Here is a 72,089-nt window from a genome sequence, read left to right as displayed (position 1 = left end):
ATATTTCCATGTTTATACAGATAGCGGTGTAGATATCTCCATCTTAATACAGATGGCGGTGTAGATATTTATATGTTCATACAGATGGCGGTGCAGATATTTCCATGTTCATACAGATGGCGGTGTAGATATTTCCATGTTTATAGAGATAGGGGTGTAGTTATTTCCAAGTGTAAAGAGATAGCTTTGTAGATATTTCCATGTATATGCAGATAGCTGTGTAGATATTTCCATTTTCATGCAGATAGTGGTTTAGATATTTCCATGTTCAAACAGATAGCGGTGTAGATATTTCCATCTTCATGCAGATAGTGGTGTAGATATTTCCATGTTTATACAGATAGCGGTGAAGATGTTTGCATGTTTACACAGATAGCGGTGTAGATATTTCCATGTTCATACAGAAAGCGGTGTAGATATTTCCATGTTCATCCAGATGGCTGTGTAGATATATCCATGTTCATCCAGATGGCGGTGAAGATATTTCCATGTTCGTACAGATAGCGGTGTAGATATTTCCATGTTCATGCAGATAGCGGTGTAGATATTTCCATGTTCATCCAGATGTCTGTGTAGATATACCCATGTTCATACAGATGGCGTTGAAGATACTTCCATGTTCATACAGATAGCGGTGTAGCTATTTCCATGTTCATACAGATAGCGGTGTACATATTTCCATGTTCATCCAGATGGCTGTGTAGACATATCCATGTTAATACAGATGGCGGTGGAGATAATTCCATGTTCATACAGATAGCGGTGTAGATATTTCCATGTTCATACAGATAGTGGTGTAGATATTTCCATGTTCATACAGATAGAGGGGCTGATATTTCCATGTTCATACAGATAGTGGTGCTGATATTTCCATGTTTATACAGGTAGCGGTGTAGATATTTCCATGTTCATACAGATAGCGGTGTAGATATTTCCATGTTTATACAGATAGCTTTGAAGATGTATGCATGTTTACACAGATAGCGGTTTAGATATTTCCATGTTCAAACAGATAGCGGTGTAGATATTTCCATGTTCATACAGATAGCGGTGCTGATATTTCCATGTTTATACAGGTAGCGGTGTGGATATTTCCATGTTTATACAGATAGCGGTGTAGATATTTCCATTTTTATACAGATAGCGGTGTAGATATTTCCAAGTTTATACAGATAGCGGTGTAGATAACTCCATCTTAATACAGATGTCGGTGTATATATTTCCGTGTTCATCCAGATGGCTCTGTAGACATATCCATGTTCATACAGATGGCGGTGAAGATACTTCCATGTTCATACAGATAGCGGTGTAGATATTTCCATGCTCATACAGATAGTGGTGTGGATATTTCAATGTTCATACAGATAGAGGGGCTGATATTTCCATGTTCATACAGATAGCGGTGCTGATATTTCCATGTCTATACAGGTAGCGGTGTAGATATTTCCATCTTTATACATATAGCGGTGTAGATATTTCCATGTCTATACAGATAGCGGTGTAGATATCTCCATCTTAATACAGATGGCAGTGTAGATATTTATATGTTCCTACAGATTGCAGTGCAGATATTTCCATGTTCAAACAGATGGCTGTGTAGATATTTCCATGTTCATACAGATAGCGGTGTAGTTATTTCCATGTGCAAAGGGATAGCTGTGTAGATATTTCCACGTATATGCAGATAGCTGTGTAGATATTTCCATTTTCATGCAGATAGCGGTTTAGATATTTCCATGTTCAAACAGATAGCGGTGTAGATATTTCCATGTTCATACAGATAGTGGTGTAGATATTTCCATGTTTATACAGATAGCGGTGAAGATGTATGCATGTTTACACAGATAGCTGTGTAGATATTTCCATGTTCCCACAGATAGCGGTGTAGATATTTCCATGTTCATCCAGATGGCTGTGTAGATATATCCATGTTCATACAGATAGCGGTGTAGACATTTCCATGTTCATACAGATAGTGGTGTAGATATTTCCATGTTCATACAGATAGCGGTGTAGCTATTTCCATGTTCATACAGATAGCGGTGTAGATATTTCCATGTTCGTACAGATAGCGGTGCTGATATTTCCATGTTTATACAGGTAGCGGTGCAGATATTTCCATGTTTATACAGATAGCGGTGTAGATATTTCCATGTTTATACAGATAGAGGTGTAGATATTTCCAGGTTTATACAGATAGCGGTGTAGATATCTCCATCTTAATACAGATGGCGGTGTAGTTATTTATATGTTCATACAGATGACGCTGTGGATATTTGCATGTTCATACAGATGGCGGTATAGCTATTTCCATGCTCATGGAGATAGCGGAGTAGATATTTTCATGTTCATCCAGATGGCTGTGTAGAGATATCCATGTTCATACAGATGGCGGTTAAGATATTTCCATGTTCATACAGATAGCGCTGCTGATATTTCCATGTTTATACAGGTAGCGGTGTAGATATTTCCAGGTTTATACAGATAGCGGTGTAGACATTTCCATGTTTATACAGATAGCGGTGTAGATATTTCCATGTTTATACAGATAGTGGTGTAGATATCTCCATCTTAATACAGATGGCGGTGTAGATATTTATATGTTCATACAGATGGCCGTGTAGATATTTCCATGTTCATACAGATGGCTCTGTAAATATATCCATTTTCATACAGATAGCGGTGTAGTTATTTCCATGTGCAAAGAGATAGCTATGTAGATATTTCCATGTATATGCAGATAGCTGTGTAGATATTTCCATTTTCATGCAGATAGCGGTTTAGATATTTCCATGTTCAAACAGATAGCGGTGTAGATATTTCCATGTTCATACAGATAGCGGTGTAGATATCTCCATCTTAAAACGGATGGCGGTGTAGATATTTATATGTTCATACAGATGGCGGTGTAGCTATTTCCATGTTCATACAGATAGCGGTGTAGCTATATCCATGTTCATGCAGATAGCGGTGTAGATATTTCCTTGTTCATCCATATGGCTGAGTAGATATTACCATGTTCATACAGATGGCGGTGAAGATATTTCCATGTTCATACAGATAGCGGTGTAGCTATTTCCATGTTCATACAGATAGCGGTGTAGATATTTCCATGTTTATACACATAGCGGTGTAGATATTTCCATGTTTATACACATAGCAGTGTAGATATCTCCATCTTAATACAGATGGCGGTTTAGTTATTTATATGTTCATACAGATGGCGGTGCAGATATTTCCATGTTCATACAGATGGCGGTGTGGATATTTGCATGTTCATACAGATGGCGGTTTAGCTATTTCCATGTTCATGGCGATTGCGGAGTAGATATTTTCATGTTCATCCAGATTGCTGTGTAGAGATATCCATGTTCATACAGATGGCGGTGAAGATATTTCCATGTTCATACAAATAGCGGTGCTGATATTTCCATGTTTATACAGGTAGCGGTGGAGATATTTCCAGGTTTATAGAGATAGCGGTGTAGACATTTCCATGTTTATACAGATAGCGGTGTAGATATTTCCATGTTTATACAGATAGTGTTGTAGATATCTCCATCTTAATACAGATGGCGGTGTAGATATTTATATGTTCATACAGATGGCCGTGTAGATATTTCCATGTTTATACAGATAGTGTTGTAGATATCTCCATCTTAATACAGATGGCGGTGTAGATATTTATATGTTCATACAGATGGCCGTGTAGATATTTCCATGTTCATACAGATGGCGCTGTAAATATATCCATTTTCATGCAGATAGCGGTGTAGTTATTTCCATGTGCAAAGAGATAGCGATGTAGATATTTCCATGTATATGCAGATAGCTGTGTAGATATTTTTATTTTCATGCAGATAGCGGTTTAGATATTTCCATGTTCAAACAGATAGCGGTGTAGATATTTCCATGTTCATACAGATAGCGGTGTAGATATTTCCATGTTTATACAGATAGCGGTGAAGATGTATGCAGGTTTACACAGATAGCGGTGTAGATATTTCCATGTTCATACAGATAGCAGTGTAGATATTTCCATGTTCATACAGATAGCGTTGTAGATATTTCCATGTTCATACAGATAGCAGTGTAGATATTTCCATGTTCATCCAGATGGCTGTGTAGATATATCCATGTTCATACAGATAGCGGTGTAGATATTTCCATGTTCATACAGATAGCGGTGTAGATATTTCCATGTTCATACAGATAGCGGTGTATCTATTTCCATGTTCATACAGATAGCGGTGTAGATATTTCCATGTTCGTACAGATAGCGGTGTAGATATTTCCATGTTCATACAGATAGCGGTGCTGATATTTCCATGTTTATACAGGCAGCGGTGTAGCTATATCCATGTTCATGCAGATAGCGGTGTAGATATTTCCATGTTCATCCATATGGCTGAGTAGAGATTTCCATGTTCATACAGATGGCGGTGAAGATATTTCCATGTGCATACAGATAGCGGTGTAGATATTTCCATGTTCATACAGATAGTGGTGTAGATATTTCCATGTTCATACAGATAGCGGTGTAGCTATTTCCATGTTCATGCAGATAGCGGTGTAGATATTTCCATGTTCATCCATATGGCTGTGTAGATATATCCATGTTCATACAGATGGCGGTGAAGATATTTCGGTGTTCATACAGATAGCGGTGTAGATATTTCCATGTTCATACAGATAGCGGTGTAGATATTTCCATGTTCATACAGATAGCGGTGTAGATATTTCCATGTTCATACAGATAGAGGGGCTGATATTTCCATGTTCATACAGATAGCGGTGCTGATATTTCCATGTTTATACCGGTAGCGGTGAAGATATTTAGATGTTTATACAGATAGCGGTGTAGATATTTCCATGTTTATACAGATAGCGGTGTAGATATCTCCATCTTAATACAGATGGCAGTCTAGATATTTATATGTTCATACAGATGGCCGTGCAGATATTTCCAGGTTCATACAGATGACGGTGCAGATATTTCCATGTTCATACAGATAGCGGTGTAGTTATTTCCATGCGCAAAGAGATAGCTGTGTAGATATTTCCATGTATATGCAGATAGCAGTGTAGATATTCCCATTTTCATGCAGATAGCCGTTTAGATATTTCCATGTTCAAACAGATAGCTGTGTAGATATTTCCATGTTCATACAGATAGCGGTGTAGATATTTCCATGTTTATACAGATAGCGGTGAAGATGTATGCATGTTTACACAGATAGCGGTGTAGATATTTCCATGTTCATACAGATAGCGGTGTAGATATTTCCATGTTCATCCAGATGGCTGTGTAGATATATTCATGTTCATAGAGATAGCGGTGTAGATATTTCCATATTCATACAGATAGTGGTGTAGATATTTCCATGTTCATACAGATAGCGGTGTAGCTATTTCCATGTTCATACAGATAGCGGTGTAGATATTTCCATGTTCGTACAGATAGCGGTGTAGATATTTCCACGTTCATAGAGATAGCGGTGCTATTTCCATGTTTATACAGGTAGCGGTGCAGATATTTCCATGTTTATACAGATAGCGGTGTAGATATTTCCGTGTTTATACAGATAGCGGTGTAGATATTTCCAAGTTTATACAGATAGCGGTGTAGATATCTCCATCTTAATACAGTTGGCGGTGTAGATATTTATATGTTCATACAGATGGCGGTGCAGATATTTCCATTTTCAGGTAGACAGCGGTTTAGATATTTCCGTGTTCAAACAGATAGCGGTGTGGATATTTCCATGCTCATACAGATAGTGGTGTAGATATATCCATGTTTATACAGATAGCGGTGAAGATGTATGCCTGTTTACACAGATAGCAGTGTAGATATTTCCATGTTCATACAGATAGCGGTGTAGATATTTCCATGTTCATCCTGATGGCTGTGTAGATATATCCATCTTCATACAGATAGCCGTGTAGACATTTCCATGTTCATACAGATAGTGCTGTAGATATTTCCATGTTCATACAGATAGCGGTGCAGCTATTTCCATGTTCATACAGATAGCGGTGTAGCTATTTCCGTGTTCATGCAGATAGCGGTGTAGATATTTCCATGTTCTTCCATATGGCTGTGTAGATATATCCATGTTCATACAGATGGCGGTGAAGATATTTCCGTGTTCATACAGATAGCGGTGTAGATATTTCCATGTTCATACAGATAGCGGTGTAGATATTTCCATGTTCATACAGATAATGGTGTAGATATTTCCATGTTCATACAGATGGCGGTGTAGATATTTCCATGTTCATACAGAGAGCGGTGTAGTTATTTCCATGTTCATACAGATAGTGCTGTAGATATTTCCATGTTCATACAGATAGCTGTGTAGCTATTTCCATGTTCATACATGTAGCGGTGAAGATATTTCCATGTTAAAACAGATAGCGGTGTAGATATTTCCATGTTCATACAGATAGCGGTGCTTATATTTCCATGTTTATACAGGTAGCGGTGTAGATATTTCCATGTTCATACAGATAGCGGTGCAGCTATTTCCATGTTCATACAGATAGCGGTGTAGCTATTTCCGTGTTCATGCAGATAGCGGTGTAGATATTTCCATGTTCATCCATATGGCTGTGTAGATATATCCATGTTCATACAGATGGCGGTGAAGATATTTCCGTGTTCATACAGATAGCGGTGTAGATATTTCCATGTTCATACAGATAGCGGTGTAGATATTTCCATGTTCATACAGATAATGGTGTAGATATTTCCATGTTCATTCAGATGGCGGTGTAGATATTTCCATGTTCATACAGAGAGCGGTGTAGTTATTTCCATGTTCATACAGATAGTGCTGTAGATATTTCCATGTTCATACAGATAGCTGTGTAGCTATTTCCATGTTCATACAGGTAGCGGTGTAGATATTTCCATGTTCAAACAGATAGCGGTGTAGATATTTCCATGTTCATACAGATAGCGGTGCTTATATTTCCATGTTTATACAGGTAGCGGTGTAGATATTTCCATGTTCATACAGATAGCGGTGTAGATATTTCCATGTTTATACGGATAGCGGTGTAGATATTTCCATGTTAATCCAGATGGCTGTGTAGATATATCCATGTTCATACAGATGGCGGTGAAGATATTTCCATGTTCATACAGATAGCGGTGTAGATATTTCCATGTTCATACAGATAGGGGTGTAGATATTTCCATGTTCATACAGATAGCGGTGTAGATATTTCCATGTTCATACAGATAGCGGTGGAGATATTTCCATGTTCATCCAGATGGCTGTGTAGACATATCCATGTTCATACAGACGGCGGTGAAGATAATTCCATGTTCATACAGTTAGCGGTGAAGATATATCCATGTTCATACAGATAGTGGTGTAGATATATCCATGTTCATACAGATAGAGGGGCTGATATTTCCATGTTCATACAGATAGCGGTGCTGATATTTCCATGTTTATACAGGTAGCGGTGTAGATATTTAGATGTTTATTCAGATAGCGGTGTAGATATTTCCATGTTTATACAGATAGCGGTGTAGATATCTCCATCTTAATACAGATGGCAGTGTAGATATTTATATGTTCATACAGATGGCCATGCAGTTATTTCCAGGTTCATACAGATGGCGGTGTAGATATTTCCATGTTCATACAGATAGCGGTGTAGTTATTTCCATGCGCAAAGAGTTAGCTGTGTAGATATTTCCATGTATATGTAGATAGCAGTGTAGATATTTCCATTTTCATGCAGATAGCCGTTTAGATATTTCCATGGTCAAACAGATAGCGGTGTAGATATTTCCATGTTCATACAGATAGCGGTGTAGATATTTCCATGTTCATACAGATAGCGGTGTAGATATTTCCCTGTTTATACAGATAGCGGTGAAGAAGTATGCATGTTTACACAGATAGCTGTGTAGCTATTTCCATGTTCATACAGATAGCGGGGTAGATATTTCCATTTTTATACAGATAGCGGTGTAGATATTTCCAAGTTTATACAGATAGCGGTGTAGATATCTCCATCTTAATACAGATGGCGGTGTAGATATTTATATGTTCATACAGATGGCGGTGCAGATATTTCCATGTTCAAACAGATGGCGGTGTAGCTATTTCCATGTTCATACAGATAGCGGTGTAGCTATTTCCATGTTCATGCAGATAGCGGTGTAGATATTTCCATGTTCATCCATATGGCTGTGTAGATATATCCATGCTCATACAGATGGCGGTGAAGATATTTCCATGTTCATACAGATAGCGGTGTAGATAATTCCATGTTCATCCAGATGGCTGTGTAGGTATATCCATGTTCATACAGATGGCGGTGAAGATATTTCCATGCTCATACAGATAGCAGTGTAGATATTTCCATGTTTACACAAATAGTGGTGTAGATATTTCCATGTTCATTCAGATAGAGGGGCTGATATTTCCATGTTCATACTGTTAGCGGTGCTGATATTTCCATGTTTATACAGGTAGCGGAGTAGATATTTCCATGTTTCTAAAGACAGCGGTGTAGATATTTCCATGTTTATACAGATAGCGGTGTACATATTTCCATGTTTATACAGATAGCGGTGTAGATATCTCCATCTTTATACAGATGGCGGTGTAGATATTTATATGTTCATACAGATGGCGGTGCAGATATTTCCATGTTCATACAGATGGCGGTGTAGATATTTCCATGTTCATACAGATAGCGGTGTAGTTATTTCCATGTGTAAAGAGATAGCTGTGTAGATATTACCATGTACATGCAGATAGCTGTGTAGATATTTCCATTTTCATGCAGATAGCGGTTTAGATATTTCCATGTTCAAACAGATAGCGGTGTAGATATTTCCATGTTCATACAGATAGTGGTGTAGTTATTTCCATGTTTATACAGATAGCGGTGAAGATGTATGCATGTTTACGCAGATAGCGGTGTAGATATTTCCATGTTCATACAGATAGCGGTGTAGATATTTCCATGTACATCCAGATGGCTGTGTAGATATATCCATGTTCATTCAGATAGCGGTGTAGATATTTCAATGTTCATACAGATAGTGCTGTAGACATTTCCATGTCCATACAGGTAGCGGTGTAGCTATTTCCATGTTCATGCAGATAGCGGTGTAGATATTTCCATGTTCGTACAGATAGCGGTGTAGATATTTCCATGTTTATACAGATAGCGGTGTAGATATTTCCATGTTCCTCCACATGGTTGTGTTGATATATCCAAGTTCATACAGATGGCGGTGAAGATATTTCCATGTTCATACAGATAGCGGTGTAGATATTTCCATGTTCATACAGATAGTGGTGTAGATAATTCCATGTTCATACAGATAGTGGTGTAGCTATTTCCATGTTCATACAGATAGCGGTGTAGATATTTCCATGTTCAACCAGATGGCTGTGTAGACATATCCATGTTCACACAGATGGTGGTGAAGATAATTCCATGTTCATACAGATAGCGGTGTAGATATTCCCATGTTCATACAGATAGTGGTGTAGATATTTCCATGTTCATACAGATAGAGGGGCTGATATTTCCATGTTCATACAGATAGCGGTGCGTATATTTCCATGTTTATACAGGTAGCAGTGTAGATATTTCCATGTTTACACAGATAGCGGTGTAGATATTTGCATGTGTAAAGAGATAGCTGTGTAGATATTTCCATTTTCATGCTGATAGCGGTGTTTATATTTCCATGTTTATACAGGTAGCGGTGTAGATATTTCCATGTTTATACAGATAGCGGTGTAGATATTTCCATGTTTATACAGATAAAGGTGTAGATATTTCCAAGTTTATACAGATAGCGGTGTAGATATCTCAATCTTAATACAGATGGCGGTGTAGATATGTATATGTTCATACAGATGCCGGTGCAGATATTTCCATGTTCATACAGATGGCGGTGTAGATATTTCCATGTTTATAGAGATAGTGGTGTAGTTATTTCCATGTGTAAAGAGATAGCTTTGTAGATATTTCCATGTATATGCAGATAGCTGTGTAGATATTTCTATTTTCATGCAGATAGCGGTGTAGATATTTCCATGTTCAAACGGATAGCGGTGTAGATATTTCCATGTTCATACAGATAGTGGTGTAGATATTTCCATGTTCATATAGATAGCGGTGTAACTATTTCCATGTTAATACAGATAGCGGTGTAGATATTTCCATGTTCTTCCAAATGGCTGTGTAGATATATCCATGTTCATACAGAAGGCGGTGAAGATATTTCCATGTTCATACAGATAGCCGTGTAGATATTTCCATGTTCATACAGATAGCGGGGTAGATATTTCCATTTTCATACAGACAGATGGGCTGATATTTCCATGTTCATACAGATAGCGGTGCTGATATTTCCATGTTTATACAGGTAGCGGTGTAGATATTTCCAAGTTTAAACAGATAGCGGTGTAGACATTTACATGTTTATACAGATAGCGGTGTTGATATTTCCATGTTTATACAGATAGCGGTGTAGATATCTCCACCTTAATACAGATGGCGGTGTAGATATTTATATGTTCATACAGATGGCCGTACAGATATTTCCAAGTTCAAACAGATAGCGGTGTAGATATTTCCATGTTCATACAGATAGCGGTGTAGATATATCCATGTTTATACAGAAAGCGGTGAAGATGTATGCATGTCTACACAGATAGCGTTGTATATATTTCCATGTTCATACAGATAGCGGTGTATATATTTCCATGTTCATCCAGATGGCTGTGTAGATATATCCATGTTCATAGAGATAGCAGTGGAGATATTTCCATGTTCATACAGATAGTGCTGTAGATATTTCCATGTTCATACAGATAGCGGTGTAGATATTTCCATGTTTATACAGATAGCGGTGTAGATATTTCCATGTTCATCCAGATTGCTGTGTAGATATGACCATGTTCATACAGATGGCGGTGAAGATATACCCATGCTCATACATATAGCAGTGTAGATATTTCCATGATCATACAGATAGTGGTGTAGATATTTCCATGTTCATACAGATAGAGGGGCTGATATTTCCATGTTCATACAGATAGCGGTGCTGATATTTCCATGTTTATACTGGTAGCGGTGTAGATATTTCCATGTTCATACAGATGGCGGTGTAGATATTTCCATGTTCATACAGATAGCGGTGTAGTTATTTCCATGTGTAAAGAGATAGCTGTGTAGATTTTTAAATGTATATGCAGATAGCAGTGTAGATATTTCCATTTTCATGCAGATAGCGGTGTAGATATTTCCATGTTCAAACAGATAGTGGTGTAGATATTTCCATGTTCATACAGATAGCGGTGTAGATATTTCCATGTTCATACAGATAGCGGTGTAGATATTTCCATGTTTATACAGATAGCGGTGAAGAAGTATGCATGTTTACACAGATAGCTGTGTAGCTATTTCCATGTTCATACAGATAGTGGTGTAGATATTTCCATCTTCGTACAGATAGCGGTGTAGCTATTTCCACGTTCATGCAGATAGCGGTGTAGATATTTCCATGTTCGTACAGATAGCGGTGTAGATATTTCCATGTTCATACAGATAGCTGTGCTGATATTTCCATGTTTATACAGGTATCAGTGTGGATATTTCCATGTTTATACAGATAGCGGTGTAGATATTTCCAAGTTTATACAGATAGCGGTGTAGATATCTCCGTCTTAATACAGATGGCGGTGTAGATATTTATATGTTCATACAGATGGCGGTGCAGATATTTCCAAGTTCATACAGATGGCGGTGTAGCTATTTCCATGTTCATACAGATAGCGGTGTAGCAATTTCCATGTTCATGCAGATAGCGGTGTAGATGTTCCCATGTTCATCCATATGGCTGTGTAGATATATCCATGTTTATACAGATAGCGGTGAAGATGTATGCATGTTTACACGGAGAGCGGTGTAGATATTTCCATGTTCATACAGATAGCGGTGTAGATATTTCCATGTTCGTACAGATAGCGGTGTAGATATTTATATGTTCATACAGATGGCGGTGTAGATATTTCCATGTTCATACAGATGGCGGTGTAGCTATTTCCATGTTCATATAGATAGCGGTGTAGCTATTTCCATGTTCATGCAGATAGCGGTGTAGATATTTCCATGTTTATCCATATGGCTGTGTAGATTTATCCATGTTCATACAGATGGCGGTGTAGATATTTCCATGTTCATACAGATAGCGGTGTAGCTATTTCCATGTTCATACAGATAGCTGTGTAGATATTTCCATGTTTATACAGATAGCGGTGAAGATGTATGCATGTTTACACAGATAGCGGTGTAGATATTTCCAGGTTCATACATATAGCGGTGTAGATATTTCCATGTTCATCCAGATGGCTGTGTAGATATATCCATGTTCATACAGATAGCTGTGTAGATATTTCCATGTTCATACAGATAGTGGTGTAGATATTTCCATGCTCATACAGATAGCGGTGAAGCTATTTCCATGCTCATACAGATAGCGGTGTAGATATTTCCATGTTCATAGAGATAGCGGTGTAGATATTTCCATGTTCAAAGAGATAGCGGTGTAGATATTTCCAAGTTCATACAGATAGCGGTGTAGATATTTCCATGTTTATAAAGATAGCGGTGAAATGTATGCATGTTTACACAGATAGCGGTGTAGATATTTCCATGTTCATCCAGATTGCTGTGTAGACATATCCATGTTCATACAGATGGCGGTGAAGATATTTCCATGTTCATACAGATAGCGGTGTAGATATTTCCATGTTCATACCGATAGCGGTGTAGATATTTCCATGTTCATATACATGTCTGTGTAGATATATCCATGTTCATACAGATGGCGGTGAAGATATTTCCATCTTCATACAGATAGCGGTGTAGGTATTTCCATGTTCATACAGATAGCGGTGTAGATATTTCCGTGTTCATACCGATAGCGGTGCTGATATTTCCATGTTTATACAGATAGCGGTGAAGATGTATGCATGTTTACACATATAGCGGTGTACATATTTTCATGTTCATCCAGATGGCTGTGTAGATATATCCATGTTCATACAGATGGCAGTGAAGATATTTCCATGTTCATACAGAGAGCGGTGTAGATATTTCCATGTTCGTACAGATAGCGGTGTAGATATTTCCATCTACATACACATAGCGGTGCTGATATTTCCATGTTTATACAGGTAGCGGTGTGGATATTTCCATGTTTATACAGATAGCGGTGTAGATATTTCCATTTTTATACAGATAGCGGTGTAGATATTTCCAAGTTTATACAGATAGCGGTGTAGATATCTCCATTTTAATACAGTTGGCGGTGTAGATATTTATATGTTCATACAGATGGCGGTGCAGATATTTCCATGTTCATACAGATAGCGGTGTAGGTATTTCCATGTTCATCCAGATGGCTGTGTAGATATATCCATGTTCATACAGATGGCGGTGAAGATAGTTCCATGCTCATACAGATAGCAGTGTAGATATTTCCATGTTCATACAGATAGTGGTGTAGATATTTCCATGTTCATACAGATAGAGGGGCTGATATTTCCATGTTCATACAGATAGCTGTGCTGATATTTCCATGTTTATACAGGTATTGGTGTAGATATTTCCATGTTTATAAAGATAGCGGTGTAGATATTTCCATGTTTATACAGATAGCGGTGTAGATATTTCCACGTTTATACAGATGGCGGTGTAGATATTTATATGTTCATACAAATGGCCGTCCAGATGTTTCCATGTTCATACAGATAGCGGTGTAGTTATTTCCATGTGTAAAGAGATAGCTGTGTAGATATTTCCATGTATATGCAGATAGCTGTGTAGATATTTCCATTTTCATGCAGATAGCGGTTTAGATATTTCCATGTTCAAACAGATAGCGGTGTAGATATTTCCATGTTCATACAGATAGCGGTGTAGTTATTTCCATGTTTATACAGATAGCGGTGAAGATGTATGCATGTTTACACAGATAGCGGTGAAGATATTTCCATGTTCATGCAGATAGCGGTGTAGATATTTCCATGTTCATACAGATAGCAGTGTAGCTATTTCCATGTACATACAGATAGCGGTGTAGATATTTCCATGGTTATACAGATAGCGGTGTAGATATTTCCATCTTTATACAGATAACGGTGTAGATATCTCCTTCTTAATACAGATGGCGGTGTAGATATTTATATGTTCGTACAGATGGCGGTGCAGATATTTCCATGTTCATACAGATGGCGCTGTAGATATTTCCATGTTTATAGTGATAGCGGTGTAGTTATTTCCATGTGTAAAGAGATAGCTGTGTAGATATTTCCATGTATATGCAGATAGCTGTGTATATATTTACATTTTCATGCTGAGAGCGGTGTAGATATTTCCATGTTCAAACTGATAGCGGTGTAGATATTTCCATGTTCATACAGATAGCGGTGTAGATATTTCCATGGTCATACAGATAGCGGTGTAGATATTTCCATGTTCATACAGATCGCGGTGTAGATATTTCAATGTTCATACCGATAGTGGTGCTGATATTTCCATGTTCATACAGATAGAGGGGCTGATATTTCCATGTTCATACAGATAGCGGTGCTGATATTTCCATGTTTATACAGGTAGCGGTGTAGATATTTCCATGTTTATAAAGATAGCGGTGTAGATATTTCCATGTTTATACAGATAGCGGTGTAGATATTTCCATGTTTATACAGATGGCGGTGTAGATATTTATATGTTCATACAAATGGCCGTCCAGATATTTCCATGTTCATAAAGATGACGGTGTAGATATTTCCATGTTCATACAGATAGCAGTGTAGTTATTTTCATGTGTAGAGAGATAGCTGTGTAGATATTTCCATGTATATGCAGATAGCTGTGCAGATATTTCCATTTTCATGCAGATAGCGGTTTAGATATTTCCATGTTCAAAAAGATAGCGGTGTAGATATTTCCATGTTCATACAGATAGCGGTGTAGTTATTTCCATGTGTATACAGATAGCAGTGAAGATGTATGCATGTTTACACAGATAGCGGTGAAGATATTTCCATGTTCATACAGATAGCGGTGTAGATATTTCCATGTTCATACAGATAGCGGTGTAGCTATTTCCATGTTCATACAGATAGCGGTGTAGATATTTCTATGTTCATCCAGATGGCTGTGTAGACATATCCATGTTCATACAGATAGCGGTGTAGATATTTCCATGTTCATACAGATAGTGGTGTAGATATTTCCACGTTCATACAGATAGAGGGGCTGATATTTCCATGTTCATACAGATAGCAGTGCTGATATTTCCATGTTTATACAGGTAGCGGTGTAGATATTTCCATGTTCATACAGATAGCGGTGTAGATATTTCCATGTTCATACAGATAGCGGTGTAGATATTTCCCTGTTTATACAGATAGCGGTGAAGAAGTATGCATGTTTACACAGATAGCTGTGTAGCTATTTCCATGTTCATACAGATAGCGGGGTAGATATTTCCATTTTTATACAGATAGCGGTGTAGATATTTCCAAGTTTATACAGATAGCGGTGTAGATATCTCCATCTTAATACAGATGGCGGTGTAGATATTTATATGTTCATACAGATGGCGGTGCAGATATTTCCATGTTCAAACAGATGGCGGTGTAGCTATTTCCATGTTCATACAGATAGCGGTGTAGCTCTTTCCATGTTCATGCAGATAGCGGTGTAGTTATTTCCATGTTCATCCATATGGCTGTGTAGATATATCCATGCTCATACAGATGGCGGTGAAGATATTTCCATGTTCATACAGATAGTGGTGTAGATAATTCCATGTTCATCCAGATGGCTGTGTAGGTATATCCATGTTCATACAGATGGCGGTGAAGATATTTCCATGCTCATACAGATAGCAGTGTAGATATTTCCATGTTTACACAAATAGTGGTTTAGATATTTCCATATTCATTCAGATATAGGGGCTGATATTTCCATGTTCATACTGATAGCGGTGCTGATATTTCCATGTTTATACAGGTAGCGGAGTAGATATTTCCTTGTTTCTAAAGACAGTGGTGTAGATATTTCCATGTTTATACAGATAGCGGTGTAGATATTTCCATGTTTATACAGATAGCGGTGTAGATATCTCCATCTTTATACGGATGGCAGTGTAGATATTTATATGTTCATACAGATGGCGGTGCAGATATTTCCATGTTCATACAGATGGCGGTGTAGATATTTCCATGTTCATACAGATAGCGGTGTAGTTATTTCCATGTGTAAAGAGATAGCTGTGTAGATATTACCATGTACATGCAGATAGCTGTGTAGATATTTCCATTTTCATGCAGATAGCGGTTTAGATATTTCCATGTTCAAACAGATAGCGGTGTAGATATTTCCATGTTCATACAGATAGTGGTGTAGTTATTTCCATGTTTATACAGATAGCGGTGAAGATGTATGCATGTTTACGCAGATAGCGGTGTAGATATTTCCATGTTCATACAGATAGCGGTGTAGATATTTCCATGTACATCCAGATGGCTGTGTAGATATATCCATGTTCATTCAGATAGCGGTGTAGATATTTCCATGTTCATACAGATAGTGCTGTAGACATTTCCATGTTCATACAGATAGCGGTGTAGCTATTTCCATGTTAATGCAGATAGCGGTGTAGATATTTCCATGTTCGTACACATAGCGGTGTAGATATTTCCATGTTCACACAGATAGCAGTGCTTATATTTCCTTGTTTATACAGCTAGCGGTGTAAATATTTCCATGTTTATACAGATAGCGGTGTAGATATTTCCATGTTTATACAGATAGCGGTGTAGATATTTCCATGTTCCTCCACATGGTTGTGTAGATATATCCAAGCTCATACAGATGGCGGTGAAGATATTTCCATGTTCATACAGATAGCGGTGTAGATATTTCCATGTTCATACAGATAGTGGTGTAGATATTTCCATGTTCATACAGTTAGTGGTGTAGCTATTTCCACGTTCATACAGATAGCGGTGTAGATATTTCCATGTTCAACCAGATGGCTGTGTAGACATATCCATGTTCACACAGATGGTGGTGAAGATAATTCCATGTTCATACAGATAGCGGTGTAGATATTCCCATGTTCATACAGATAGTGGTGTAGATATTTCCATGTTCATACAGATAGAGGGGCTGATATTTCCATGTTCATACAGATAGCGGTGCGTATATTTCCATGTTTATACAGGTAGCAGTGTAGATATTTCCATGTTTACACAGATAGCGGTGTAGATATTTCCATGTTTATATAGATAGCGGTGTAGATATCTCCATCTTAATACAGATGGCGGTGTAGATATTTATATGTTCATACAGATGGCCGTGCAGATATTTCAATGTTCATACAGATGGCGGTGTAGATATTTCCTTGTTCATACAGATAGCGGTGTAGATATTTGCATGTGTAAAGAGATAGCTGTGTAGATATTTCCATTTTCATGCAGATAGCGGTGTTTATATTTCCATGTTTATACAGGTAGCGGTGTAGATATTTCCATGTTTATACAGATAGCGGTGTAGATATTTCCATGTTTATACAGATAAAGGTCTAGATATTTCCAAGTTTATACAGATAGCGGTGTAGATATCTCAATCTTAATACAGATGGCGGTGTAGATATTTATATGTTCATACAGATGCCGGTGCAGATATTTCCATGTTCATACAGATGGCAGTGTAGATATTTCCATGTTTATAGAGATAGCGCTGTAGTTATTTCCATGTGTAAAGAGATAGCGGTGTAGATATTTCCATGTTTATACAGATAGCGGTGAAGAAGTATGCATGTTTACACAGATAGCTGTGTAGCTATTTCCATGTTCATACAGATAGTGGTGTAGATATTTCCATGTTCGTACAGATAGCGGTGTAGCTATTTCCACGTTCATGCAGATAGCGGTGTAGATATTTCCATGTTCGTACAGATAGCGGTGTAGATATTTCCATGTTCATACAGATAGCTGTTCTGATATTTCCATGTTTATACAGGTAGCGGTGTGGATATTTCCATGTTTATACAGAGAGCGGTGTAGATATTTCCAAGTTTATACAGATAGCGGTGTAGATATCTCCATCTTAATACAGATGGCGGTGTAGATATTTATATGTTCATACAGATGGCGGTGCAGATATTTCCAAGTTCATACAGATGGCGGTGTAGCTATTTCCATGTTCATACAGATGGCGGTGTAGATATTTCCATGTTTATAGAGATAGTGGTGTAGTTATTTCCATGTTGAAAGAGATAGCTTTGTAGATATTTCCATGTATATGCAGATAGCTGTGTAGATATTTCCATTTTCATGCAGATAGTGGTGTAGATATTTCCATGTTAAAACAGATAGCGGTGTAGATATTTCCATGTTCATGCAGATAGTGGTGTAGATATTTCCATGTTTATACAGATAATGGTGAAGATGTTTGCATGTTTACACAGATAGCGGTGTAGATATTTCCATGTTCAAAGAGATAGCGGTGTAGATATTTCCATGTTCATCCAGATGGCTGTGTAGCTATGTATATGTTCATAGAGAGAGAGGTGTAGATATTTCCATGTTCATACAGGTAGTGGTGTAGATATTTCCATGTTCACACAGATAGCGGTGTAGCTATTTCCATGTTCTTACCGATAGCGGTGTAGAAATTTCCATGTTCATAGAGATAGCGGTGTAGATATTTCCATGTTCATACAGATAGTGGTGCTGATATTTAAATGTTTATACAGGTAGCGGTGTAGATATTTCCATGTTTATACAGATAGCAGTGTAGATATTTCCAAGTTTATACAGATAGTGGTGTAGATATCTCCATCTTAATATAGATGGCGGTGTAGATATTTATATGTTCATACAGATGGCGGTGCAGATATTTCCATGTTCATACAGATGGCGATGTAGTTCTTTCCATGTTTATAGAGATAGCGCTGTAGTTATTTCCATGTGTAAAGAGATAGCTTAGTAGATATTTCCATGTATATGCAGACCGCTGTGTAGATATTTCCATTTTCATGCAGATAGCTGTGTAGATATTTCCATGTTCAAACAGATAGCGGTGTAGATATTTCCATGTTCATGCAGATAGCAGTGTAGATATTTCCATGTTTATACAGATAGCGGTGAAGATGTATGCATGTTTACACAGATAGCGGTGTAGATATTTCCTTGTTCATACAGATAGCGGTGTAGATATTTCCATGTTCTTCCAGATGGCTGTGTAGATATATCCATGTTCATACAGATGGCGGTGAAGATATTTCCATGTTCATAAAGATAGCGGTGTAGATATTTCCATGTGTAAAGAGATAGCTGTGTAGATATTTCCATGTATATGCAGACCGCTGTGTAGATATTTCCATTTTCATGCAGATAGCGGTGTAGATATTTCCATGTTCAAACAGATAGCGGTGTAGATATTTCCATGTTCATGCAGATAGCAGTGTAGATATTTCCATGTTTATACAGATAGCGGTGAAGATGTATGCATGTTTACACAGATAACGGTGTAGATATTTCCTTGTTCATACAGATAGCGGTGTAGATATTTCCATGTTCATCCAGATGGCTGTGTAGATATATCCATGTTCATACAGATGGCGGTGAAGATATTTCCATGTTCATAAAGATAGCGGTGTAGATATTTCCATGTGTAAAGAGATAGCTGTGTAGATATTTCCATGTATATGCAGATAGCTGTGTAGATATTTCCATGTTCATCCAGATACCAGTTTAGATATTTCCATGTTCAAACGGATAGCGGTGTAGATATTTCAATATTTATACAGATAGCAGTGTAGGTATTTCCATGTTTATACAGATAGTGGTGTAGATATCTCCATCTTAATATAGATGGCGGTGTAGATATTTCTATGTTCATACAGATGGCGGTGCAGATATTTCCATGTTCATACAGATGGCGGTGTAGATCTTTCAATGTTTATAGAGATAGCGCTGTAGTTATTTCCATGTGTAAAGAGATAGCTTTGTAGATTTTTCCATGTATATGCATATAGCTGTGTAGATATTTCCATTTTCATTCAGATAGCGGTGTAGATATTTCCATGTTCAAACAGATAGCGGTGTAGATATTTCCATGTTCATGCAGATAGCAGTGTAGATATTTCCATGTTTATACAGATAGCGGTGAAGATGTATGCATGTTTACACAGATAGCGGTGTAGATATTTCCTTGTTCATACAGATAGCGGTGTAGATATTTCCATGTTCATCCAGATGGCTGTGTAGATATATCCATGTTCATACAGATGGCGGTGAAGATATTTCCATGTTCATAAAGATAGCGGTGTAGATATTTCCATGTGTAAAGAGATAGCTGTGTAGATATTTCCATGTATATGCAAATAGCTGTGTAGATATTTCCATGTTCATCCAGATACCAGTTTAGATATTTCCATGTTCAAACGGATAGCGGTGTAGATATTTCCATGTTCATAGAGATAGCGGTGTAGATATTTCCATGTTCATACAGATAGAGGGGCTGATATTTCCATGTTCATGCAGATAGCGGTGCTGATATTTCCATGTTTATACAGGTAGCGGTGTAGATATTTCCACGTTTATACAGATAGCAGTGTAGATATTTCCATGTTTACACAGATAGCGGTGTAGATATTTCCATGTTTATACAGATAGCGGTGTAGATATCTCCATCTTAATACAGATGGCGGTGTAGATATTTATATGTCCATACAGATGGCGGTGCAGATATTTCCATGTTCATACAGATGGCGGTGTAGATATTTCCATGTTCATACAGATAGCGGTGTAGTTATTTCCATGTGTAAAGAGATAGCTGTGTAGATATTTCCATGTATATGCAGATAGCTCTGTAGATATTTCCATTTTCATGCTGATAGCGGTTTAGATATTTCCATGTTCAAACAGATGGCGGTGTAGATATATCCATGTTCATACAGATAGCGGTGTAGATATTTCCATGCTTATACAGATTGCGGTGAAGATGTATGCATGTTTACACAGATAGCGGTGTAGATATTTCCATGTTAATGCAGATAGCGGTGTAGATATTTCCACGTTCATCCAGATGGCTGTGTAGATATATCCATGTTCATACAGATGGCGGTGAAGATATTCCCATGTTCATATGGATAGCGGTGTAGATATTTCTATGTTCATACAGATAGCAGTGTAGATATTTCCATGCTCATACAGATAGAGGGGCTGATATTTCCATGTTCATATAGATAGCGGTGATATTTCCATGTTTATACAGGTAGCAGTGTAGATATTTCCATGTTTATACAGGTAGCGGTGTAGATATTTCCATGTTCATACAGATATCGGTGTAGATATTTCCATGTTCAAAGAGATAGCGGTGTAGATATTTCCATGTTCATCCAGATGGCTGTGTAGATATATCCATGTTCATAGAGATAGAGGTGTAGATATTTCCATGTTCATACAGGTAGTGTTGTAGAGATTTCCATGTTCATACAGATAGCGGTGTAGCTATTTCCATGTTCTTACCGATAGCGGTGTAGAAATTTCCATGTTCATAGAGATAGCGGTGTAGATATTTCCATGTTCATACAGATAGCGGTGCTGATATTTAAATGTTTATACAGGTAGCGGTGTAGATATTTCCATGTTTATACAGATAGCGGTGTAGATATCTCCATCTTAATATAGATGGCGGTGTAGATATTTATATGTTCATACAGATGGCGGTGCAGATATTTCCATGTTCATACAGATGGCGGTGTAGATATTTCCATGTTTATAAAGGTAGCGCTGTAGTTATTTCCATATGTAAAGAGATATCTTTGTAGATATTTCCATGTATATGCAGATCGCTGTGTAGATATTTCCATTTTCATGCAGATAGCAGTGTAGATATTTCCATGTTCAAACAGATAGCGGTGTAGATATTTCCATGTTCATACAGATAGCATTGTAGATATTTCCATGTTTATACAGATAGCGGTGAAGATGTATGCATGTTTACACAGATAGCGGTGTAGATATTTCCTCGTTCATACAGATAGCGGAGTAGATATTTCCATGTTCATCCAGATGGCTGTGTAGATATATCCATGTTCATACAGATGGCGGTGAAGATATTTCCATGTTCACAAAGATAGCGGTGTAGATATTTCAATGTGTAAAGAGATAGCTGTGTAGATATTTCCATGTATATGCAGATAGATGTGTACATATTTCCATTTTCATGCTGATAGCGGTTTAGATATTTCCATGTTCAAACAGATGGCGGTGTAGATATATCCATGTTCATACAGATAGCGGTGTAGATATTTCCATGCTTATACAGATTGCGGTGAAGAGGTATGCGTGTTTACACAGATAGCGGTGTAGATATTTCCATGTTCATGCAGATAGCGGTGTAGATATTTCCACGTTCATCCAGATGGCTGTGTAGATATTTCCATGTTCATACAGATGGCGGTGAACATATTTCCATGTTCATACGGATAGCGGTGTAGATATTACCATGTTCATACAGATAGCAGTGTAGATATTTCCATGATCATACAGATAGAGGGGCTGATATTTCCATGTTCATATAGATAGCGGTGCTGATATTTCCATGTTTATACAGGTAGCGGTGTAGATATTTCCATGTTTATACAGGTAGCGGTGTAGATATTTCCATGTTCATACAGATAGAGGAGTAGATATCTCCATCTTAATACAGATGGCCGTGTAGTTATTTATATGTTCATACAGATGGCGGTGCAGATATTTCCATGTTCATACAGATGGCGGTGAAGATATTTCCATGTTCATAAAGATAGCGGTGTAGTTATTTCCATGTGTAAAGAGATAGCTGTGTAGATATTTCCATGTATATGCAGATAGCTGTGTAGATATTTCCATGTTCATCCAGATAGCGGTTTAGATATTTCCATGTTCAAACAGATAGCGGTGTAGACATTTCCATGTTCATAGAGATAGCGGTGTAGATATTTCCATGTTCATACAGATAGAGGGGCTGTTATTTCCATGTTCATGCACAAAGCGGTGCTGATATTTCCATGTTTATAATGGTGGCGGTGTAGATATTTCCATGTTTATACAGATAGCAGTGTAGATATTTCCATGTTTATACAGATAGCGGTGTAGATATTTCCATGTTTATACAGATAGCGGTGTAGATATCTCCATCTTAATACAGATGGCGGTGTAGATATTTATATGTCCATACAGATGGCGGAGAAGATATTTCCATGTTCATACCGATGGCGGTGTAGATATTTCCATGTTCATACAGATAGCGGTGTAGTTTTTTCCATGTGTAAAGAGATAGCTGTGTAGATATATCCATGTATATGCAGATAGCTGTGTAGATATTTCCATTTTCATGCTGATAGCGGTTTAGATATTTCCATGTTCAAACAGATGGCGGTGTAGATATATCCATGTTCATATAGATAGCGGTGCTGATATTTCCATGTTTATACATATAGCGTTGTAGATATTTCCCTGTTCATACAGATAGCGGAGTAGATATCTCCATCTTAATACAGATGGCCGTGTAGTTATTTATATGTTCATACAGATGGCGGTGCAGATATTTCCATGTTCATACAGATGGCGGTGTAGATATTTCCATGTTCATACAGATAGCGGTGTAGTTATTTCCATGTGTAAAGAGATAGCTGTGTAGATATTTCCATGTATATGTAGATAGCTATGTAAATATTTCCATTTTCATGCAGATAGCGGTGTAGATATTTCCATGTTCAAACAGACAGCGGTGTAGATATTTCCATGTTCATACAGATAGCGGTGTAGATATTTCCATGTTCATCCAGATGCCTGTGTAGATATATCCATGTTCATAGAGATAGAGGTGTAGATATTTCCATGTTCATACAGGTAGTGGTGTAGATATTTCCATGTTCATACAGATAGCGGTATAGCTATTTCCATGTTCATACCGATAGCGGTGTAGAAATTTCCATGTTCTTAGAGATAGCGGTGTAGATATTTCCATGTTCATACAGATAGCGATGCTGATATTTAAATGTTTATACAGGTAGCTGTGTAGATATCTCCATCTTAATATAGATGGCGGTGTAGATATTTATATGTTCATGCAGACAGCGGTGCAGATATTTCCATGTTCATACAGATAGCAGTGCTGATATTTCCATGTTCATACCGATAGTGGTGCTGATATTTCCATGTTTATACAGGTAGCGGTGTAGATATTTCCATGTTTTACAGATCGCGGTGTAGATATTTCCAAGTTTATGCAGATAGCGGTGTAGATATCTCCATCTTAGTACAGATGGCGGTGTAGATATTTCCATGTTCATACAGATGGCGGTGTAGATATTTCCATGTTTATAGAGATAGTGGTGTAGTTATTTCCATGTGTAAAGAGATAGCTTTGTAGATATTTCCATGTATATGCAGATAGCTGTGTAGATATTTCCATTTTCATGCAGATAGTGGTGTAGATATTTCCATGTTCAAACAGATAGCGGTGTAGATATTTCCATGTTCATACAGATAGTGGTGTAGATATTTCCATGTTTATACAGATAGCGGTGAAGATGTTTGCATGTTTACACAGATAGCGGTGTAGATATTTCCATGTTCAAAGAGATAGCGGTGTAGATATTTCCATGTTCATCCAGATGGCTGTGTAGATATATCCATGTTCATACAGATGGCGGTGAAGATATTTCCATGTTCATAAAGATAGCGGTGTAGATATTTCCATGTGTAAAGAGATAGCTTTGTAGATATTTCCATGTATATGCAGACCGCTGTGTAGATATTTCCATTTTCATGCAGATAGCTGTGTAGATGTTTCCATGTTCAAACAGATAGCAGTGTGGATATTTCCATGTTCATGCAGATAGCAGTGTAGATATTTCCATGTTTATACAGATAGCGGTGAAGATGTATGCATGTTTACACAGATAGCGGTGTAGATATTTCCTTGTTCATACAGATAGCGGTGTAGATATTTCCATGTTCATCCAGATGGCTGTGTAGATATATCCATGTTCATACAGATGGCGGTGAAGATATTTCCATGTTCATAAAGATAGCGGTGTAGATATTTCCATGTGTAAAGAGATAGCTGTGTAGATATTTCCATGTATATGCAGACTGCTGTGTAGATATTTCCATTTTCATGCAGATACCGGTGTAGATATTTCCATGTTCAAACAGATAGCGGTGTAGATATTTCCATGTTCATGCAGATAGCAGTGTAGATATTTCCATGTTTATACAGATAGCGGTGAAGATGTATGCATGTTTACACAGATAGAGGTGTAGATATTTCCTTGTTCATACAGATAGCGGTGTAGATATTTCCATGTTCATCCAGATGGCTGTGTAGATATATCCATGTTCATACAGATGGCGGTGAAGATATTTCCATGTTCATAAAGATAGCGGTGTAGATATTTCCATGTGTAAAGAGATAGCTGTGTAGATATTTCCATGTATATGCAGATAGCTGTGTAGATATTTCCATGTTCATCCAGATACCAGTTTAGATATTTCCATGTTCAAACGGATAGCGGTGTAGATATTTCCATGTTCATAGAGATAGCGGTGTAGATATTTCCATGTTCATACAGATAGAGGGGCTGATATTTCCATGTTGATGCAGATAGCGGTGCTGATGTTTCCATGTTTATACAGGTAGCGGTGTAGATATTTCCATGTTTATACAGATAGCAGTGTAGATATTTCCATGTTTATACAGATAGCGGTGTAGATATTTCCATGTTTATACAGATAGCGGTGTAGATATCTCCATCTTAATAGAGATGGCGGTGTAGATATTTATATGTCCATACAGATGGCGGTGCAGATATTTCCATGTTCATACAGATGGCGGTGTAGATATTTCCATGTTCATACAGATAGCGGTGTAGTTATTTCCATGTGTAAAGAGATAGCTGTGTAGATATTTCCATGTATATGCAGATAGCTCTGTAGATATTTCCATTTTCATGCTGATAGCGGTTTAGATATTTCCATGTTCAAACAGATGGCGGTGTAGATATATCCATGTTCATACAGATAGCGGTGTAGATATTTCCATGCTTATACAGATTGCGGTGAAGATGTATGCATGTTTACACAGATAGCGGTGTAGATATTTCCATGTTCATGCAGATAGCGGTGTAGATATTTCCACGTTCATCCAGATGGCTGTGTAGATATATCCATGTTCATACAGATGGCGGTGAAGATATTTCCATGTTCATATGGATAGCGGTGTAGATATTTCTATGTTCATACAGATAGCAGTGTAGATATTTCCATGCTCATACAGATAGAGGGGCTGATATTTCCATGTTCATATAGATAGCGGAGCTGATATTTCCATGTTTATACAGGTAGCAGTGTAGATATTTAAATGTTTATACAGGTAGCGGTGTAGATATTTCCATGTTCATACAGATATCGGTGTAGATATTTCCATGTTCAAAGAGATAGCGGTGTAGATATTTCTATGTTCATCCAGATGGCTGTGTAGATATATCCATGTTCATAGAGATAGAGGTGTAGATATTTCCATGTTCATACAGGTAGTGGTGTAGAGATTTCCATGTTCATACAGATAGCGGTGTAGCTATTTCCATGTTCTTACCGATAGCGGTGTAGAAATTTCCATGTTCATAGAGATAGCGGTGTAGATATTTCCATGTTCATACAGATAGCGGTGCTGATATTTAAATGTTTATACAGGTAGCGGTGTAGATATTTCCATGTTTATACAGATAGCGGTGTAGATATTTCCAAGTTTATACAGATAGCAGTGTAGATATCTCCATCTTAATATAGATGGCAGTGTAGATATTTATATGTTCATACAGATGGCGGTGCAGATATTTCCATGTTCATACAGATAGCGGTGTAGATATTTCCATGTTCATACAGATAGCGGTGTAGATATTTCCATGTTCATATAGATGGCTGTGTAGATATATCCATGTTCATACAGATTGCGAAGATATTTCCATGTTCATACAGATAGCGGTGTAGATATTTCCATGTTCATAGAGATAGCGGTGTAGATATTTCCATGTTCATACTGATAGCGGTGCTGGTATTTCCATGTTTATACAGGTAGCGGTGTAGATATTTCAATGTTTATACAGATAGCGGTGTAGATATTTCCATGTTTATACAGATAGCGGTGTAGATATTTCCATGTTTATACAGATAGCGGTGTAGATATCTCCTTCTTAATACAGATGGCGGTGTAAATATTTATATGTTCCTACAGATGGCGGTGTAGATATTTCCATGTTCATACAGATAGCGGTGTAGTTATTTCCATGTGTAAAGAGATAGCTGTGTAGATATTTCCATGTGTATGCAGATAGCTGTGTAGATATTTCCATTTTCATGCAGATAGCGGTGTAGATATTTCCATGTTCGTACAGATGGCAGTGAAGATGCATGCATGTTTACACAGATAGCGGTGTAGATATTTCCATGTTCATCCAGATGGCTGTGTAGATATATCCATGTTCATACAGATAGCGGTGTAGATATTTCCATGTTCATACAGATAGCGGTGTAGCTTTTCCATGTTCATACAGATAGCGGTGTAGATATTTCCATGTTTATACAGATAGCGGTGAAGATGTATGCATGTTTACAGAGATAGTGGTGTAGCTATTTCCAGGTTCATACATATAGCGGTGTAGATATTTCCATGTTCATCCAGATGGCTGTTTAGATATATCCATGTTCATACAGATAGCTGTGTAGATATTTCCATGTTCATACAGATAGTGGTGTAGTTATTTCCATGCTCATACAGATAGCGGTGTAGCTATTTCCATGTTCATACAGATAGCGGTGTAGATATTTCCATGTTCATGGAGATAGCGATTTAGATATTTCCATGTTCATACAGATAGCGGTGCTGATATTTCCAAGTTTATACATATAGCGGTGAAGATATCTCCGTCTTAATACAGATTGCGGTGTAGATATTTATATGTTCATACAGATGGCGGTGCAGTTATTTCCATGTTCATACAGATGGCGGTGTAGATATTTCCATGTTCATACAGATAGCGGTGTAGCTATTTCCATGATCATAAAGATAGTGGTGTAGATATTTCCATGTTCATCCAGATGGCTGTGTAGATATATCCATGTTCATACAGATGTTGGTGAAGATATTTCCATGTTCATTCAGATAGCGGTGTAGAGATTTCCATGTTCATACAGATAGCGGTGTAGATATTTCCATGTTCATACAGATAGCGGTGTAGCTATTTCCATGTTCATACAGATAGCGGTGTAGATAATTCCATGTTCATACAGGTAGCGGTGTTGATATTTCCATGTTCATACAGATAGCGGTGTAGATATTTCCATGTTTATACAGATAGCGGTGTAGATATTTCCATGTTTATACAGATAGCGGTGTAGATATCTCCATCTTAATACAGATGGCCGTGTAGATATTTATATGTTCATACAGATGGCGATGCAGGTATTTCCATGTTCATACAGATGGCAGTGTAGATATTTCCATGTTCATACAGATAGCGGTGTAGATATTTCCATGTTTATACAGATAGCGGTGAAGATGTATGCATGTTTACACAGATAGCGGTGTAGATATTTCCATGTTCATCCAGATGGCTGTGTAGATATATCCATGTTCATACAGATAGCATTGTGGATATTTCCATGTTCATACGGACGGCTTTGTAGATATATCCATGTTCATACAGATAGCTGTGTAGATATTTCAATGTTCATCCATATGGCTGTGTAGATATATCCATGTTCATACAGATGACGGTGAAGATATTTCCATGTTCATACAGATAGCGGTGTAGCTATTTCCATGTTCATACAGATAGCGGTGTAGATATTTCCATGTTCATAGAGATAGCGGTGTAGATATTTCCATGTTCATACAGATAGCGGTGCTGATATTTCCATGTTTATACAGGTAGCGGTGTAGATATTTCCTTGTTTATACTGATAGTGGTGTAGATATTTCCATGTTTATACAGATAGCGGTGTAGATATTTCGAAGTTTATGCAGATAGCGGTGAATATATATCCATCTTAATACAGATGGTGGTGTAGGCAATTATATGTTCATACAGATGGCGGTGCAGATATTTCCATGTTCTTACAGATAGCGGTGTAGATATTTCCATGTTCATACAGATGGCTGTGTAGATATATCCATGTTCATACAGATGGCGTTGAAGATATTTCCATGTTCATACAGATAGCGGTGTAGATATTTCCATGTTCATACAGATAGCGGTGTAGATATTTCCATGTTCATACCGATAGCGGTGCTGATATGTCCATGTTTATACAGGTAGCGGTGTAGATATTTCCATGTTTATACAGATAGCGGTGTAGATATTTCCATGTTTATACAGATAGCGGTGTAGATATTTCCATGTTTATACAGATAGCGGTGTAGATATCTCCTTCTTAATACAGATGGCGGTGAAGATATTTATATGTTCATACAGATGGCGGGGCAGATATTTCCATGTTCATACAGATGGCGGTGTAGATATTTCCATGTTTATAGAGATAGCAGTGTAGTTATTTCCATGTGTAAAGAGATAGCTGTGTAGATATTTCCATGTATATGCAGACAGCTGTGTAGATATTTCCATTTTCATGCAGACAGCGGTGTAGATATTTCCATGTTCAAACAGATAGCGGTGTAGATATTTCCATGTTCATACAGATAGCGGTGTAGATATTTCCATGTTCATACAAATAGCGGTGTAGATATTTTCATGTTCATACAGATAGCGGTGTAGATATTTCCAGGTTCATGCAGATAGCGGTGTAGATATTTCCACGTTCATCCAGATTTCTGTGTAGATATATCCATGTTCATACAGATGGCGGTGAAGATATTTCCATGTTCATACGGATAGCGGTGTAGATATTTCCATGTTCATACAGATAGCAGTGTAGATATTTCCATGCTCATACAGATAGAGGGGCTGATATTTCCATGTTCACATAGATAGCGGTACTGATATTTCCATGTTTATACAGGTAGCAGTGTAGATATTTCCATGTTTATACAGGTAGCGGTGTAGATATTTCCATGTTCATACAGATAGCGGAGTAGATATCTCCATCTTAATACAGATGGCCGTGTAGTTATTTATATGTTCATACAGATGGCGGTGCAGATATTTCCATGTTCATACAGATGGCGGTGTAGATATTTCCATGTTCATACAGATAGCGGTGTAGTTATTTCCATGTGTAAAGAGATAGCTGTGTAGATATTTCCATGTATTTGTAGATTGCTCTGTAGATATTTCCATTTTCATGCAGATAGCAGTGTAGATATTTCCATGTTCAAACAGATAGCGGTGTAGATATTTCCATGTTCATACAGATAGCGGTGTAGATATTTCCATGTTTATACAGATTGCGGTGAAGATGTATGCATATTTACACAGATAGCGGTGTAGATATTTCCATGTTCATACAGATAGCGGTGTAGATATTTCCATGTTCATCCAGATGCCTGTGTAGATATATCCATGTTCATAGAGATAGATGTGTAGATATTTCCATGTTCATACAGGTAGTGGTGTAGATATTTCCATGTTCATACAGATAGCGGTGTAGCTATTTCCATGTTCATACCGATAGCGGTGTAGAAATTTCCATGTTCATAGAGATAGCGGTGTAGATATTTCCATGTTCATACAGATAGGGGTGCTGATATTTAAATGTTTATACAGGTAGCGGTGTAGATATCTCCATCTTAATATAGATGGCGGTGTAGAAATTTATATGTTCATACAGATGGCGGTGCAGATATTTCCATGTTCATACAGATGGCGGTGTAGATATTTCCATGTTTACAGAGATAGCGGTGTAGGTATTTCCATGTGTAAAGAGATAGCTTTGTAGATATTTCCATGTATATGCAGATAGCTGTGAAGATATTTCTAGTCTCATGCAGATAGCGGTTCAGATATTTCCATGTTCATACAGATAGCGGTGTAGATATTTCCATGTTTATACAGATAGCAGTGAAGGGGTATGCATGTTTACACAGATAGCGGTGTAGTTATTTCCATGTTCATACAGATCACGGTGTAGATATTTCCATGTTCATCCAGATGGCTGTGTAGACATATCCATGTTCATACAGATGGCGGTGAAGATATTTCCATGTTCATACAGAGAGCGGTGCAGATATTTCCATGTTCATACAGATAGCGGTGTAGATATTTCCATGTTCATCCAGATGGCTGTGTAGATATATCCATGTTCATACAGATGGCGGTGAAGATATTTCCATGTTCATATGGATAGCGGTGTAGATATTTCCATGTTCATACAGATAGCAGTGTAGATATTTCCATGCTCATACAGATAGAGGGGCTGATATTTCCATGTTCATACAGATAGCGGTGTAGATATTTCCATGTTTATACAGGTAGCGGTGTAGATATTTCCATGTTCATACAGATAGCGGTGTAGATATTTCCATGTTCATACAGATAGCGGTGTAGATATATCCATCTTAATACAGATGGCCGTGTAGTTATTTATATGTTCATACAGATGGCGGTGCAGATATTTCCATGTTCATACAGATGGCGGTGTAGATATTTCCATGTTCATACAGATAGCGGTGTAGTTAACTCCATGTGTAAAGAGATAGCTGTGTAGATATTTCCATGTATATGCAGATAGCTCTGTAGATATTTCCATGTTCATACAGGTAGTGGTGTAGATATTTCCATGTTCACACAGATAGCGGTGTAGCTATTTCCATGTTCTTACCGATAGTTGTGTTGAAATTTCCATGTTCATAGAGATAGCGGTGTAGATATTTCCATGTTCATACAGATAGTGGTGCTGATATTTAAATGTTTATACTGGTAGCGGTGTAGATATTTCCATGTTTATACAGATAGCAGTGTAGATATTTCCAAGTTTATACAGATAGTGGTGTAGATATCTCCATCTTAATATAGATGGCGGTGTAGATATTTATATGTTCATACAGATGGCGGTGCAGATATTTCCATGTTCATACAGATGGCGGTGTAGATCTTTCCATGTTTATAGAGATAGCGCTGTAGTTATTTCCATGTGTAAAGAGATAGCTTTGTAGATTTTTCCATGTATATGCAGACCGCTGTGTAGATATTTCCATTTTCATGCAGATAGCGGTGTAGATATTTCCATGTTCAAACAGATAGCGGTGTAGATATTTCCATGTTCATGCAGATAGCAGTGTAGATATTTCCATGTTTATACAGATAGCGGTGAAGATGTATGCATGTTTACACAGATAGCGGTGTAGATATTTCCTTGTTCATACAGATAGCGGTGTAGATATTTCCATGTTCATCCAGATGGCTGTGTAGATATATCCATGTTCATACAAATGGCGGTGAAGACATTTCCATGTTCATAAAGATAGCGGTGTAGATATTTCCATGTGTAAAGAGATAGCTGTGTAGATATTTCCATGTATATGCAGATAGCTGTGTAGATATTTCCATGTTCATCCAGATACCAGTTTAGATATTTCCATGTTCAAACGGATAGCGGTGTAGATATTTCCATGTTCATAGAGACAGCGGTGTAGATATTTCCATGTTCATACAGATAGAGGGGCTGATATTTCCATGTTCTTGCAGATAGCGGTGCTGATATTTCCAGGTTTATACAGGTAGCGGTGTAGATATTTCCATGTTTATACAGATAGCAGTGTAGATATTTCCATGTTTATACAGATAGCGGTGTAGATATTTCCATGTTTATACAGATAGCGGTGTAGATATCTCCATCTTAATACAGATGGCGGTGTAGATATTTATATGTCCATACAGATGGCGGTGCAGATATTTCCATGTTCATACAGATGGCGGTGTAGACATTTCCATGTTCATACAGACAGCGGTGTAGTTATTTCCATGTGTAAAGAGATAGCTGTGTAGATATTTCCATGTATATGCAGATAGCTCTGTAGATATTTCCATTTTCATGCTGATAGCGGTTTAGATATTTCCATGTTCAAACAGATGGCGGTGTAGATATATCCATGTTCATACAGATAGCGGTGTAGATATTTCCATGTTTATACCGATAGCGGTGAAGGTGTATGCATGTTTACACAGATAGCGGTGTAGTTATTTCCATGTTCATACAGATCACGGTGTAGATATTTCCATGTTCATCCAGATGGCTGTGTAGACATATCCATGTTCATACAGATGGCGGTGAAGATATTTCCATGTTCATACAGAGAGCGGTGCAGATATTTCCATGTTCATACAGATAGCGGTGTAGATATTTCCATGTTCATCCAGATGGCTGTGTAGATATATCCATGTTCATACAGATGGCGGTGAAGATATTTCCATGTTCATATGGATAGCGGTGTAGATATTTCCATGTTCCTACAGATAGCAGTGTAGATATTTCCATGCTCATACAGATAGAGGGGCTGATATTTCCATGTTCATACAGATAGCGGTGTAGATATTTCCATGTTTATACAGGTAGCGGTGTAGATATTTCCATGTTCATACAGATAGCGGTGTAGATATTTCCATGTTCATACAGATAGCGGTGTAGATATATCCATCTTAATACAGATGGCCGTGTAGTTATTTATATGTTCATACAGATGGCGGTGCAGATATTTCCATGTTCATACAGATGGCGGTGTAGATATTTCCATGTTCATACAGATAGCGGTGTAGTTATTTCCATGTGTAAAGAGATAGCTGTGTAGATATTTCCATGTATATGCAGATAGCTCTGTAGATATTTCCATGTTCATACAGGTAGTGGTGTAGATATTTCCATGTTCACACAGATAGCGGTATAGCTATTTCCATGTTCTTACCGATAGCGGTGTAGAAATTTCCATGTTCATAGAGATAGCGGTGTAGATATTTCCATGTTCATACAGATAGCGGTGCTGATATTTAAATGTTTATACAGGTAGCGGTGTAGATATTTCCATGTTTATAGAGATAGCGGTGTAGATATCTCCATCTTAATATAGATGGCGGTGTAGATATTTATATGTTCATACAGATGGCGGTGCAGATATTTCCATGTTCATACAGATGGCGGTGTAGATATTTCCATGTTTATAGAGGTAGCGCTGTAGTTATTTCCATGTGTAAAGAGATAGCTTTGTAGATATTTCCATGTATATGCAGATCGCTGTGTAGATATTTCCATTTTCATGCAGATCGCAGTGTAGATATTTCCATGTTCAAACAGATAGCGGTGTAGATATTTCCATGTTTATGCAGATAGCATTGTAGATATTTCCATGTTTATACAGATAGCGGTGAAGATGTATGCATGTTTACACAGATAGCGGTGTAGATATTTCCTCGTTCATACAGATAGCGGTGTAGATATTTCCATGTTCATCCAGATGGCTGTGTAGATATATCCATGTTCATACAGATGGCGGTGAAGATATTTCCATGTTCATAAAGATAGCGGTGTAGATATTTCAATGTGTAAAGAGATAGCTGTGTAGATATTTCCATGTATATGCAGATAGCTGTGTAGATATTTCCATTTTCATGCTGATAGCGGTTTAGATATTTCCATGTTCAAACAGATGGCGGTGTAGATATATCCATGTTCATACAGATAGCGGTGTAGATATTTCCATGCTTATACAGATTGCGGTGAAGAGGTATGCGTGTTTACACAGATAGCGGTGTAGATATTTCCATGTTCATGCAGATAGCGGTGTAGATATTTCCACGTTGATCCAGATGGCTGTGTAGTTATTTCCATCTTCATACAGATGGCGGTGAAGATATTTCCATGTTCATACGGATAGCGGTGTAGATATTTCCATGTTCATACAGATAGCAGTGTAGATATTTCCATGATCATACAGATGGAGGGGCTGATATTTCCATGTTTATACAGGTAGCGGTGTAGATATTTCCATGTTTATACAGGTAGCGCTGTAGATATTTCCATGTTCATACAGATAGGGGAGTAGATATCTCCATCTTAATACAGATGGCCGTGTATTTATTTATATGTTCATACAGATGGCGGTGCAGATATTTCCATGTTCATACAGATGGCGGTGTAGATATTTCCATGTTCATAAAGATAGCGGTGTAGTTATTTCCATGTGTAAAGAGATAGCTGTGTAGATATTTCCATGTATATGCAGATAGCTGTGTAGATATTTCCATGTTCATCCAGATAGTGGTTTACATATTTCCATGTTCAAACAGATAGCGGTGTAGATATTTCCATGTTCATAGAGATAGCGGTGTAGATATTTCCATGTTCATACAGATAGAGGGGCTGATATTTCCATGTTCATGCACAAAGCGGTGCTGATATTTCCATGTTTATAAAGGTAGCGGTGTAGATATTTCCATGTTTATACAGATAGCAGTGTAGATATTTCCATGTTTATACAGATAGCGGTGTAGATATTTCCATGTTTATACAGATAGCGGTGTAGATATCTCCATCTTAATACAGATGGCGGTGTAGATATTTATATGTCCATACAGATGGCGGAGCAGATATTTCCATGTTCATACCGATGGCGGTGTAGATATTTCCATGTACATACAGATAGCGGTGTAGTTTTTTCCATGTGTAAAGAGATAGCTGTGTAGATATATCCATGTATATGCAGATAGCTGTGTAGATATTTCCATTTTCATGCTGATAGCGGTTTAGATATTTCCATGTTCAAACAGATGGCGGTGTAGATATATCCATGTTCATATAGATAGCGGTGCTGATATTTCCATGTTTATACATATAGCGTTGTAGATATTTCCCTGTTCATACAGATAGCGGAGTAGGTATCTCCATCTTAATACAGATGGCCGTGTAGTTATTTATATGTTCATACAGATGGCGGTGCAGATATTTCCATGTTCATACAGATGGCGGTGTAGATATTTCCATGTTCATACAGATAGCGGTGTAGTTATTTCCATGTGTAAAGAGATAGCTGTGTAGATATTTCCATGTATATGTAGATAGCTCTGTAGATATTTCCATTTTCATGCAGATAGCGGTGTAGATATTTCCATGTTCATCCAGATGGCTGTGTGGATATATCCATGTTCATACAGATAGCTGTGTAGATATTTCCATGTTCATACAGATAGTGGTGTAGTTATTTCCATGCTCATACAGATAGCGGTGTAGCTAGTTCCATGTTCATACAGATAGCGGTGTAGATATTTCCATGTTCATGGAGATAGCGGTTTAGATATTTCCATGTTCATACAGATAGCGGTGCTGATATTTCCAAGTTTATACATATAGCGGTGAAGATATCTCCATCTTAATACAGATTGCGGTGTAGATATTTATATGTTCATACAGATGGCGGTGCAGTTATTTCCATGTTCATACAGATGGCGGTGTAGATATTTCCATGTTTATAGAGATAGCGGTGTAGTTATTTCCATGTATATAGAGATAGCTTTGTAGATATTTCCATGTATATGCAGATAGCTGTGTAGATATATCTATTTTCATGTAGATAGCGGTTTAGATATTTCCATGTTCAAACAGATAGCGGTGTAGATATTTCCATGTTCATACAGATAGCGGTGTAGATATTTCCATGTTTATACAGATAGCGGTGAAGATGTATGCATGTTTACACAGATAGCGGTGTAGATATTTCCATGTTCTTACAGATCGCGGTGTAGATATTTCCATGTTCATCCAGATGGCTGTGTAGACATATCCATGTTAATACAGATGGCGGTGAAGATATTTCCATGTTCATACAGATAGCGGTGTAGATATTTCCATGTTCATACAGATAGTGGTGTAGATATTTCCATGTTCATACAGATAGCGGTGTAGATATTTCCATGTTCATACAGATGGCGGTGAAGATATTTCCATGTTCATACAGATAGCGGTGTAGATAATTCCATGTTCATCCAGATGGCTGTGTAGGTATATCCATGTTCATACAGATGGCGGTGAAGATATTTCCATGCTCATACAGATAGCAGTGTAGATATTTCCATGTTTACACAAATAGTGGTTTAGATATTTCCATGTTCATTCAGATAGAGGGGCTGATATTTCCATGTTCATACTGATAGCGGTGCTGATATTTCCATGTTTATACAGGTAGCGGAGTAGATATTTCCATGTTTCTAAAGACAGTGGTGTAGATATTTCCATGTTTATACAGATAGCAGTGTAGATATTTCCATGTTTATACAGATAGCGGTGTAGATATCTCCATCTTTATACAGATGGCGGTGTAGATATTTTTATGTTCATACAGATGGCGGTGCAGATATTTCCATGTTCATACAGATGGCGGTGTAGATATTTCCATGTTCATACAGATAGCAGTGTAGTTATTTCCATGTGTAAAGAGATAGCTGTGTAGATATTACCATGTACATGCAGATAGCTGTGTAGATATTTCCATTTTCATGCAGATAGCGGTTTAGATATTTCCATGTTCAAACAGATAGCGGTGTAGATATTTCCATGTTCATACAGATAGTGGTGTAGTTATTTCCATGTTTATACAGATAGCGGTGAAGATGTATGCATGTTTACGCAGATAGCGGTGTAGATATTTCCATGTTCATACAGATAGCGGTGTAGATATTTCCATGTACATCCAGATGGCTGTGTAGATATATCCATGTTCATTCAGATAGCGGTGCAGATATTTCCATGTTCATACAGATAGTGCTGTAGACATTTCCATGTTCATACAGATAGCGGTGTAGCTATTTCCATGTTCATGCAGATAGCGGTGTAGATATTTCCATGTTCGTACAGATAGCGGTGTAGTTATTTCCATGTTCACACAGATAGCAGTGCTTATATTTCCTTGTTTATACAGCTATCGGTGTAAATATTTCCATGTTTATACAGATAGCGGTGTAGATATTTCCATGTTTATACAGATAGCGGTGTAGATATTTCCATGTTCCTCCACATGGTTGTGTAGATATATCCAAGTTCATACAGATGGCGGTGAAGATATTTCCATGTTCACACAGATAGCGGTGTAGATATTTCCATGTTCATACAGATAGTGGTGTAGATATTTCCATGTTCATACAGATAGCGGTGTTGTTATTTCCATGTTCATCCAGATGGCTGTGTAGACATATCCATGTTCATACAGATGGTGGTGAAGATAATTCCGTGTTCATACAGATAGCGGTGTAGATATTTCCATCTTCATACAGATAGTGGTGTAGATATTTCCAAGTTCATACAGATAGAGGGGCTGATATTTCCATGTTCATACAGATAGCGGTGCTGATATTTCCATGTTTATACAGGTAGCGGTGTAGATATTTCCATGTTTATACAGATAGCGGTGTAGATAATTCCATGTTTATACAGATAGCGGTGTAGATATCTCCATCTTAATACAGATGGCTTTGTAGGTATTTACATGTTCATACAGATGGCCGTGCAGATATTTCCATGTTCATACAGATGGCGGTGTACATATTTCGATGTTCATACAGATAGCGGTGTAGATATTTCCATGTGTAAAGAGATAGCGGTGTAGATATTACCATGTATATGCAGATAGCTGTGTAGATTTTTCCATTTTCATGCAGTTATCGGTTTAGATATTTCCATGTTCAAACAGATAGCTTTGCAGATATTTCCATGTTCATACAGATAGCGGTGTAGATATTTCCATGTTTATACAGATAGCGGTGAAGAAGTATGCATGTTTACACAGATAGCGGTGTAGCTATTTCCATGTTCATACAGATAGTGGTGTAGCTATTTCCATGTTCATACAGAGAGCGGTGTAGATATTTCCATGTTCGTACAGATAGCGGTGTAGATATTTCCATGTACATACAGATAACGGTGCTGATATTTCCATGTTTATACAGGTAGCGGTGTGGATATTTCCATGTTTATACAGATAGCTGTGTAGATATTTCCATTTTTATACAGATAGCGGTGTAGATATTTCCAAGTTTATACAGATAGCGGTGTAGATATCTCCATTTTAATACAGTTGGCGGTGTAGATATTTATATGTTCATACAGATGGCGGTGCAGATATTTCCATGTTCATACAGATAGCGGTGTAGGTATTTCCATGTTCATCCAGATGGCTGTGTAGATATATCCATGTTCATACAGATGGCGGTGAAGATATTTCCATGCTCATACAGATAGCAGTGTAGATATTTCCATGTTCATACAGATAGTGGTGTAGATATTTCCATGTTCATACAGATAGAGGGGCTGATATTTCCATGTTCATACAGATAGCGGTGCTGATATTTCCATGTTTATACAGGTAGCGGTGTAGATATTTCCATGTTTATAAAGATAGCGGTGTAGATATTTCCATGTTTATACAGATAGCGGTGTAGATATTTCCATGTTTATACAGATGGCGGTGTAGATATTTATATGTTCATACAAATGGCCGTCCAGATATTTCCATGTTCATACAGATGCCGGTGTAGATATTTCCATGTTCATACAGATAGCAGTGTAGTTATTTCCATGTGTAAAGAGATAGCTGTGTAGATATTTCCATGTATATGCAGATAGCTGTGCAGATATTTCCATTTTCATGCAGATAGCGGTTTAGATATTTCCATGTTCATACAGATAGCGGTGTAGTTATTTCCATGTTTATACAGATAGCGGTGAAGATGTATGCATGTTTACACAGATAGCGGTGAAGATATTTCCATGTTCATACAGATAGCGGTGTAGATATTTCCATGTTCATACAGATAGCGGTGTAGCTATTTCCATGTTCATACAGATAGCGGTGTAGATATTTCCATGTTCATCCAGATGGCTGTGTAGACATATCCATGTTCATACAGATGGCGGTGAAGATAATTCCATGTTCATACAGATAGCGGTGTAGATATTTCCATGTTCATACAGATAGTGGTGTAGATATTTCCACGTTCATACAGATAGAGGGGCTGATATTTCCATGTTCATACAGATAGCAGTGCTGATATTTCCATGTTTATACAGGTAGCGGTGTAGATATTTCCATGTTCATACAGATAGCGGTGTAGATATTTCCATGTTTATACAGGTAGCAGTGTAGATATCTCCATCTTAATACTGATGGCGGTGTAGATATTTATATGTTCATACAGATGGCCGTGCAGATATTTCCATGTTCATACAGATGGCGGTGTGGATATTTCCATGTTCATACAGATAGCGGTGTAGTTATTTCCATGTGTAAAGAGATAGCTGTGTAGATATTTAAATGTATATGCAGATAGCAGTGTAGATATTTCCATTTTCATGCAGATAGCGGTGTAGATATTTCCATGTTCAAACAGATAGCGGTGTAGATATTTCCATGTTCATACAGATAGCGGTGTAGATATTTCCATGTTCATACAGATAGCGGTGTAGATATTTCCCTGTTTATACAGATAGCGGTGAAGAAGTATGCATGTTTACACAGAGAGCTGTGTAGCTATTTCCATGTTCATACAGATAGCGGGGTAGATATTTCCATTTTTATACAGATAGCGGTGTAGGTATTTCCAAGTTTATACAGATAGCGGTGTAGATATCTCAATCTTAATACAGATGGCGGTGTAGATATTTATATGTTCATACAGATGTCGGTGCAGATATTTCCATGTTCAAACAGATGGCGGTGTAGCTATTTCCATGTTCATACAGATAGCGGTGTAGCTCTTTCAATGTTCATGCAGATAGCGGTGTAGTTATTTCCATGTTCATCCATATGGCTGTGTAGATATATCCATGCTCATACAGATGGCGGTGAAGATATTTCCATGTTCATACAGATAGCGGTGTAGATAATTCCATGTTCATCCAGATGGCTGTGTAGGTATATCCATGTTCATACAGATGGCGGTGAAGATATTTCCATGCTCATACAGATAGCAGTGTAGGTATTTCCATGTTTACACAAATAGTGGTTTAGATATTTCCATGTTCATTCAGATAGAGGGGCTGATATTTCCATGTTCATACTGATAGCGGTGCTGATATTTCCATGTTTATACAGGTAGCGGAGTAGATATTTCCATGTTTCTAAAGACAGTGGTGTAGATATTTCCATGTTTATACAGATAGCGGTGTAGATATTTCCATGTTTATACAGATAGCGGTGTAGATATCTCCATCTTTATACAGATGGCGGTGTAGATATTTATATGTTCATACAGATGGCAGTGCAGATATTTCCATGTTCATACAGATGGCGGTGTAGATATTTCCATGTTCATACAGATAGCGGTGTAGTTATTTCCATGTGTAAAGAGATAGCTGTGTAGATATTACCATGTACATGCAGATAGCTGTGTAGATATTTCCATTTTCATGCAGATAGCGGTTTAGATATTTCCATGTTCAAACAGATAGCGGTGTAGATATTTCCATGTTCATACAGATAGTGGTGTAGTTATTTCCATGTTTATACAGACAGCGGTGAAGATGTATGCATGTTTACGCAGATAGCGGTGTAGATATTTCCATGTTCATACAGATAGCGGTGTAGATATTTCCATGTACATCCAGATGGCTGTGTAGATATATCCATGTTCATTCAGATACCGGTGCAGATATTTCCATGTTCATACAGATAGTGCTGTAGACATTTCCATGTTCATACAGATAGCGGTGTAGCTATTTCCATGTTCATGCAGATAGCGGTGTAGATATTTCCATGTTCATACAGATAGCGGTGTAGATATTTCCATGTTCACACAGATAGCAGTGCTTATATTTCCTTGTTTATACAGCTAGCGGTGTAAATATTTCCATGTTTATACAGATAGCGGTGTAGATATTTCCATGTTTATACAGATAGCGGTGTAGACATTTCCATGTTCCTCCACATGGTTGTGTAGATATATCCAAGTTCATACAGATGGCGGTGAAGATATTTCCATGTTCACACAGATAGCGGTGTAGATATTTCCATGTTCATACAGATAGTGGTGTAGATATTTCCATGTTCATACAGATAGTGGTGTAGCTATTTCCATGTTCATACAGATAGCGGTGTAGATATTTCCATGTTCAACCAGATGGCTGTGTAGACATATCCATGTTTACACAGATGGTGGTGAAGATAATTCCATGTTCATACAGATAGCGGTGTAGATATTCCCATGTTCATACAGATAGTGGTGTAGATATTTCCATGTTCATACAGATAGAGGGGCTGATATTTCCATGTTCATACAGATAGCTGTGCGTATATTTCCATGTTTATACAGGTAGCAGTGTAGATATTTCCATGTTTACACAGATAGCGGTGTAGATATTTCCATGTTTATACAGATAGCGGTGTAGATATCTCCATCTTAATACAGATGGCGGTGTAGATATTTATATGTTCATACAGATGGCCGTGCAGATATTTCAATGTTCATACAGATGGCGGTGTAGATATCTGCATGTGTAAAGAGATAGCTGTGTAGATATTTCCATTTTCATGCAGATAGCGGTGTTTATATTTCCATGTTTATACAGGTAGCGGTGTAGATATTTCCATGTTTATACAGATAGCGGTGTAGATATTTCCATGTTTATACAGATAAAGGTGTAGATATTTCCAAGTTTATACAGATAGCGGTGTAGATATCTCAATCTTAATACAGATGGCGGTGTAGATATTTATATGTTCATACAGATGCCGGTGCAGATATTTCCATGTTCATACAGATGGCGGTGTAGATATTTCCATGTTTATAGAGATAGTGGTGTAGTTATTTCCATGTGTAAAGAGATAGCTTTGTAGATATTTCCATGTATATGCAGATAGCTGTGTAGATATTTCTATTTTCATGCAGATAGCGGTGTAGATATTTCCATGTTCAAACAGATAGCGGTGTAGATATTTCCATGTTCATACAGATAGTGGTGTAGATATTTCCATGTTCATACAGATAGCGGTGTAACTATTTCCATGTTAATACAGATAGCGGTGTAGATATTTCCATGTTCTTCCAAATGGCTGTGTAGATATATCCATGTTCATACAGAAGGCGGTGAAGATATTTCCATGTTCATACAGATAGCCGTGTAGATATTTCCATGTTCATACAGATAGCGGGGTAGATATTTCCATTTTCATACAGATAGATGGGCTGATATTTCCATGTTCATACAGATAGCGGTGCTGATATTTCCATGTTTATACAGGTAGCGGTGTAGATATTTCCAAGTTTATACAGATAGCGGTGTAGACATTTACATGTTTATACAGATAGCGATGTTGATATTTCCATGTTTATACAGATAGCGGTGTAGATATCTCCACCTTAATACAGATGGCGGTGTAGATATTTATATGTTCATACAGATGGCCGTGCAGATATTTCCATATTCATACAGATAGCGGTGTAGTTATTTCCATGTATATGCAGATAGCTGTGTAGATATTTCCATTTTCATGCAGATAGCGGTTTAGATATTTCCAAGTTCAAACAGATAGCGGTGTAGATATTTCCATGTTCATTCAGATAGCGGTGTAGATATATCCATGTTTATACAGATAGCGGTGAAGATGTATGCATGTCTACACAGGTAGCGGTGTATATATTTCCATGTTCATACAGATAGCGGTGTATATATTTCCATGTTCATCCAGATGGCTGTGTAGATATATCCATGTTCATAGAGATAGCAGTGTAGATATTTCCATGTTCATACAGATAGTGCTGTAGATATTTCCATGTTCATACAGATAGCGGTGTAGATATTTCCATGTTTATACAGATAGCGGTGTAGATATTTCCATGTTCATCCAGATGGCTGTGTAGATATATCCATGTTCATACAGATGGCGGTGAAGATATATCCATGCTCATACATATAGCAGTGTAGATATTTCCATGTTCATACAGATATTGGTGTAGATATTTCCATGTTCATACAGATAGAGGGGCTGATATTTCCATGTTCATACAGATAGCGGTGCTGATATTTCCATGTTTATACAGGTAGCGGTGTAGATATTTCCATGTTCATACAGATAGCGGTGTAGATATTTATATGTTCATACAGATGGCCGTGCAGATATTTCCATGTTCATACAGATGGCGGTGTAGATATTTCCATGTTCATACAGATAGCGGTGTAGTTATTTCCATGTGTAAAGAGATAGCTGTGTAGATTTTTAAATGTATATGCAGATAGCAGTGTAGATATTTCCATTTTCATGCAGATAGCGGTGTAGATATTTCCATGTTCAAACAGATAGTGGTGTAGATATTTCCATGTTCATACAGATAGCGGTGTAGATATTTCCATGTTCATACATATAGCGGTGTAGATATTTCCATGTTTATACAGATAGCGGTGAAGAAGTATGCATGTTTACACAGATAGCTGTGTAGCTATTTCCATGTTCATACAGATAGTGGTGTAGATATTTCCATGTTCGTACAGATAGCAGTGTAGCTATTTCCACGTTCATGCAGATAGCGGTGTAGATATTTCCATGTTCGTACAGATAGCGGTGTAGATATTTCCATGTTCATACAGATAGCTGTTCTGATATTTCCATGTTTATACAGGTAGCAGTGTGGATATTTCCATGTTTATACAGATAGCGGTGTAGATATTTCCAAGTTTATACAGATAGCGGTGTAGATATCTCCATCTTAATACAGATGGCGGTGTAGATATTTATATGTTCATACAGATGGCGGTGCAGATATTTCCATGTTCATACAGATAGCGGTGTAGATATTTCCATGTTCATACAGATAGCGGTGTAGCTATTTCCATGTTCATACCGATAGCGGTGTAGAAATTTCCATGTTCTTAGAGATAGCGGTGTAGATATTTCCATGTTCATACAGATAGCGATGCTGATATTTAAATGTTTATACATGTAGCGGTGTAGATATCTCCATCTTAATATAGATGGCGGTGTAGATATTTATATGTTCATGCAGATAGCGGTGCAGATATTTCCATGTTCATACAGATAGCGGTGCTGATATTTCCATGTTCATACCGATAGTGGTGCTGATATTTCCATGTTTATACAGGTAGCGGTGTAGATATTTCCATGTTTTACAGATAGCGGTGTGGATATTTCCAAGTTTATGCAGATAGCGGTGTAGATGTCTCCATCTTAGTACAGATGGCGGTGTAGATATTTATATGTTCATACAGATGGCGGTGTAGATATTTCCATGTTCATACAGATGGCGGTGTAGATATTTCCATGTTTATAGAGATAGTGGTGTAGTTATTTCCATGTGTAAAGAGATAGCTTTGTAGATATTTCCATGTATATGCAGATAGCTGTGTAGTTATTTCCATTTTCATGCAGATAGTGGTGTAGATATTTCCATGTTCAAACAGATAGCGGTGTAGATATTTCCATGTTCATACAGATAGTGGTGTAGATATTTCCATGTTTATACAGATAGCGGTGAAGATGTTTGCATGTTTACACAGATAGCGGTGTAGATATTTCCATGTTCAAAGAGATAGCGGTGTAGATAATTCCATGTTCATCCAGATGGCTGTGTAGATATGTATATGTTCATAGAGAGAGAGGTGTAGATATTTCCATGTTCATACAGGTAGTGGTGTAGATATTTCCATGTTCACACAGATAGCGGTGTAGCTATTTCCATGTTCTTACCGGTAGCGGTGTAGAAATTTCCATGTTCATAGAGATAGCGGTGTAGATATTTCCATGTTCATACAGAAAGCGGTGCTGATATTTAAATGTTTATACAGGTAGCGGTGTAGATATTTCCATGTTTATACATATAGCAGTGTAGATATTTCCAAGTTTATACAGATAGTGGTGTAGATATCTCCATCTTAATATAGATGGCGGTGTAGATATTTATATGTTCATACAGATGGCGGTGCAGATATTTCCATGTTCATACAGATGGCGGTGTAGTTCTTTCCATGTTTATAGAGATAGCGCTGTAGTTATTTCCATGTGTAAAGAGATAGCTTTGTAGATATTTCCATGTATATGCAGACCGCTGTGTAGATATTTCCATTTTCATGCAGATAGCTGTGTAGATATTTCCATGTTCAAACAGATAGCGGTGTAGATATTTCCATGTTCATGCAGATAGCAGTGTAGATATTTCCATGTTTATACAGATAGCGGTGAAGATGTATGCATGTTTACACAGATAGCGGTGTAGATATTTCCTTGTTCATACAGATAGCGGTGTAGATATTTCCATGTTCATCCAGATGGCTGTGTAGATATATCCATGTTCATACAGATGGCGGTGAAGATATTTCCATGTTCATAAAGATAGCGGTGTAGATATTTCCATGTGTAAAGAGATAGCTGTGTAGATATTTCCATGTATATGCAGACCGCTGTGTAGATATTTCCATTTTCATGCAGATACCGGTGTAGATATTTCCATGTTCAAACAGATAGCGGTGTAGATATTTCCATGTTCATGCAGATAGCAGTGTAGATATTTCCATGTTTATACAGATAGCGGTGTAGATATCTCCATCTTAATAGAGATGGCGGTGTAGATATTTATATGTCCATACAGATGGCGGTGCAGATATTTCCATGTTCATACAGATGGCGGTGTAGATATTTCCATGTTCATACAGATAGCGGTGTAGTTATTTCCATGTGTAAAGAGATAGCTGTGTAGATATTTCCATGTATATGCAGATAGCTCTGTAGATATTTCCATTTTCATGCTGATAGCGGTTTAGATATTTCCATGTTCAAACAGATGGCGGTGTAGATATATCCATGTTCATACAGATAGCGGTGTAGATATTTCCATGCTTATACAGATTGCGGTGAAGATGTATGCATGTTTACACAGATAGCGGTGTAGATATTTCCATGTTCATGCAGATAGCAGTGTAGATATTTCCACGTTCATCCAGATGGCTGTGTAGATATATCCATGTTCATACAGATGGCGGTGAAGATATTTCCATGTTCATATGGATAGCGGTGTAGATATTTCTATGTTCATAGAGATAGCAGTGTTGATATTTCCATGCTCATACAGATAGAGGGGCTGATATTTCCATGTTCATATAGATAGCGGAGCTGATATTTCCATGTTTATAGAGGTAGCAGTGTAGATATTTCCATGTTTATACAGGTAGCGGTGTAGATATTTCCATGTTCATACAGATAGCGGTGCTGATATTTAAATGTTTATACAGGTAGCGGTGTAGATATTTCCATGTTTATACAGATAGCGGTGTAGATATTTCCAAGTTTATACAGATAGCGGTGTAGATATCTCCATCTTAATATAGATGGCAGTGTAGATATTTATATGTTCATACAGATGGCGGTGCAGATATTTCCATGTTCATACAGATAGCGGTGTAGATATTTCCATGTTCATATAGATGGCTGTGCAGATATATCCATGTTCATACAGATTGCGAAGATATTTCCATGTTCATACAGATAGCGGTGTAGATATTTCCATGTTCATACAGATAGCGGTGTAGATATTTCCATGTTCATACTGATAGCGGTGCTGATATTTCCATGTTTATACAGGTAGCGGTGTAGATATTTCAATGTTTATACAGATAGCGGTGTAGATATTTCCATGTTTATACAGATAGCGGTGTAGCTATTTCCATGTTCTTACCGGTAGCGGTGTAGAAATTTCCATGTTCATAGAGATAGCGGTGTAGATATTTCCATGTTCATACAGATAGCGGTGTAGATATTTCCATGTTCATACAGATAGCTGTGCGTATATTTCCATGTTTATACAGGTAGCAGTGTAGATATTTCCATGTTTACACAGATAGCGGTGTAGATATTTCCATGTTTATACAGATAGCGGTGTAGATATCTCCATCTTAATACAGATGGCGGTGTAGATATTTATATGTTCATACAGATGGCCGTGCAGATATTTCAATGTTCATACAGATGGCGGTGTAGATATCTGCATGTGTAAAGAGATAGCTGTGTAGATATTTCCATTTTCATGCAGATAGCGGTGCTTATATTTCCATGTTTATACAGGTAGCGGTGTAGATATTTCCATGTTTATACAGATAAAGGTGTAGATATTTCCAAGTTTATACAGATAGCGGTGTAGATATCTCAATCTTAATACAGATGGCGGTGTAGATATTTATATGTTCATACAGATGCCGGTGCAGATATTTCCATGTTCATACAGATGGCGGTGTAGATATTTCCATGTTTATAGAGATAGTGGTGTAGTTATTTCCATGTGTAAAGAGATAGCTTTGTAGATATTTCCATGTATATGCAGATAGCTGTGTAGATATTTCTATTTTCATGCAGATAGCGGTGTAGATATTTCCATGTTCAAACAGATAGCGGTGTAGATATTTCCATGTTCATACAGATAGTGGTGTAGATATTTCCATGTTCATACAGATAGCGGTGTAACTATTTCCATGTTAATACAGATAGCGGTGTAGATATTTCCATGTTCTTCCAAATGACTGTGTAGATATATCCATGTTCATACAGAAGGCGGTGAAGATATTTCCATGTTCATACAGATAGCCGTGTAGATATTTCCATGTTCATACAGATAGCGGGGTAGATATTTCCATTTTCATACAGATAGATGGGCTGATATTTCCATGTTCATACAGATAGCGGTGCTGATATTTCCATGTTTATACAGGTAGCGGTGTAGATATTTCCAAGTTTATACAGATAGCGGTGTAGACATTTACATGTTTATACAGATAGCGATGTTGATATTTCCATGTTTATACAGATAGCGGTGTAGATATCTCCACCTTAATACAGATGGCGGTGTAGATATTTATATGTTCATACAGATGGCCGTGCAGATATTTCCATATTCATACAGATAGCGGTGTAGTTATTTCCATGTATATGCAGATAGCTGTGTAGATATTTCCATTTTCATGCAGATAGCGGTTTAGATATTTCCAAGTTCAAACAGATAGCGGAATAGATATTTCCATGTTCATACAGATAGCGGTGTTGATATATCCATGTTTATACAGATAGCGGTGAAGATGTATGCATGTCTACACAGGTAGCGGTGTATATATTTCCATGTTCATACAGATAGCGGTGTATATATTTCCATGTTCATCCAGATGGCTGTGTAGATATATCCATGTTCATAGAGATAGCAGTGTAGATATTTCCATGTTCATACAGATAGTGCTGTAGATATTTCCATGTTCATACAGATAGCGGTGTAGATATTTCCATGTTTATACAGATAGCGGTGTAGATATTTCCATGTTCATCCAGATGGCTGTGTAGATATATCCATGTTCATACAGATGGCGGTGAAGATATATCCATGCTCATACATATAGCAGTGTAGATATTTCCATGTTCATACAGATAGTGGTGTAGATATTTCCATGTTCATACAGATAGAGGGGCTGATATTTCCATGTTCATACAGATAGCGGTGCTGATATTTCCATGTTTATACAGGTAGCGGTGTAGATATTTCCATGTTCATACAGATAGCGGTGTAGATATTTATATGTTCATACAGATGGCCGTGCAGATATTTCCATGTTCATACAGATGGCGGTGTAGATATTTCCATGTTCATACAGATAGCGGTGTAGATATTTCCATGTGTAAAGAGATAGCTGTGTAGATTTTTAAATGTATATGCAGATAGCAGTGTAGATATTTCCATTTTCATGCAGATAGCGGTGTAGATATTTCCATGTTCAAACAGATAGTGGTGTAGATATTTCCATGTTCATACAGATAGCGGTGTAGATATTTCCATGTTCATACATATAGCGGTGTAGATATTTCCATGTTTATACAGATAGCGGTGAAGAAGTATGCATGTTTACACAGATAGCTGTGTAGCTATTTCCATGTTCATACAGATAGTGGTGTAGATATTTCCATGTTCGTACAGATAGCGGTGTAGCTATTTCCACGTTCATGCAGATAGCGGTGTAGATATTTCCATGTTCGTACAGATAGCGGTGTAGATATTTCCATGTTCATACAGATAGCTGTTCTGATATTTCCATGTTTATACAGGTAGCGGTGTGGATATTTCCATGTTTATACAGATAGCGGTGAAGAAGTATGCATGTTTACACAGATAGCTGTGTAGCTATTTCCATGTTCATACAGATAGTGGTGTAGATATTTCCATGTTCGTACAGATAGCGGTGTAGCTATTTCCACGTTCATGCAGATAGCGGTGTAGATATTTCCATGTTTATACAGATAGCGGTGTAGATATTTCCAAGTTTATACAGATAGCGGTGTAGATATCTCCATCTTAATACAGATGGCGGTGTAGATATTTATATGTTCATACAGATGGCGGTGCAGATATTTCCATGTTCATGCAGATAGCGGTGTAGATATTTCCATGTTCATACAGATAGCGGTGTAGCTATTTCCATGTTCATACCGATAGCGGTGTAGAAATTTCCATGTTCTTAGAGATAGCGGTGTAGATATTTCCATGTTCATACAGATAGCGATGCTGATATTTAAATGTTTATACATGTAGCGGTGTAGATATCTCCATCTTAATATAGATGGCGGTGTAGATATTTATATGTTCATGCAGATAGCGGTGCAGATATTTCCATGTTCATACAGATAGCGGTGCTGATATTTCCATGTTCATACCGATAGTGGTGCTGATATTTCCATGTTTATACAGGTAGCGGTGTAGATATTTCCATGTTTTACAGATAGCGGTGTAGATATTTCCAAGTTTATGCAGATAGCGGTGTAGATGACTCCATCTTAGTACAGATGGCGGTGTAGATATTTATATGTTCATACAGATGGCGGTGTAGATATTTCCATGTTCATACAGATGGCGGTGTAGATATTTCCATGTTTATAGAGATAGTGGTGTAGTTATTTCCATGTGTAAAGAGATAGCTTTGTAGATATTTCCATGTATATGCAGATAGCTGTGTAGATATTTCCATTTTCATGCAGATAGCGGTGTAGATATTTCCATGTTCAAACAGATAGCGGTGTAGATATTTCCATGTTCATACAGATGGTGTAGATATTTCCATGTTTATACAGATAGCGGTGAAGATGTTTGCATGTTTACACAGATAGCGGTGTAGATATTTCCATGTTCAAAGAGATAGCGGTGTAGATATTTCCATGTTCATCCAGATGGCTGTGTAGATATGTATATGTTCATAGAGAGTGAGGTGTAGATATTTCCACGTTCATACAGGCAGTGGTGTAGATATTTCCATGTTCACACAGATAGCGGTGTAGCTATTTCCATGTTCTTACCGGTAGCGGTGTAGAAATTTCCATGTTCATAGAGATAGCGGTGTAGATATTTCCATGTTCATACAGATAGCGGTGCTGATATTTAAATGTTTATACAGGTAGCGGTGTAGATATTTCCATGTTTATACAGATAGCAGTGTAGTTATTTCCAAGTTTATACAGATAGTGGTGTAGATATCTCCATCTTAATATAGATGGCGGTGTAGATATTTATATGTTCATACAGATGGCGGTGCAGATATTTCCATGTTCATACAGATGGCGGTGTAGTTCTTTCCATGTTTATAGAGATAGCGCTGTAGTTATTTCCATGTGTAAAGAGATAGCTTTGTAGATATTTCCATGTTTATGCAGACCGCTGTGTAGATATTTCCATTTTCATGCAGATAGCTGTGTAGATATTTCCATGTTCAAACAGATAGCAGTGTAGATATTTCCATGTTCATGCAGATAGCAGTGTAGATATTTCCATGTTTATACAGATAGCGGTGAAGATGTATGCATGTTTACACAGATAGCGGTGTAGATATTTCCTTGTTCATACAGATAGCGGTGTAGATATTTCCATGTTCATCCAGATGGCTGTGTAGATATATCCATGTTCATACAGATGGCGGTGAAGATATTTCCATGTTCATAAAGATAGCGGTGTAGATATTTCCATGTGTAAAGAGATAGCTGTGTAGATATTTCCATGTATATGCAGACCGCTGTGTAGATATTTCCATTTTCATGCAGATACCGGTGTAGATATTTCCATGTTCATGCAGATAGCGGTGTAGATATTTCCATGTTCATGCAGATAGCAGTGTAGATATTTCCATGTTTATACAGATAGCGGTGTAGATATCTCCATCTTAATAGAGATGGCGGTGTAGATATTTATATGTCCATACAGATGGCGGTGCAGATATTTCCATGTTCATACAGATGGCGGTGTAGATATTTCCATCTTCATACAGATAGCGGTGTAGTTATTTCCATGTGTAAAGAGATAGCTGTGTAGATATTTCCATGTATATGCAGATAGCTCTGTAGATATTTCCATTTTCATGCTGATAGCGGTTTAGATATTTCCATGTTCAAACAGATGGCGGTGTAGATATATCCATGTTCATACAGATAGCGGTGTAGATATTTCCATGCTTATACAGATTGCGGTGAAGATGTATGCATGTTTACACAGATAGCGGTGTAGATATTTCCATGTTCATGCAGATAGCGGTGTAGATATTTCCACGTTCATCCAGATGGCTGTGTAGATATATCCATGTTCATACAGATGGCGGTGAAGATATTTCCATGTTCATATGGATAGCGGTGTAGATATTTCTATGTTCATACAGATAGCAGTGTAGATATTTCCATGCTCATACAGATAGAGGGGCTGATATTTCCATGTTCATATAGATAGCGGAGCTGATATTTCCATGTTTATACAGGTAGCAGTGTAGATATTTCCATGTTTATACAGGTAGCGGTGTAGATATTTCCATGTTCATACAGATATCGGTGTAGATATTTCCATGTTCAAAGAGATAGCGGTGTAGATATTTCTATGTTCATCCAGATGGCTGTGTAGATATATCCATGTTCATAGAGATAGAGGTGTAGATATTTCCATGTTCATACAGGTAGTGGTGTAGAGATTTCCATGTTCATACAGATAGCGGTGTAGCTATTTCCATGTTCTTACCGATAGCGGTGTAGAAATTTCCATGTTCATAGAGATAGCGGTGTAGATATTTCCATGTTCATACAGATAGCGGTGCTGATATTTAAATGTTTATACAGGTAGCGGTGTAGATATTTCCATGTTTATACAGATAGCGGTGTAGATATTTCCAAGTTTATACAGATAGCGGTGTAGATATCTCCATCTTAATATAGATGGCAGTGTAGATATTTATATGTTCATACAGATGGCGGTGCAGATATTTCCATGTTCATACAGATAGCGGTGTAGATATTTCCATGTTCATATAGATGGCTGTGCAGGTATATCCATGTTCATACAGATTGCGAAGATATTTCCATGTTCATACAGATAACGGTGTAGATATTTCCATGTTCATACAGATAGCGGTGTAGATATTTCCATGTTCATACTGATAGCGGTGCTGATATTTCCATGTTTATACAGGTAGCGGTGTAGATATTTCAATGTTTATACAGATAGCGGTGTAGATATTTCCATGTTTATACAGATAGCAGTGTAGATATTTCCATGTTTATACAGATAGCGGTGTAGATATCTCCTTCTTAATACAGATGGCGGTGTAAATATTTATATGTTCCTACAGATGGCGGTGTAGATATTTCCATATTCATACAGATAGCGGTGTAGTTATTTCCATGTGTAAAGAGATAGCTGTGTAGATATTTCCATGTATATGCAGATAGCTGTGTAGATATTTCCATTTTCATGCAGATAGCGGTGTAGATATTTCCATGTTCAAACAGATAGCGGTGTAGATATATCCATGTTCATACAGATAGCGGTGTAGATATTTCCATGTTCATACAGATAGCGGTGTAGATATTTCCATGTTCGTACAGATGGCAGTGAAGATGCATGCATGTTTACACAGATAGCGGTGTAGATATTTCCATGTTCATCCAGATGGCTGTGTAGATATATCCATGTTCATACAGATAGCGGTGTAGATATTTCCATGTTCATACAGATAGCGGTGTAGCTATTTCCATGTTCATACAGATAGCGGTGTAGATATTTCCATGTTTATACAGATAGCGCTGAAGATGTATGCATGTTTACAGAGATAGCGGTGTAGCTATTTCCAGGTTCATACATATAGCGGTGTAGATATTTCCATGTTCATCCAGATGGCTGTGTAGATATATCCATGTTCATACAGATAGCTGTGTAGATATTTCCATGTTCATACAGATAGTGGTGTAGTTATTTCCATGCTCATACAGATAGCGGTGTAGCTATTTCCATGTTCATACAGATAGCGGTGTAGATATTTCCATGTTCATGGAGATAGCGATTTAGATATTTCCATGTTCATACAGATAGCGGTGCTGATATTTCCAAGTTTATACATATAGCGGTGGAGATATCTCCATCTTAATACAGATTGCGGTGTAGATATTTATATGTTCATACAGATGGCGGTGCAGTTATTTCCATGTTCATACAGATGGCGGTGTAGATATTTCCATGTTCATACAGATAGCGGTGTAGCTATTTCCATGTTCATAAAGATAGTGGTGTAGATATTTCCATGTTCATCCAGATGGCTGTGTAGATATATCCATGTTCATACAGATGGCGGTGAAGATATTTCCATGTTCATACAGATAGCGGTGTAGAGATTTCCATGTTCATACAGATAGCGGTGTAGATATTTCCATGTTCATACAGATAGCGGTGTAGCTATTTCCATGTTCATACAGATAGCGGTGTAGATAATTCCATGTTCATACAGATAGCGGTGTAGATATTTCCATGTTCATACAGATAGCGGTGTAGATATTTCCATGTTTATACAGATAGCGGTGTAGATATTTCCATGTTTATACAGATAGCGGTGTAGATATCTCCATCTTAATACAGATGGCCGTGTAGATATTTATATGTTCATACAGATGGCGATGCAGGTATTTCCATGTTCATACAGATGGCAGTGTAGATATTTCCATGTTCATACAGATAGCGGTGTAGTGATTTCCATGTGTAAAGAGATAGCTGTGTAGCTATTTCCATCTATATGCAGATAGCTCTGTAGATATTTCGATTTTCATGCAGATAGCGGTGTAGATATTTCCATGTTCATACAGATAGCGGTGTAGATATTTCCATGTTTATACAGATAGCGGTGAAGATGTATGCATGTTTACAGAGATAGCGGTGTAGATATTTCCATGTTCATACAGATAGCATTGTGGATATTTCCATGTTCATACGGACGGCTTTGTAGATATATCCATGTTCATACAGATAGCTGTGTAGATATTTCCATGTTCATCCATATGGCTGTGTAGATATATCCATGTTCATACAGATGACGGTGAAGATATTTCCATGTTCATACAGATAGCGGTGTAGCTATTTCCATGTTCATACAGATAGCGGTGTAGATATTTCCATGTTCATAGAGATAGCGGTGTAGATATTTCCATGTTCATACAGATAGCGGTGCTGATATTTCCATGTTTATACAGGTAGCAGTGTAGATATTTCCTTGTTTATACTGATAGCGGTGTAGATATTTCCATGTTTATACAGATAGCGGTGTAGATATTTCGAAGTTTATACAGATAGCGGTGAATATATATCCATCTTAATACAGATGGTGGTGTAGGCAATTATATGTTCATACAGATGGCGGTGCAGATATTTCCATGTTCTTACAGATGGCGGTGTAGATATTTCCATGTTTATAGAGATAGCGGTGTAGTTATTTCCATGTGTAAAGAGATAGCTTTGTAGATATTTCCATGTATATGCAGATAGCTGTGTAGATATTTCTATTTTCATGCAGATAGCGGTTCAGATATTTCCATGTTCATACAGATAGCAGTGTAGATATTTCCATGTTTATACAGAAAGCGGTGAAGGTGTATGCAAGTTTACACAGATAGCGGTGTAGATATTTCCATGTTCATACAGATCGCGGTGTAGATATTTCCATGTTCATCCAGATGTCTGTGTAGTCATATCCATGTTCATACAGATGGCGGTGAAGATATTTCCATGTTCATACAGAGAGCGGTGTAGATATTTCCATGTTCATACAGATAGCGGTGTAGATATTTCCATGTTCATCCAGATGGCTGTGTAGATATATCCATGTTCATACAGATGGCGTTGAAGATATTTCCATGTTCATACAGATAGCGGTGTAGATATTTCCATGTTCATACAGATAGCGGTGTAGATATTTCCATGTTCATACCGATAGCGGTGCTGATATGTCCATGTTTATACAGGTAGCAGTGTAGATATTTCCATGTTTATACAGATAGCGGTGTAGATATTTCCATGTTTATACAGATAGCGGTGTAGATATCTCCTTCTTAATACAGATGACGGTGAAGATATTTATATGTTCATACAGATGGCGGTGCAGATATTTCCATGTTCATACAGATGGCGGTGTAGATATTTCCATGTTTATAGAGATAGCGGTGTAGTTATTTCCATGTGTAAAGAGATAGCTGTGTAGATATTTCCATGTATATGCAGACAGCTGTGTAGATATTTCCATTTTCATGCAGACAGCGGTGTAGATATTTCCATGTTCAAACAGATAGCGGTGTAGATATTTCCATGTTCATACAGATAGCGGTGTAGATATTTCCATGTTCATACAAATAGCGGTGTAGATATTTTCATGTTCATACAGATAGCGGTGTAGATATTTCCATGTTCATGCAGATAGCGGTGTAGATATTTCCACATTCATCCAGATTTCTGTGTAGATATATCCATGTTCATACAGATGGCGGTGAAGATATTTCCATGTTCATACGGATAGCGGTGTAGATATTTCCATGTTCATACAGATAGCAGTGTAGATATTTCCATGCTCATACAGATAGAGGGGCTGATATTTCCATGTTCATATAGATAGCGGTGCTGATATTTCCATGTTTATACAGGTAGCAGTGTAGATATTTCCATGTTTATACAGGTAGCGGTGTAGATATTTCCATGTTCATACAGATAGCGGTGTAGATATTTCCATGTTCATACAGATAGCGGAGTAGATATCTCCATCTTAATACAGATGGCCGTGTAGTTATTTATATGTTCATACAGATGGCGGTGCAGATATTTCCATGTTCATACAGATGGCGGTGTAGATATTTCCATGTTCATACAGATAGCGGTGTAGTTATTTCCATGTGTAAAGAGATAGCTGTGTAGATATTTCCATGTATTTGTAGATTGCTCTGTAGATATTTCCATTTTCATGCAGATAGCAGTGTAGATATTTCCATGTTCAAACAGATAGCGGTGTAGATATTTCCATGTTCATACAGATAGAGGTGTAGATATTTCCATGTTCATCCAGATGCCTGTGTAGATATATCCATGTTCATAGAGAAAGATGTGTAGATATTTCCATGTTCATACAGGTAGTGGTGTAGATATTTCCATGTTCATACAGATAGCGGTGTAGCTATTTCCATGTTCATACAGATAGCGGTGCTGATATTTAAATGTTTATAGAGGTAGCGGTGTAGATATCTCCATCTTAATATAGATGACGGTGTAGATATTTATATGTTCATACAGATGGCGGTGCAGATATTTCAATGTTCATACAGATGGCGGTGTAGATATTTCCATGTTTACAGAGATAGCGGTGTAGTTATTTCCATGTGTAAAGAGATAGCTTTGTAGATATTTCCATGTATATGCAGATAGCTGTGAAGATATTTCTAGTCTCATGCAGATAGCGGTTCAGATATTTCCATGTTCATACAGATAGCGGTGTAGATATTTCCATGTTTATACAGATAGCGGTGAAGTTGTATGCATGTTTACACAGATAGCGGTGTAGTTATTTCCATGTTCATACAGATCACGGTGTAGATATTTCCATGTTCATCCAGATGGCTGTGTAGACATATCCATGTTCATACAGATGGCGGTGAAGATATTTCCATGTTCATACAGAGAGCGGTGCAGATATTTCCATGTTCATACAGATAGCGGTGTAGATATTTCCATGTTCATCCAGATGGCTGTGTAGATATATCCATGTTCATACAGATGGCGGTCAAGATATTTCCATGTTCATATGGATAGCGGTGTAGATATTTCCATGTTCATACAGATAGCAGTGTAGATATTTCCATGTGTAAAGAGATAGCTGTGTAGATATTTCCATGTATATGCAGATAGCTGTGTAGATATTTCCATGTTCATCCAGATACCAGTTTAGATATTTCCATGTTCAAACGGATAGCGGTGTAGATATTTCCATGTTCATAGAGATAGCTGTGTAGATATTTCCATGTTCATACAGATAGAGGGGCTGATATTTCCATGTTCATGCAGAGAGCGGTGCTGATGTTTCCATGTTTATACAGGTAGCGGTGTAGATATTTCCATGTTTATACAGATAGCAGTGTAGATATTTCCATGTTTATACAGATAGCGGTGTAGATATTTCCATGTTTATACAGATAGCGGTGTAGATATCTCCATCTTAATAGAGATGGCGGTGTAGATATTTATATGTCCATACAGATGGCGGTGCAGATATTTCCATGTTCATACCGATGGCGGTGTAGATATTTCCATGTTCATACAGATAGCGGTGTAGTTATTTCCATGTGTAAAGAGATAGCTGTGTAGATATTTCCATGTATATGCAGATAGCTCTGTAGATATTTCCATTTTCATGCTGATAGCGGTTTAGATATTTCCATGTTCAAACAGATGGCGGTGTAGATATATCCATGTTCATACAGATAGTGGTGTAGATATTTCCATGCTTATACAGATTGCGGTGAAGATGTATGCATGTTTACACAGATAGCGGTGTAGATATTTCCATGTTCATGCAGATAGCGGTGTAGATATTTCCACGTTCATCCAGATGGCTGTGTAGATATATCCATGTTCATACAGATGGCGGTGAAGATATTTCCATGTTCATATGGATAGCGGTGTAGATATTTCTATGTTCATACAGATAGCAGTGTAGATATTTCCATGCTCATACAGATAGAGGGGCTGATATTTCCATGTTCATATAGATAGCGGAGCTGATATTTCCATGTTTATACTGGTAGCAGTGTAGATATTTCCATGTTTATACAGGTAGCCGTGTAGATATTTCCATGTTCATACAGATATCGGTGTAGATATTTCCATGTTCAAAGAGATAGCGGTGTAGATATTTCTATGTTCATCCAGATGGCTGTGTAGATATATCCATGTTCATAGAGATAGAGGTGTAGATATTTCCATGTTCATACAGGTAGTGGTGTAGAGATTTCCATGTTCATACAGATAGCGGTGTAGCTATTTCCATGTTCTTACCGATAGCGGTGTAGGAATTTCCATGTTCATAGAGATAGCGGTGTAGATATTTCCATGTTCATAAAGATAGCGGTGCTGATATTTAAATGTTTATACAGGTAGCGGTGTAGATATTTCCATGTTTATACAGATAGCGGTGTAGATATTTCCAAGTTTATACAGATAGCGGTGTAGATATCTCCATCTTAATATAGATGGCAGTGTAGATATTTATATGTTCATACAGATGGCGGTGCAGATATTTCCATGTTCATACAGATAGCGGTGTAGATATTTCCATGTTCATACAGATAGCGGTGTAGATATTTCCATGTTCATATAGATGGCTGTGTAGATATATCCATGTTCATACAGATTGCGAAGATATTTCCATGTTCATACAGATAGCGGTGTAGATATTTCCATGTTCATACAGATAGCGGTGTAGATATTTCCATGTTCATACTGATAGCGGTGCTGATATTTCCATGTTTATACAGGTAGCGGTGTAGATATTTCAATGTTTATACAGATAGCGGTGTAGATATTTCCATGTTTATACAGATAGCGGTGTAGATATTTCCATGTTTATACAGATAGCGGTGTAGATATCTCCTTCTTAATACAGATGGCGGTGTAAATATTTATATGTTCCTACAGATGGCGGTGTAGATATTTCCATGTTCATACAGATAGCGGTGTAGTTATTTCCATGTGTAAAGAGATAGCTGTGTAGATATTTCCATGTATATGCAGATAGTAGTGTAGATATTTCCATTTTCATGCAGATAGCGGTGTAGATATTTCCATGTTCAAACAGATAGCGGTGTAGATTTATCCATGTTCATACAGATAGCGGTGTAGATATTTCCATGTTCATACAGATAGCGGTGTAGATATTTCCATGTTCGTACAGATGGCAGTGAAGATGCATGCATGTTTACACAGATAGCGGTGTAGATATTTCCATCTTCATCCAGATGGCTGTGTAGATATATCCATGTTCATACAGATAGCGGTGTAGATATTGCCATGTTCATACAGATAGCGGTGTAGCTATTTCCATGTTCATACAGATAGCGGTGTAGATATTTCCATGTTTATACAGATAGCGGTGAAGATGTATGCATGTTTCAGAGATAGCGGTGTAGCTATTTCCAGGTTCATACATATAGCGGTGTAGATATTTCCATGTTCATCCAGATGGCTGTGTGTATATATCCATGTTCATACAGATAGCTGTGTAGATATTTCCATGTTCATACAGATAGTGGTGTAGTTATTTCCATGCTCATATAGATAACGGTGTAGCTATTTCCATGTTCATACAGATAGCGGTGTAGATATTTCCATGTTCATGGAGATAGCGGTTTAGATATTTCCATGTTCATACAGATAGCGGTGCTGATATTTCCAAGTTTATACATATAGCGGTGAAGATATCTCCATCTTAATACAGATTGCGGTGTAGATATTTGTATGTTCATACAGATGGCGGTGCAGTTATTTCCATGTTCATACAGATGGCGGTGTAGATATTTCCATGTTTATAGAGATAGCGGTGTAGTTATTTCCATGTATATAGAGATAGCTTTGTAGATATTTCCATGTATATGCAGATAGCTGTGTAGATATATCTATTTTCATGCAGATAGCGGTTTAGATATTTCCATGTTCAAACAGATAGCGGTGTAGATATTTCCATGTTCATACAGATAGCGGTGTAGATATTTCCATGTTTATACAGATAGCGGTCAAGATGTATGCATGTTTACACAGATAGCGGTGTAGATATTTCCATGTTCTTACAGATCGCGGTGTAGATATTTCCATGTTCATCCAGATGGCTGTGTAGACATATCCATGTTAATACAGATGGCGGTGAAGATATTTCCATGTTCATACAGATAGCGGTGTAGATATTTCCATGTTCATTCAGATAGCAGTGTAGACATTTCCATGTTCATCCAGATGGCTCTGTAGATATATCCATGTTCATACAGATGGCGGTGAAGATATTTCCATCTTCATACAGATAGCGGTGTAGATATTTCCATGTTCATACAGATAGCGGTGTAGATATTTCCATGTTCATACAGATAGCGGTGTAGCTATTTCCAGGTTCATACATATAGCGGTGTAGATATTTCCATGTTCATCCAGATGGCTGTGTGGATATATCCTTTTTCATACAGATAGCTGTGTAGATATTTCCATGTTCATACAGATAGTGGTGTAGTTATTTCCATGCTCATATAGATAGCGGTGTAGCTATTTCCATGTTCATACAGATAGCGGTGTAGATATTTCCATGTTCATGGAGATAGCGGTTTAGATATTTCCATGTTCATACAGATGGCCGTGTAGATATTTCCAAGTTTATACATATAGCGGTGTAGTTATTTCCATGTGTAAAGAGATAGCTTTGTAGATATTTCCATGTATATGCAGATAGCTGTGTAGATATTTCCATTTTCATGCAGATAGCAGTGTAGATATTTCCATGTTCAAACAGATAGCGGTGTAGATATTTCCATGTTCATACAGATAGCGGTGTAGATATTTCCATGTTTATACAGATAGCGGTGTAGATATTTCGAAGTTTATAAAGATAGCGATGAAGATATATCCATCTTAATACAGATGGCGGTGTAGACAATTATATGTTCATACAGATGGCGGTGCAGATATTTCCATGTTCATACAGATGGCGGTGTAGATATTTCCATGTTTATAGAGATAGCGGTGTTGTTATTTCCATGTGTAAAGAGATAGCTTTGTAGATATTTCCATGTATATGCAGATAGCTGTGTAGATATTTCTATTTTCATGCAGATAGCGGTTCAGATATTTCCATGTTCATACAGATAGCGGTGTAGATATTTCCATGTTTATACAGATAGCGGTGAAGGTGTATGCATGTTTACACAGATAGCGGTGTAGATATTTCCATGTTCATACAGATAGCGGTGTAGATATTTCCATGTTCATCCAGATGGCTGTGTAGACATATCCATGTTCATACAGATGGCGGTGAAGATATTTCCATGTTCATACAGAGAGCGGTGTAGATATCTCCATGTTCATACAGATAGCGGTGTAGATATTTCCATGTTCATACAGATGGCTGAGTAGATATATGCATGTTCATACAGATGGCGTTGAAGATATTTCCATGTTCATACAGATAGCGGTGTAGATATTTCCATGTTCATACAGATAGCTGTGTAGATATTTCCATGTTCATACCGATAGCGGTGCTGATATTTCCATGTGTAAAGAGATAGCTGTGTACATATTTCCATGTATATGCAGATATCTGTGTAGATATTTCCATTTTCATGCAGATAGCGGTGTATATATTTCCATCTTCAAACAGATAGCAGTGTAGATATTTCCGTGTTCATAAAGATAGCGGTGTAGATATTTCCATGTTTATACAGATAGCGGTGAAGATGTATGCATGTTTACACAGATAGCGGTGTGGATATTTCTATGTTCATCCAGAGGGCTGTGTATATATATCCATGTTCATACAGATAGCGGTGTAGATATTTCCATGTTCTTACAGATAGTGGTGTAGATATTTCCATGTTCATGCAGATAGCGGTGTAGATATTTCCATGTTCATACAGATAGCGGTGTAGATATTTCCATGTTCATACAGATAGCGGTGCTGATATTTCCATGTTTATACAGGTAGCGGTGTAGATATTACCATGTTTATACAGATAGCGGTGTAGATATTTCCATGTTTATACAGATAGCGGTGTAGATATTTCCATGTTTATACAGATAGCGGTGTAGATATCTCCATCTTAATACAGATGGCTGCGTAGATATTTATATGTTCCTACAGATGGCGGTGCAGATATTTCCATGTTCATACAGATGTCGGTGTAGATATTTCCATGTTCATACAGATAGCAGTGTTGTTATTTCCATGTGTAAAGAGATAGCTGTGTAGATATTTCCATGTATATGCAGATAGCAGTGTAGATATTTCCATTTTCATGCAGATAGCGGTGTAGATATTTCCATGTTCAAACAGATAGCGGTGTAGATATTTCCATGTTCATACAGATAGCCGTGTAGATATTTCCATGTTCATACAGACAGCGGTGTAAATATTTCCATGTTTATACAGATAGCGGTGAAGATGTATGCATGTTTACACAGATAGCGGTATTGATATTTCCATGTTCATCCAGATGGCTGTGTAGATATATCCATGTTCATACAGATAGCGGTGTTGATATTTCCATGTTCATACAGATAGCTTTGTAGCTATTTCCATGTTCATACAGATAGCGGTGTAGATATTTCCATGTTTATACAGATAACGGTGAAGATGTATGCATGTTTACACAGATAGCGGTGTAGATATTTCCATGTTCATACAGATAGCGATGTAGATATTTCCATGTTTATACAGATAGCGGTGAAGATGTATGCATGCTTACACAGATAGCGGTGTATATATTTCCATGTTCAAACAGATAGCTGTGTAGATATTTCCATGTTCATCCAGATGGCTGTGTAGATATATCCATGTTCATGCAGATGGCGGTGAAGATATTTCCATGTTCATACAGATAGCGGTGTGGCTATTTCCATGTTCATTCAGATAGCGGTGTAGTTATTTCCATGTTCATCCAGATGGCTGTGTAGATATATCCATGTTCATACAGATGGCGGTGAAGATATTTCCATGTTCATACAGATAGCGGTGTAGATATTTCCATGTTTATACAGATAGTGGTGTAGATATTTCCATGTTCATATAGATAGCGGTGTAGCTATTTCCATGTTCATACAGATAGCGGTGTAGATATTTCCATGTTCATCCAGATGGCTGTGTAGATATATCCATGGTCATACAGATGGCGGTGAAGATATTTCCATGTTCATATGGATAGCAGTCTAGATATTTCCATCTTCATACTGATAGCAGTGTAGATATTTCCATGCTCATACAGATAGAGGGGGTGATATTTCCATGTTCATACAGATAGCGGTGCTGATATTTCCATGTTTTTACAGGTAGCGGTGTAGACAATTCCATGATTATACAGGTAGCGGTGTAGATATTTCCATGTTCATACAGATAGCGGTGTAGCTATTTCCATGTTCTTACCGATAGCGGTGTAGAAATTTCCATGTTCATAGAGATAGAGGTGTAGATATTTCCATGTTCATACAGATGGCGGTGCTGATATTTAAATGTTTATACAGGTAGCGGTGTAGATATTTCCATGTTTATACAGATAGCGGTGTAGATATTTCCAAGTTTATACAGATAGCGGTGTAGATATCTCCATCTTAATATTGATGGCTGTGTAGATATTTATATGTTCATACAGATGGCGGTGCAGATATTTCCATGTTCATACAGATGGCGGTGTAGATATTTCCATGTTTATAGAGATAGCGCTGTAGTTATTTCCATGTGTAAAGAGATAGCTTTGTTGATATTTCCATGTATATGCAGATCGCTGTGTAGATATTTCCATTTTCATGCAGATAGCGGTGTAGAAATTTCCATGTTCAAACAGATAGCGGTGTAGATATTTCCATGTTCATGCAGATAGCAGTGTAGATATTTCCATGTTTATACAGATAGCGGTGAAGGTGTATGCATGTTTACACAGATAGCGGTGTAGATATTTCCTTGTTCATATAGATAGCGGTGTAGATATTTCCATGTTCATCCAGATGGCTGTGTAGATATATCCATGTTCATACAGATGGCGGTGAAGATATTTCCATGTTCATAAAGATTGCGGTGTAGTTATTTCCATGTGTAAAGAGATAGCTGTGTACATATTTCCATGTATATGCAGATAGCTTTGTAGATATTTCCATTTTCATGCAGATAGCGGTGTATATATTTCCATCTTCAAACAGATAGCGGTGTAGGTATTTCCATGTTCATAAAGATAGCGGTGTAGATATTTCCATGTTTATACAGATAGCGGTGAAGATGTATGCATGTTTACACAGATAGCGGTGTGGATATTTCCATGTTCATCCAGAGGGCTGTGTATATATATCCATGTTCATACAGATAGCGGTGTAGATATTTCCATGTTCATACAGATAGCGGTGGAGATATTTCCGTGTTCATACCGATAGCGGTGCTGATATTTCCATGTTTATACAGGTAGCGATGTAGATATTTCCATGTTTGTACAGATAGCGGTGTAGATATTTCCATGTTTATACAGATAGCAGTGTAGATATTTCCATGTTTATACAGATATCGGTGTAGATATCTCCTTCTTAATACAGATGGCGGTGTAGATATTTATATGTTCATACACATGGCGGTGCAGATATTTCCATGTTCATACAGATGGCGGTGTAGATATTTCCATGTTCATACAGATAGCGGTGTAGTTATTTCCATGTGTAAAGAGATAACTGTGTAGATCTTCCCATGTATATTCAGATAGCTGTGTAGATATTTCCATTTTCATGCAGATAGCGGTGTATATATTTCCCTGTTCAAACAGATAGCGGTGAAGATATTTCCATGTTCATACAGATAGTGGTGTAGATATTTCCATGTTCATACAGATAGCGGTGTAGCTATTTCCATGTTCATACAGATAGCGGTGTGGATATTTCCATGTTCATAGAGATAGCGGTGTAGATATTTCCATGTTCATACAGATAGCGGTGCTGTTATTTCCATGTTTATACAGGTAGCAGTGTAGATATTGCCATGTTTATACAGATAGCTGTGAAGATGTATGCATGTTTACACATATAGCGGTGTACATATTTTCATGTTCATCCAGATGGCTGTGTAGATATATCCATGTTCATACAGATGGCAGTGAAGATATTTCCATTTTCATGCAGATAGCGGTGTAGATATATTCATGTTCATACAGATAGCGGTGTAGATATTTCCATGTTCATCCAGACGGCTGTGTAGACATATCCATGTTCATACAGATGGCGGTGAAGATATTTCCATGTTCATACAGATGGCTGTGTAGATATATCCATGTTCATACAGATGGCGGTGAAGATTTTTCCATGTTCATACAGATGGCGGTGTAGATATTTCCATGTTCATACAGATAGCGGGGCTGATATTTCCATGTTAATACAGGTAGCAGTGTAGATATTTCCATGTTCATCCAGATGGCTGTGTAGATATATCCATGTTCATACAGATAGCGGTGTAGATATTTCCATGTTCATATAGATAGCGGTGTAGATATTTCCATGTTCATACAGATGGCTGTGTAGATATATCCATGTTCATACAGATAGCTGTGCTGATATTTCTATGTTCATACAGGTAGCCGTGTAGGTATTTCCATGTTTATACAGATAGTGGTGTAGATATTTCCATGTTTATACAGATAGCGGTGTAGATATTTCCAAGTTTATACAGATAGATGTGTAGATATCTCCATCTTAAAACAGATGGCGGTGTAGATATTTATATGTTCATACAGATGGCGGTGCAGATATTTCCATGTTCATATAGATGGCGTTGTAGATATTTCCATTTTTATAGAGATATCGGTGTAGTTATTTCCATGTGTAAAGAGATAGCTTTGTAGATATTTCCATGTGTATGCAGATAGCTGTGTAGATATTTCCATTTCCATGCGGATAGCGGTGTAGATATTTCCATGTTCAAACAGATAGCGGTGTAGATATTTCCATGTTCATACAAATAGCGGTGTAGATATTTCCATGTTCATACAGATAGCGGTGAAGATGTATGCATATTTACAAGGATAGCACTGTACATATTTCCATGTTCATACAGATAGCGGTGTAGATATTTCCATGTTCATCCAGATGGCTGTGTAGATATATCCATGTTCATACAAATGGCAGTGAACATATTTCCATGTTCATACAGATAGCGGTGTAGATATTTCCATGTTCATACAGATAGCGGTGTAGATATTTCCATGTTCATACCGATAGCGGTGCTGATATTTCCATGTTTATACATGTAGCGGTGTAGATATTTCCATGTTTATACAGATAGCGGTGTAGATATTTCCATGTTTATACAGATAGCAGTGTAGATATTTCCATGTTTATACAGATAGCGGTGTAGATATCTCCTTCTTAATACAGATGGCGGTGTAGATATTTATATGTTCATACAGATGGCGGTGCAGTTATTTCCATGTTCATACAGATGGCGGTGTAGATATTTCCATGTTCATACAGATAGCGGTGTAGTTATTTCCATGTGTAAAGAGATAGCTGTGAGATATTTCCATGTATATGCAGATAGCTGTGTAGATATTTCCATTTTCATGCAGATAGCGGTGTATATATTTCCCTGTTCAAACAGATAGACGTGTAGATATTTCCATGTTCATACAGATAGAGGTGTAGATATTTCCATGTTCATACAGATAGTGGTGTAGATATTTCCATGTTCATACAGATAGCGGTGTAGCTATTTCCATGTTCATACAGATAGCGGTGCAGATATTTCCATGTTCATAGAGATAGCGGTGTAGATATTTCCATGTTCATACAGATAGCGGTGCTGATATTTCCATGTTTATACAGGTAGCGGTGTAGATATTTCCATGTTTATACAGATACTGATGTAGATATTTCCATGTTTATTCAGATAGCGGTGTAGATATTTCCAAGTTTATACAGATAGCGGTGTAGATGTCTCCATCTTAATACAGATGGCGGTGTAGATATTTATATGTTCATACAGATGGCGGTGCATATATTTCCATGTTCATATAGATGGCGGTGTAGATATTTCCATGTTTATAGAGATAGCGGTCTATTTATTTCCATGTGTAAAGAGATAGCTTTGTAGATATTTCCATGTGTATGCAGATAGCTGTGTAGATATTTCCATTTTCATGCAGATAGCGGTGTAGATATTACCATGTTCAAACAGATAGCGGTGTAGATATTTCCATGTTCATACAGATAGCGGTGTAGATATTTCCATGTTTATATAGATAGCGGTGAAGATGTATGCATGTTTACAAGGATAGCAGTGTAGATGTTTCCATGTTCATGCAGATAGCGGTGTAGATATTTCCAAGTTCATCCAGATGGCATTGTAGATATATCCATGTTCATACAGATGGCAGTGAAGATATTTCCACGTTGATACAGATAGCGGTGTAGATATTTCCATGTTCACACAGATAGCGGTGGAGATATTTCCGTGTTCATACCGATAGCGGTGCTGATATTTCCATGTTTATCCAGGTAGCGATGTAGATATTTCCATGTTTGTACAGATAGCGGTGAAGATATTTCCATGTTTATACAGATAGCAGTGAAGATATTTCCATGTTTATACAGATATCGGTGTAGATATCTCCTTCTTAATACAGATGGCGGTGTAGATATTTATATGTTCATACAGATGGCGGTGCAGATATTTCCGTGTTCATACAGATGGCGGTGTAGATATTTCCATGTTCATACAGATAGCGGTGTAGTTATTTCCATGTGTAAAGAGATAGCTGTGTAGTTTTTCCCATGTATATTCAGATAGCTGTGTAGATATTTCCATTTTCATGCAGATAGCGGTGTATATATTTCCCTGTTCAAACAGATAGCTGTGTAGATATTTCCATGTTCATACAGATAGCGGTGTAGATATTTCCATGTTCATACAGATAGCGGTGTAGCTATTTCCATGTTCATACAGATAGCGGTGTGGATATTTCCATGTTCATAGAGATAGCGGTGTAGATATTTCCATGTTCATACAGATAGCGGTGCTGATATTTCCATGTTTATACAGGTAGCAGTGTAGATATTTCCATGTTTATACAGATAGCGGTGAAGATGTATGCATGTTTACACATATATCGGTGTACATATTTTCATGTTCATCCAGATGGCTGTGTAGATATATCCATGTTCATACAGATGGCAGTGAAGATATTTCCATGTTCATACAGATAGCGGTGTAGATATTTCCATGTTCATACAGATAGCGGTGTAGATATTTCCGTGTTCATACCGATAGCGGTGCTGATATTTCCATGTTTATACAGGTAGCGGTGTAGATATTTCCATGTTTATACAGATAGCGGTGTAGATATTTCCATGTTTATACACATAGCAGTGTAGATATTTCCATGTTTATACAGATAGCGGTGTAGATATCTCTTTCTTAATACAGATGGCAGTGTAGATATTTATATGTTCATAGAGATGGCGGTGCAGATATTTCCATGTTCATACAGATGGCGGTGTAGATATTTCCATTTTCATACAGATAGCGGTGTAGTTATTTCCATGTGTAAAGAGATAGCTGTATAGATATTTCCATGTATATGCAGATAGCGGTGTAGATATTTCCATTTTCATGCAGATAGCGGTGTATATATTTCCCTGTTCAAACAGATAGCGGTGTAGATATTTCCATGTTCATACAGATAGTGGTGTAGATATTTCCATGTTCATACAGATAGCGGTGTAGATATTTCCATGTTCATCCAGATGGCTGTGTAGATATATCCATGTTCATACAGATAGCGGTGTAGATATTTCCATGTTCATACAGATGGTGGTGTAGATATTTCCATGTTCATACAGATAGCCGTGTAGCTATTTCCATGTTCATACAGATAGCGGTGTAGATATTTCCATGTTTATACAGATAGCGGTGAAGATGTATGCATGTTTACAAGGATAGCAATGTAGATGTTTCCATGTTCATGCAGATAGCGGTGTAGATATTTCCATGTTCATACAGATAGCGGTGTATGTATTTCCATGTTCATACAGATAGCGGTGTAGATATTTCCATGTTCATCCAGATGGCTGTGTAGATATATCCATGTTCATGCAGATAGCGGTGTAGATATTTCCATGTTCATCCAGATGGCTGTGTAGCTATTTCCATGTTCATACAGATAGTGGTGTAGATATTTCCATGTTCGTACAGATAGCTGTGTAGATATTTCCATGTTCATACAGATAGCCGTGTAGATATTGCCATGTTCATACCGATAGCGCTGCTGATACATCCATGTTTATACAGGTAGCGGTGTACATATTTCCGTGTTTATACAGGTAGCGGTGTAGATATTTCCATGTTCATACAGATAGCGGTGTAGGTATTTCCATGTTTATACAGATAGCAGTGTAGATATCTCCTTCTTAATACAGATGGCGGTGTAGATATTTCCATGTTCATACAGATGGCGGTGTAGATATTTCCATGTTTATAGAGATAGCGGTGTAGTTATTTCCATGTGCAAAGAGATAGCTGTGTAGATATTTCCATTTATATGCAGATAGTTGTGTAGAAATTTCCATTTTCATGCAGATAGCGGTGTAGATATATTCATGTTCATACAGATAGCGGTGTAGATATTTCCATGTTCATCCAGACGGCTGTGTAGACATATCCATGTTCATACAGATGGCGGTGAAGATATTTCCATGTTCATACAGATGGCTGTGTAGATATATCCATGTTCATACAGATGGCGGTGAAAATTTTTCCATGTTCGTACAGATGGCGGTGTAGATATTTCCATGTTCATACAGATAGCGGGGCTGATATTTCCATGTTTATACAGGTAGCAGTGTAGATATTTCCATGTTTATACAGATAGCGGTGTAGATATTTCCATGTTTATACACATAGCGGTGTAGATATTTCCATGTTTATACACATAGCGGTGTAGATATCTCCATCTTAATACAGATGGCGGTGTAGATATTTATATGTTCATACTGATGGCGGTGTAGATGTTCCCATGTTCATGCAGATAGCGGTGTATATATTTCCCTGTTCAAACAGTTAGCGGTGTAGATATTTCCATGTTCAGAAAGATAGCGGTGTAGATATTTCCATGTTTATAAAGATAGCGGTGAAGATGTATGCATGTTTACACAGATAGCGGTGTAGATATTTCCAGGTTCATCCAGATGGCTGTGTAGATATATCCATGTTCATACAGATAGCGGTGTAGATATTTCCATCTTCATACAGATAGCGGTGCAGATATTTCCATGTTCATCCAGATGGCTGTGTAGATATATCCATGTTCATACAGATGGCGGTGAAGATATTTCCATGTTCATACAGATAGCGATGTAGATATTTCCATGTTCATACAGAAAGCGGTGTAGATATTTCCATGTTCATACAGATAGCAGTGTATATATTTCCATGTGCATACAGATAGCTGTGTAGATATTTCCATTTTCAAGCAGATAGCGCTGTATATATTTCCATGTTCAAACAGATAGAGGTGTAGATATTTCCATGTTCATAAAGATAGCGGTGTAGATATTTCCATGTTTATACAGATAGCTGTGAAAATGTATGCATGTTTACACAGATAGCAGTGTAGATATTTCCATGTTCATCCAGATGGCTGTGTAGATATATCTATGTTCATACAGATGGCGGTGAAGATATTTCCATGTTCATACAGATGGCGGTGTAGATATTTCCATGTTCATACAGATAGCGGTGTAGATATCTCCTTCTTCATACAGATGGCGATGTAGATATTTCCATGTTCATACAGATGGCGGTGTAGATATTTCCATGTTTATAGAGATAGCGGAGTAGTTATTTCCATGTGCAAAGAGAAAGCTGTGTAGATATTTCCATTTATATGCAGATAGTTGTGTAGATATTTCCATTTTCATGCAGATAGCGATGTAGATATTTCCATGTTCAAACAGA

This window comes from Gorilla gorilla, chromosome 9, assembly GCF_029281585.2.
Source record: "Gorilla gorilla gorilla isolate KB3781 chromosome 9, NHGRI_mGorGor1-v2.1_pri, whole genome shotgun sequence".
NCBI classification, from domain to species: domain Eukaryota; kingdom Metazoa; phylum Chordata; class Mammalia; order Primates; family Hominidae; genus Gorilla; species Gorilla gorilla.
Note: the sequence above shows the minus strand (reverse complement) of the source record.